Genomic DNA, 71,135 nt, shown 5'->3' with positions numbered 1-71,135 from the left:
TGTTTCAAATATTGAGTGGAAAATTTGTTTTCAGTGAAAACATCTAATTTTATAATATGTATATAAGAGATTCTTGATGCTGATATTATCCACAATGCACAATAATTAGCATTATGAATTAATGATCTCTGAATGTATCGAAAGGCAGCTGTTTCACTAGCACATCTTCAAGTCGACAATGTTGCGAGGACCCAGAAATGGTGGGCGTACGAGAAAGAGCTGATTCTGATGATGAGAGCTAGCTAGCTAAACCAAGCCACTTGTTACCAAACTTTCAGTTAGCCTGCCAGCTTTTACATTTGGTGAAATACGACATTACTGAAGGTCACAACATGAAAAATGTGTGTCATTGTATGTATGAAGCATTATGAATGAATGATCTCTGAAGGTATCAAAAGGCAGCTGTTTCACTAGCAAAAGCTGTACATAACTTGGCTAGCTAGCTAGCTGTGCTATGTCAGAGAATAGCCTTGTGCTTAAATGACTCAAATGGCAAGTCTAACCCAAGCAAGGCAGTTATTCATGCTATATTTGATGACTGACTGGTTGAACAACTGAAAACTGTCAAGAGAAAATAAATGCATGGGACCCTTTTTTCAAAAGTTTGACTTGATTTGCATTAACAAATCAATGCTTCTTGACATGTTTTCCTTATGCTTGTGGTTATAGTTGAGCCAAGTGCCTTTCAATCATGGGATTGCAGACTATCTGAAATAATTACAAAGTTTGTCATGGGCGCGAGCCCATGGGGTTGGTACAATGTCAAGTCGCACCCTGCACTACACAAGAATAAACAGGACTATGTTTTCGAACCAGGCATTGTGGCATAAATTTCACCACAAGCCCCTGCCAAGGCAAAGTAGCTGGTGAAGGAGAGTGAGGTAAGCATGTTGGAGCTCTGTTATTGTTATGAATCATTTTTTATTTATTTTACCTTTATTTAACTAGGCAAGTCAGTTAAGAACAAATTCTTATTTTCAATGATGGCCTAGAACAGTGGGTTAACTGCCTGTTCAGGGGCAGAATGACACATTTGTACCTTGTCAGCTCAGGGGTTTGAACTTGCAACCTTCCGGTTACTAGTCCAACACTCTAACCACTAGGCTACCCTGCCGCCCCATGTCATGAATCATGATTATCATCCTATCATTCTTGATGTAATCTAAGGCATGTCAAGGTCTTGTTGTAGCGTAAACATATTTAAAGTGACACATCCTTCAGTTGTGTAGATCACCTTCTTTCTGAGTTGACATGACTGAGTATCTTGCATCTTCATTTTTCTCTCTTTTGTTCCAGTGACGTACACATCCTTCAGAAAGGACAACATCTACTAGGCTATATAATGGACTGAGACTATGAAGAGCTGGTTGAGGAAGAACTGGCTGTGGGTGGTTGGGGGGTCCTTTCTTGGCATCCATAACCACCTGGCTCATGCAGAGGGCTATGAGAAGCGTCGCTCGCTCTGAGATGTCACTGAAAGAGAAGGATTCCCAGGAGTGACTGGTGGTGAGGCGTTTTGCCAGTTGACTACTATATTTTTAACGACTCACGTGTGGAGTAAATGGAATTGAACTCTGAACTCAAGATAATGATGTAATTACCTGTGCTTGATTAGCTGCAAATGTTATTCCTCTGTTAGAGATCAAATTAAACTATGAATTTCACAATAAGTCAAACTGCAGAGTAACTTGCTGACAGGTGTGCGGAGTATGAACATGTTTCACCCAGGGAAGATCAGGGCTGCATTTCAAGACACTTTACAGACAGACATCACATAATCGGTTACATTTAAAATGTCAGTCATGAAAGCAAACATTTGATTCTTTCCATTGAAACAAAATTTGAGATTATATTAAATTAGACCAAGGAGTGAGCTTAAGTACCATCGCAATTGAGTGCAATATTTTTTTATTTAACCTTTAACTAAGCAATATTGGGACCTCCATTCTTAACATGTTCCATCTTCAACATCTTTAAAGCTGTTTTCACTTTATCGTGCTGACCCAAACTGTACTGTGCTGGTTCAGAGATTTTATTTTCACATGCTCCTTTCCAGCATGGTTCCAGAAAACGATGGTGAATGCGTAACCAGGCCAGCGCAACACAGCTCGGCTGGCTCAGTAAGGTGGAAAGAGTTTAATCTTTTCCGTCATCAGCACTGCTCTTTCTCCAGATCAGTGCCAATGAAGGAAATTAAAAAGCCACCTTGGATTGAAATGTTAATGTGGCCAATGTCTGCTTTTAGTGGACTATCATGTTGTTGCGCTCTCTAAAACATGATACCCACATGAAAAAGCTTATACTGCCCTCTAGGGTTAGAATAAGAGGATTACAACTACTGTCATGTCATAACACGTACTTTTAAGCTTGTCTGTCAAGAACCTCAGTGATGCACTAGCTCGACTAGTTTCCGAGGGTGGCAATGTTTGCCATCTCTCTGGAATTTGATTGGTGAATGTCACTGCGCAGCCAGACATTCAAGTTACATGCTTTCCAAGTAAGCTGAGCCTTTGTCCCACCTAATGAAGGATAACATTGCCTTTGGATATATCTAACCAAGCAAGCATGAAATTAAAAAGTGTAATCGCATATGCAGCAGTTATTAATCGCATATTATTTGATAAACTGCATAAGAAAAACAAACAGACCAAGGTTTTTTTTCAGACCCAAGGTAAATAAGCAGAGATTTAATGAGCCTTTCCAAAAGTGAAGTAGCTCATCTGTCCACGAGATACCTTTTTGCACAGAGAAGAAAAGGCTGTCAGTCATCCCTTTCAACATAAAATATGTTATTCTTTCAAGACCTACCCACCACCCCCCTTTCTCTTCACCTTGAATTATTTATCCTTCAATGAGCTTTGACCATGATAAATGCTGCCACATAATTCATTCCTCCCAAGTATTTTGGAGTATGGCATTACAGATATGTTGCTGCAAGGGTGGAATATGATAGCTCTGAGTACAATGAGATGATAGGTTCAATATGTCTAGTTACTGAAAGCTAAAGCTTGGTCAAATGGGCTCCACAGAAAAGAGCAATATAGGACAAGCGGCTTTGGAACCCTGACCTGTTCACCGGACGTGCTACCTGTACCAGACCTGCTGTTTTCAACTCTAGAGACAGCAGGAGCGGTAGAGATACTCTTAATGATCGGCTATGAAAAGCCAACAGACATTTACTCCTGAGGTGCTGACTTGTTGCACCCTCGACAACTACTGTGATTATTATTATTTGACCATGCTGGTCATATATGAACATTTGAACATCTTGGCCATGTTCTGTTATAATCTCCACCCGGCACAGCCAGAAGAGGACTGACCACCCCTCATAGCCTGGTTCCTCTCTAGGTTTCTTCCTAGGTTTTGGGCTTTCTCTGGAGTTTTTCCTAGACACCGTGTGTCTACACCTGCATTGCTTGCTGTTTGGGGTTTTAGGCTGGGTTTCGGTACAGCACTTTGAGATATCAGCTGATGTAAGAAGGGCTATATAAATACATTTGATTTCAGAGTTCAGTAAATGCCAATATCATGGCTATGACTAATGATTTTAGCTAGGTCAGTCCATTTATTAAGGCTTCTCTGGTTTGCTGTTCTTCTTATAATATGAAAGGTATCACAGCTTTCCTCGACCGAGGGTAGTCTTCAAACTTCTCTTGGTAGTACCTGAAAGAGAATACAGTGTCAGATTGAAGGACCATGCTACTACCATGCTTTTCCATTGTAAAATGCCAACAAGACAGTCCGGGCTCATTGCTTTGCTGAAAGATCTATAGTTGTATCAATACCAGTGAACACGAGTGTATCAGTGTGAGTATGAGCATGAAGAGATTACAGAAGGCTCTTGAGGTTGGACCTGTCAGTACCTGTGGTGGTGGTAGGCCCGCGGTCCAATCGAGCACATGGTGAAAAGGGCAAAGGAGAACGTCGTTAGGGACCACGTCGCTAGGGCATACCCGCACCACTCTAGAATCTCTCCAAAGAAGTTTGCTCCGGAGACATACTCAAACATTCCCCCTGGAATATAAAGTGTCAGACAGTTATTTCAGTACTGTAGTAATGAAGTAGGGTCTGTACACTCATACCGTAAAAGTAGTTCACAACATTTCAATCCATGACCTTTTCAGACCCTACTTCACATCTGTTACATTTTTCTTGACCCAGCACCCCATGTCAAGGGATCCATTGTTTGAATATACTACTTGGACAGTTAATTCAAACAGATCCGCTGTGGCCTTCTTCCCTGTTTCACTTTTCTCCATCTTTTTCCGCATGGTTCTGATAATAGTTGCAAGATGTTCCTTTTGAACCTTTCCGTTAAGTAATGGCCCAGAAAGCTGGAACGTTTGCTTCCTGTGTCTGAAGTTTCTTGGCCAAACTTTGAATGCCTTGTGTACGTTGCTCACAATCTTCTATGACCCTGGTGATTACATTAGCAATTAAAGGCCCAATGCAGAAGTTTCTGGGTAACAATTAAGTACCTTTCTGTAATAGAATTTCTAATAAAATGGGCAAAAACAGTTTTTTAGCAACAACAAAAAATCTGTCTCAATCTAGAATTTTGCCAGGACTGTCTGAGTGGGGAGGGGGAAACTGAAAACTAGCTGTTATTGGCAGAGAGATTTGGAACTCTGTTATTGGTATATTAACCAATTTAGCACATGGTGATGTCACCATGGAAAGCCAAAACCAGCAATTATCAGGAAATAGTTGTTTTTTTCACACTTCACACTTTACAGTGTTAGTGTCATTAGCTGTTGTACAGTATGATAAACACAGACAAAATGCATTTTGACTGCACTGGGCCTTTAAACATCTTTCGATCAGCACAGGCATAGATAGCCCTCACAAAGCAAAAGGAAGTAGAGATAAATGCAAAAGGTCACATTGACACCAGAATGTTCTGAATATGCTCTGCTTGTTCTGTTTATCATCACATGGTTGTGTGGACAGTGGCTAAGTAAAGAGTACAGAACATGGTTATTTGGCTAAAGATCCACGTTTTTGCTATTGTTTCACAAGACTGGAACACATGCCGAAACACTGCTGGACATCTGTTATCCAGAATTCCATCTTGTACCTTTTGGAATCTTGTAAACAACCTCTCCGGGTTTTCTCAAATTTAGAAGAATGTGGTCGCTGTGAATGTTGATGGCCATTCCCAGGAAAAACATCAGCAAACCTGAAAAAAAACAATACAGGTGCTTATTGCAAACCAAATTCTAGTTCTAGTTCTATAAAAAACTCAAATGGGTTTTAAAAGCTTTCATGCTGGCAGAAGCTTGTACAATGCAACCCCAAAGTCAGACTTTCAACAAATCATTATTTCTATTCTTGTGGAAGAATATTGTCAAAATAGTCGTCCCATATCCTGCTGGGACCAATAAATACATGTTTTGAAGAATCTAGCCTCATTAAATGACCAATAAACACAGAACATTGGCAAGGAGGAAGCAAATGCAAACTTGTTTCGTCACAGTTCCAGACTGAAAGCCTCAAAGTTCTCTGGCCAGATTAGAGTCTCCCAGACTGCACGGCTGGTTTTCCTGTTGTGTGTTTTCCTAACCAATTACATGTTTTTTTTAATGATCTCAGACTTAATCTACAGTAGCCCTAGCAGTTATCAAATGTTACCCTTTAAAGGTTGAAATTACATTACTTTGTAAATAAATCTATTGCATTTTATTTAGGGCTTCGACATAGGATACCAAATGACTGCCAAATGTCTGTGAACATCAATCCAGGCACTGAAATATTCTAAATAAGGGCTGGGACTGCTAAACCATTTCCGCTTGGATCTCAGATCTCATTTACCGGTGCCTAGACGAATGTCGGTCTGCCACGTGTCATCGTACGTGGCACAGTGGAGCATGTAGTGGCCTTGGAGAAAACCGTTGACGGAACAGAAGACTAACGCAGAGAAGACAATGTAGAGAGGGGAAGGGCGGCCTTTGGTCAGCAAGGAGTAGATGAACGTTCTTGTAAAAAACAGAAAAATATTGATTAAAGAAATCAAGTCAAAGATGGGTTAATATAGCACTGCTGTGTACAAACTGTGAGTACCTGGAAGCCATGCAGGGCCGTGTTTCTTAACGTAGATAGAAATAGATTATGTAGAACAAACATTCCCCTGTAACAAGTAGAATAAGGGATCACGTCATCTCTTCATTACATTTCTATCTGCAACGTTCGACAATCTGCAACTACAAAGTTGTGCCCTATACTGATCGAGTGGGTACTGTTTAACGGTTCCCCTCCCTTCTCCGTACACCCTGAGCCTCTAGTCAATCTACATACATACTTCCCATTCCCTGTAACACTAGTAAACAGTGGAACAGGATTTTAGTTACATCCAGGGGCACTTCTGTTCTGACTTCTGCTCCTTCCTCTCCTGTTTTTTGAGTGAACTCCAGGTAAGGGCTCATGTGCTTGGTGGCTCATCTCAAAGCCCAGGGTCATGTTCAGTGGGGAAAGTAATATTGCAACATAACTCAAAAATATTGTTTCTTATTGGACAAGTTCAGGTATTACCTCCCTGTTTCGAAACATTTTCTCCAACATGACCCTGTTGAGTAAAGTTTGATATGGCAGAAGATGGTGACTAACATACATTCATGTAGGTGTGCTGACCTGGTTTAAGGGCAGTTGTGAATTTGATGCACGTTCAATTCCCTACCATGTAAATATGTTCACACCCGGTCTCCGTTGATTGTTCTCCACAGGTTTTGACTATATAAGAGATCTGACAACAGTAGGATTTACTTACTAATGGCATTGCCTACTCCAGATGATTCATTTTTAAAATCATATGAGCAAAAAATATTTAATTTTATTTGGAATGCCAAGCCAGACTAAATTAAATGTGCCTATTTATATTTTACCTTTATTTAACCAGGCAAGTCAGTTAAGACAGTTTTCAATGATGGCCTAGGAACAGTGTGTTAACTGCCTTGTTCAGGAAGAATGACAGATTTTTACCTTGTCAGCTCAGGGATTTGATCTTGCAACCTTTGGGTTACTAGTCCAACACTCTAACCAGTAGGCTTCCTGCCGCGCCAGTTTGGGGGGGCTAAAATGATAAAATATTAAAGCTTTAAACCTCTCACTAAAAGCTTCACTCATACATAAGACATACTTAAACCCAAAATGGTTCTCCAGTAGATTATTAAGAAAAGTTCATCCTTTGTTCAAAAATGGCTTTTTTTTTGCCTTCATATAGATTACAACTTCTCATTTCCGACTAATTGAAAATGAAATTTAGTTTAAAGTATTTCCCTTTCTGTCACGTATACTCCCTCCCCGGCCTCTAGGTCATCAGGCTGCTGATTATCCTGCACACCTGTCACCATCGTCTTGTGCACCTGCGCCTCATGACACTCACCTAGACTTCCTCACCTCCTTGATTATCTTCCCGATATCTGTCACTCCCCTTGGTTCTTTCCTCAGGTGTTATTGACTCTGTTTTCATGTTGGTGCGTTGTTTGTGTTTTGTGTTAATTGTTTATTTTATTTATTAAAACTCTCACTCCATGAACTTGCTTCTCGACTCTCAGCGCACTCGTTACACTCTTAAACAAGCCATACAAAGCTGGTTATAATTTCAGTTTTATCCTCCAGAAAAGATAGAACAAATAATACAACAAATGTTATGGTTAAACTCAAATATTATTAATGATTATTAAAAAAACATGATGGAATTTTTTAAACATTTTTATAATATTTATTAATTCTATTATTAATAGAAACGGAGGAGTTATGTCACATATGCAGTTATCGAAAATAAATGGGAATATCTGCTCAATCCATATTTACCATGAGGCAAGTGGAAAAGGGAGAAGGAAGGGAACTTGTTTGCCTGCTGTATATTAAAGATGCAAATTGTCCGAAAGGAACTGGCATAAATAGAAAAATATACCAGTTTCATCTGAGGACAAAAAAATTGACAGCTGCGCTATACAGGCTGCAAAATAAATGGGAGGAGATTTTTGATGTACCAATTCCATGGCACATGGTTTATAAACTGCTACAAACAACTACACTTGACTCAACACTTAGTTTTTCAATTTAAAGTATACCAAATTCTTGCCACCAACCTTAGCCAAATACATTTAAACTCAGTTTTCACAATTCCTGACATTTAATCCCAGTAAACATTTCCTGTTTTAGGTCAGTTAGGATCAGCACTTTATTTTACAAATGTGAAATGTCAGAATAATAGTAGAGAGAATGATTTATTTCAGCTTTTATTTCTTTCATCACATTTGTATACTTACAGATCGGGGACCAATCTAATGTGTACACATACCTTTGGAAGTAGTGCAGACAGAAGGTCCAGAGAAGAAGGTCTTTGCCCAGGCTGGGCTGTGTGTCAGTGGAGAGCAGAAGGAGCATGGGCACCAGGAAAGAAGGCAGTTCCTGGAGGAACCAGGCCAGCTTGGCAGGACAGGTCCTCCCTGGGGTCCCATCCGAGGTCACGTAGCGTCCATACGGGGTCTGGGTCCTGGTCTGCTGAAGGAGATACGCCACTGCACCAACGATGAACCCCCAGCTGAGGAAGTGGATCACATTCTCCTTGCACTCCATTATTATCCCCCTCTCCTTCTCTCCTTTCTTCTCTTTCTCTTCCTTCAGGTCCTCGTGTTCAGCAACGCTTCCACGGTCTCCACTCTGTCAAGATCGAGTAGCCTCCATCTGTGTATGCTGGTGTGAGACGTGTGTGAATGGGAGAGGCACACTTACTACTCCCAACTCCTCCCCTTTAAAACAACGGGAGTCTCTCATGTTTCAGTCACTGTTGAATCTGAGAAGGGTCATGATCTTGCTGCTTTATGTAAGTAGTTTGTATGTAACTTCTCTGCACTACTATTATTTGAGTGTGAAACATCACCATTTTTTTTTTTAAACCTAAGGAATTATTACATTATATACATATTTTTTTGTAATTGTTTTTTTAAAGTAAAGGATAACTTACATGTACAATTGCAGAACAAATAGACCTAGACAAAACCATTAACAACATTGCCCTCCAGTCTTTGCCTACCACATATACCACTATACTGATGTTTTTCTAATCATGTGAAAATGATGAGTGATCAGAGTTGGCCCTTGGCGAATCAATCTCCTCAAGAATGTATAAAATCTGCCACGAGGCACTCTGTCTGGAAAGGGGTAAATTGTTTCAAAGGGAGATTGGTAGTCTTCCAATGTCAGTGACATTGTACTGTGAGAGAAGAGCAGGTTTTGGTACTCACGCATAACAGGGATTACATAATCAGATTACAAAAATGAAGTAACTGTAATCGGACCAAATTACTTTAAATAAATTGTTTAATCGGATAACAGTTACATTCTTAAAAACAGCTGATTACATTTTAGATTATTACTCCATATAATATCAAGATGCAAGTGTTTGCCTCAAACACACTAAAATGGCAGGTTTTCTGAAAGCTGTGCTGAGCCACACAGCCCGGGAATTTGATATTTTCTAATCTATTTGAAATCTCAAAAATGGCCAAATTTGCTCTCCTTGGTTGCTTTCCACTGAAATTATTTTTAAACCAAAAACGTCAGATCCCCACTTATGGAGAACTGAATCGTCCCACCTTTCATCAGGATCTTTGTGTGAAAAGGACAGTAGTCAACACAGCTCCATCCAGTTCATATCTCATGCACTGGGATGACACACATGTCAGATCAAATCAAATTGTATTTGTCACATGCGCCAAACACAATAGGTGTTGATCTTACCGTGAAATGCTTACTTACATGCCCTTTACCAACAATGCAGTGCAAGAAAGAGTTAAGAAAATATTTACTAAATAAACTACAGTAAAAAATAATACAAACTAACACAATAAAATAACAATAACGAGGCTATATACCGGGTGTACCGGTACCGAGTCAATGTGTGTTTGGACCATGATAGTTCGTTGGTGATGTGGACACCAAGGACCTTGAAACTCGACTTACTCAGCTAAATCTCTATTTTCCTTGAAAATGTGTACACTAAAACCTACCTGTCTGTTTTTGCAGAGAGATATACACTACCGGTCAAAAGTTTGGGGTCACTTAGAAATGTCCTTGTTTTTGAAAGAAAAGCAAATTTTTTGTGCATTAAAATAACATCAATTTGATCAGAAATACAGTGTAGACATTGTTGATGTTGTAAATGACAATTTATTTATTTTTAAATTTATTTTACCTTTATTTAACTAGGGAAGTCAGTTAAGAACAAATTCTTATTTTCAATGACGGCCTAGGAACAGTGGGTTAACTGCCTGCAACCTTCCGGATACTAGTCCAACACTCTAACCACTAGGCTACCCTGTCGTCCCTATTGTAGCTGGAAACGGCAGATTTCTTTTATAGAATATCTACATAGGTGTACAGAGGCCCATTATCAGTAACCATCACTCCTGTGTTCCAATGGCACATTGTGTTAGTTAATTGATCATTAGAAAACCCTTTTACAATTATGTTAGCACAGTGTCGTGGAGAATCGTTTCAAAATATAACACTTACAAGAACTTGTGAGTTCAATATAGGCTTTTAATACAAACATATCAGAAGCCTAGATGGTCCGCGGAACACACACTTGTCCAGAGCACTGGCTCTGTATTTATACACACACAGCATATGAGTCAATTCCACACGTTAATGAAGTTACTTCCCTCAGGTCATCTGCCACCATTATCTTTCAGTCCAGGCTTCCTGCTTGTTCATGCCCAATAACGCCTGTATCCGCTCTTGATTAGATTACAATGGTGGCAGGACCCTTTCATGTCCTAAGAATGATACAGTGGGGCAAAAAAAGGACGCATGGTGTGAAATCTCTTCAGATTACCTCAACAAATTGACAACTAGAATGCCACAATTATTATTTCAATTAAAAATCATTATTTATAACTTTGTCAATCTCTTTACTATATTTCCTATTCATTGTGCTACTCATTTCATGTATGTTTTCATGGAAACAAGGACATTTCTAAGTGACCCCAAACTTTGGAACGGTAGTGTACGTGTTTTTGCCATTGTATTTACACAATTGAACATCCAAATCATGAAATAATCTCTTGGATTCATTGCATCTTTTGTTATTGAAGTCTTTATCATACCAGACAGTTATGTTAGGGTGAGTCAGACATTCAAATGACCATTTCCTCTTTTACTGGCCAGCTCGGTGTAGTAGGCATATTATTGCACATCCGATAATGAGGGTTGGGAATAGGGTTGCACATTTTGGGGAATATTCAGAGGTGGAAACATTCTGTGGGAATTAATGGGAATATGTGGGAATTAATGGAACTATTTGCAAATGAATATTAATACCATTTAAATGTAGATGTTTTTTGCATTGGATATACTGTATATATTTTTAAAATTAAACATGTATAGAAACAGGTGAATTAACAGTTAGCAGGCTCAAGCAAGCAAAAAACCCACATGGTAGTAAAAACTAAACAGCAGAAATTTTAACAAGTTAGAAATGATTTAAACCCACTTTGCTGTATGCTATTATTTGCTAGTTAACAAAAAATAATGTATGTCATATAAAATATATTCACCCCACCCAGTATTGTAATAAAATCTTACCAGAAAGCATGTAGTCCTTGGCTCAGACAGTGTAATAGTGTGGGCTCAATAGCATCTCATTAGTGTGTAAGATCTTGAGAGTCAGCTGTGCATGTGATGGAAGAATGCACTCTGCATGCAGAGGGTTGCAATTCCATTAAATTGGGGATAGTTTAACCAAAATATGCCACAAGACCTAGAAATTATTTGTGTATCCCACCAAAAAAAGGTTTACTGTTATAAGCTAACATTTTTAATGAATGTAAGCAAAATTCTCCAAATTCCCGGTCTTAACTTCCCATGGAAAATGTCTGACCCTTTGCAACCCTAGTTGGGAATGCTTTCCCTGGAACTTGACAGTGAATCTGACCTTTTAGCCGGTATGCCATTTAATCAAGAAGATGCAGCAGACAGGTAAGTCAGCACTTGCCCGAAGATGCTGTGGAGTTGGGAGAGCAGTTAGAGAGGAAACTGATTGGTCTGCAGCATAAACTGAGGAGGCAGGTGCTGTCTAACCAATGAAGTAATCCACTAAATTGTTCCACATTTCTTAACTGTTTTGAATGATTTAATGTTTCAAAGACATACAGTGCCTAAAGAAAGTCTCTTGAACTTTTACATTTTGTGTCAGTGCCCCAGAGTTTCATTCATCCCCCCACACTTATCTACACACCATACTCCACACTTTTAAGGATAATTTGTTTTTATTCTGAAAAAAAAAATGATATATAAAAAATACAAAACTGAAGTATCATAATTGGATAAGTCTCCACCCCCCTGAGTTAATACTTGGTCTGTTGGGATGGGTCTCTACCAACTTTTCACACCTGGAGTTGGCGATATTCATCCATTCTTCTTCACAAGACTGTTCAAGCTCTGTCAAGTTCCTTGGGGAGTGTTGATTGGATTTAAGTCGGGACTCTGACTGGGACATTTGCCTTTTTATTCCTTAGCCACACCACTGTAGCTTTGGCTGTGTGCTTCAGGTCATTGTCATGCTGATAGGTGAACTTCCATCCCAGTATCAGTTTTCTTGCAGAGGGCAGCAGGTTTTCCTCAAAGGCTTTTCTGTGCATTGCTCCATTTATTTTCCCTTCTATCCTGGGGTCTTATTTATAAATGTTGTGTCCATTTTAAAGTAATTAAATATCACTTTCTTTAAAGACTGCACTCACAAAAACATTGATTTATAAACTCGACGCACATCATACATACGCACGTTTCAGACCTGTCGTAAAACTGTGCGCGCATGAATGAACATTATGACTCCGCCTGAATAATGACCACCATTCACCTTTTATGGTGAAAATAACGCCCTTATTTGCTGTATACTTTGGAAGTATTGTAATTAGGCCAACACGGGATCTAAAGTAAATAGCAATTGCGAACTTGATCGAATGTCTTTCGAGGTTGTAATGATGTGCGCTGAGAGTCGGGAAGCAAGTTCAGGGAGTGAGTGTTTTAATAAATAAACGGAACATAATACAAAACAAGAAACTCGAACAGCACACAGACATGAAACTGAAAAGATAAAGCCTGGGGAAGGAACCAAAGGGAGTGACATATATGGAAGGTAACGTAGGTGATGGAGTCCAGGTGAGTCTGATAACGCACAGGTGCGCATAACGATGGTGACAGGTGTGCACCATAACGAGCAGCCTGGTGACCTAGAGGCCGGAGAGGGAGCACAGGTGACAGAGGTGCTGAAACAATATTTTCTATTGCAGTGACATTTGCTGTATCTGAAAGACAAACACGATTGCAAATTGTTGTGGACCTGTAAACCTATCGTTTGAATTCAATAATTTTTTGCATTAACTTTTTCCCGAGCCTAAATATGCTGCAATACCCTCAAATTCTGAAACATTGTCTGCTAAATTTTTTTCTTCTATACATTAGGCCTACTTAAAGTGGTAGCCTGTGCACTTCCATGCAAAATATCAACTGTCTGTTCACCTGGTAAATTATACTGTATGTTATAAGGCTACTTTTGCCTTCCTGCAATGCTATACTACACTAGAAACTGCGTAGCCTACATCAAGTTCAGTTTTTATTAATGCCAACTTTTGCGTGAACTGGCGCACACGTTTTAGGGCATATTTTGTGCTTACACAACATTTATAAATGAGGCCCCTGATGAGTGCCACAGTCCTTGACGGTGAGAAACATGGTGGCTGCCACCACCATGCTTCACAGTATTGTTTGGGTGATGTGCCATGTTGGATTTGGGCCAAAATTACGCTTTGCATTTAGGCCAAAAAGTTTAGTTGGGATATAATGAGGTAAGGGCTTCTTTCTTGCCACCCTATCATACATGCCAGATTTGTGGAGCAGAGGAGGCTGGTCGGAGGAGCTATAGGAGGACATGCTCATTGCAATGTCTGGAATGGAATAAATGGAAACTGAGTCAAACATGGTTTCCATATGTTTGATGGTACCACATGTTTGATACCGTTACATGTATTCCTTTCCAGGCATTACAATGAGCCTGTCCTCCTATATCTCCCCCCACCAGCCTCCACTATTGTTGAGTGCTTGGGATATTGTTGTCACATGCACACTTTGACCAGTCTTGGTGATAAAAGCCTGTAGCTCTTTCAAAGTTGTCATTGGACTCTTGGTAGCCTCTGATCAGTCTCCTACTTGCTCGGTCTTACAGTATTGAGGGACGGCCTGATCTGGGGAATTAACCTAAAGGGAGTGCCGGATAAAGGGGAGGTAATGAGTGAGGTAATGGAGTCCAGGTGTGCCTCATGATGCGCAGGTGCGTGTAACAATAGTTGCCAGGTCCGGCAAGGTCGAACGCCAGAGGGGAAGAGTGGGAATAGGCGTGACAGTAAACCCCCACCCCCGACGCACGGCTCCAGCCGCACGTCTGCCAGAGGGACGGCCCCAAGGACAGAGAGCGGGCCTGTCCGGGTAGCGAAGATGGATATCACGGATGATGTTGGGATCCAGAATGTCCTCCACCGGAACCCAACACCACGCCTCTGGGCCATACTGGAGCCGACCCCCACAACGTCGGGTGTCTAGTGGGGATCTGACGACATAGGGGACGGAGGGGTGTCATGGGACAGCATCAGTCAGGGGACCAGGAACCACCAGCCTGAGAATGGAGACATGAAAAGAAGGTGAGATACGGTAGTCACTGGGAAGCTGTAACCTATACATCACCTCGTTGACCCTCCGGAGAACCTTGAACAGCCCCACAAATCGGGGGCTTGACTTCTTGCAGGGCAGGCAAAGTTGGAGGTTCCTGGTAGAGAGCCAGACACAATCCCCAGGATGGAACACGGGAGTCTCACTGCTGTGGCAGTCTGCCTGCTACTTCTGACAGTGGACGGTGCGCTGAAGTCTCACTTGAGCGTTGCTCCACACTTCTTCTGCGCGCCTGAACCACTCATCCACCGCAGGAGCTTCGGTCTGTCCCGGGGTCCATGGAGCCAAGGCTGTCTGAAAACCAAAAACACACTGGAAGGGAGTCAGCCCAGTGGAAGAGTGACATAACAAATTATGGGCGTACTCCACCCATTGAAGAATTCGGGCCCACTCTCCCTGCTGGCACTGGCGGTGACTCCTCAGTAACCTCCCCAGTTCCTGGTTCATCCTCTCCACCTGCCCGTTAGACTGAGGCCTATACCCGGAAGTGAGGCTGACCATAACCCCGAGCTTCTCCATAAAGGCCCTACATACCTGTGAGTTGAATTGGAGGCCATCATCGGAGACGATGTCCTCCGGAAGGCCATAATACCGGAAGACCTGCTGGAATAGTGCCTCAGTGACCTGGAGAGAAGTAGGGAGATCAGAGAGAGGGATGAAACAACAGGATTTGGAAATTCTATACACAACCACTAAAATGGTGGTGAAACCATCAGAGGATGGGAGATCAGTGACAAAGTCAATGGATAGATGAGACCAAGAATTCTGAGGCACGTGTTGGGGAACAATCAGAATTAGTTAGGTAACATTCATAAATAAGATGTTTTATTTACATAATAATTCTTATGTGAGATATGTCATTAGGATGTCTTCTTTTGGATAATACTGTTGGCAGTTTGCAGTTATCCCTTCTCTGCTAGGGCTTAGTCACTAGGGGCCCAGAGAGGGGAGAGGTCAGGCTTGTCTTCATATGGGAATGTGTAACTATTGTATGTCCCCTCTGATGTTGCCCTTATCTTGATTTAGTATATGACCTAAGAGGCTCACTGTCTTAGTGAACTTGTCCAGGAGGGGGTGTATTTGAGATGGGAGTATCTAGAATTGACAATTGATATATGCCATTGGATGAGGTAATGTTTTGGTCCTAAGTGGTACCAAGAACAAGATAAGAACTTTGTTTAAGAGACCAAACTGAACAATAATTTATAGCTAATGCTATCTAGCTATGGGATACTCCTCTTTCATGTAAAAAAATATTTGTGTAATGTTCCTAAGATCTGTTATTTGTCATGTGAGTTGAGATGGGTGTGTCTTGGCTATAAATGAACTGTTTTGTAAGCACTCTCAGAGAATTCATTTATAGACACTGAATTGATCTGAGAGTCACAGGGCTATGGTGAAGCTCATATAATTAAATATGGACTTTATAATATAACTGACTTGTGTGTGGTTTGTTCTCTCATGATTTGGTAATAAAGGAAATTTCCACAACACAGGGAAAGGAGTTTCCCTGCTGGAGCGTGCCGGGGGGATTCGATTTGAGCACATATTGTACAAGAGTTGACGTATCGAATAACGTCCTGCGCCAAGGTAGGCCACCAATAGTTCTCGGAGATAGATTGAGTAGTATGAGAAATAACTGCATGTCCAACGACGACAGCTGTGTGTGCCCAGGTCAGCAGCCGATCCATTATCCCCGTGGGAACATAGATGTGCTCAGGAGGACAGGTAGTTGGTGCAGGCTTCCTCTCCAGAGCCTGGCAAACGTCCACATCTACATCCCAGACCACAGGGGCTACAACTCGAGAGGAAGGGGCTACGACTCGAGAGGAAGGGGGCATTCATTACAGGACCCTCTCCCGAATCATGGAGACGGGACAGGGCATCGGTTTTGTTGTTCTTTGAACCTGGGCGATAGGTCAGTGTGAAGTCAAATCTTGTAAATAAAAGGGCCCACGTTGCTTGGTGTGGATTCAGCTTCCTCTCTGTTCGTATGTACTCCAGGTTCAGATGGTCAATGAGGATAATGAATGGGTCCTTGGCGCCCTCCAGCCAGTCTCCACTCCTCTAATGCAAACTTCACAGCCAGGAGCTCTCAATCACCGATGTCGTAATTCCTCTCTGCAGGGGACAGTTTCTTAGAGTAATATGCACAAGGATACAATTTTTGTGGATTACCTTGTCGTTGAGGCAGAACTGCACCCACGCCCACCTCTGAAGCATCCCCCTCCACCACAAAGGGTATCGTGGGATCTGGATGTTTGAGCAATGGGGCGGAGGTGAAACATCCCTTCAGTAGGTGGAAGGCCTCGTCAGCTGCTGGTCTCCACACCAACCTATGGGGACTACCCTTGAGGGGAGAGGAGTGGCGATGGTGCTAAAGTTCCTGATGAAACAGCCTCCTCGCGCAGTCCTCTTCTGAATAGCGTACGACGTGCCGGTTCATTCCATCCGCTGGATGCTGCTACTGTCCGGAAGATGAGGGCGTACTCAGCAGCAGTCTGGTCCTCCTGCCATAGTTGGAGTAAGTGCTCAACCCCCTCTCTGCCCTCCAGTGGATGATCGAAGATACCTCTGAACAGAGCCATGAACCCTTAATAGGAATCCATCTCCTCCTCTCCTCTCTCCCAGAAGGCTGTGCCCCATTACAACACCCTCCCAGTTAGCAGAGAAATCACCTTGGCAACCTTGGACCTCTGTGGTTGGGGCTCCCATCCAGTGCGCAAAGTAGAAGGAGCACTGTAGTAGGAAGCCACAGCATTTAGATGGGGTGCCGCCATATTTATCCTGGAGGGGCAAACAGGATTCACTGACCTGGGCGGGTTGCTGAATGTGCTGGTGTGATGCTAGCTGGGTTGACTGGTGGTAGAGTGTCCTCCGCTAGTTGAAGTCAACGCCTTTCGGGTATGTTAAAGACGTTGAACACTGCGAAGAACCTCTTCCATAGCCGTCCCCAGTTGCGCCAGCTGGTCATGGTGTTGACGAAGTAGGTATCCCTGTTCACTGACAGTTGCCAGGACCGGTGGTTAGTAAACCGGCGATGTTGAACGCCGGAGGGGAGGAGTGGGAGTAGACGTGACACCTTGGTTCTCATGGTTGAGTGTTTGCTTTGCAATTCACTACACAGGAACTGCTGAATTGATCCTGAAATCATGTGAAATCACTGCAATTTAACACAGGTGGAGGCCAATTAACTTGGTGTGTGATTTTGAAGGTGACTGGTTACACCTGAGCTAATTTAGGATTGCTATTACAAAGGGGTGGACACTTATCCAACCAAGCTATTTCAGTTTGAATTTTTATTTATTTCCCCCCTTCAGTTGGAAGTTGTGGGGTAGGATGTGTAGATCAGTGGAGGCTCCTCAGAGGAGTTAGGGGAGTACCATCCTCAGTGAATTTCATAAAAATAGTGAAACATTAAGTTATTATTTTTAGATAAAACTAAATATATTCACATCACTAAATAAATAATAGATGAAAACACACTGTTTTGCAATGAAGGTCTACAGAAGCTTCAACAGCATTCTCTGGAGTAGCACCATGGTGTAGCTGGAGGACAGCTAGTTTCCATCCTCCTCTGGGTACATTGCAATGTTCCCTACATTTTTCAGCACTGAGCAAATTTCAGGTCTGCTGAGCACAACAAATTCTGTGCAACTTTCAGCGTGCGTTTACTGTGAACACTTAGGCTGTACCCACTTTAAGTTACAGTTTCAGACAGTGGTTAAGTAGGCTACTGTGGCTATTTGATCATAATGTAGACCTACCAGAGGGGCGTCTCATTAAAAAAAAAAAAAAAATGCATCCCATAATATTTTAAGATGGAAACAGCTGTTCTATCCTTCAGCCTGCAGTAGCAGCCAATGTGTGATGTTCAATGTAGGCCTATATTCTATGAAACTTTTTTTTTAAAACATGCAGGTCTTGACATTAACCTGTGTATCAATTTTTTCTTCAGACAAGGAGGTGACTGAGAATGTTGTTGTTTGATGCAAGAAAGCACTTTACTAAATAAACTGCATTATTATTCCCATGCCATTATTACAGAGAATCAGACAAATTATGGATATGAACAAATGTGCACATGGCTACATGCAGCTCTCACTTTGATCTGAAAACAAGCTAATCTACTCACGACCACTCATGCTGTAAACACAGTCCAGTTCAAAGTGAATGGCACAGATCCATATATGGCAATGGTCTATTTATATATAGGCCCAATGCAGCTCTGATTGGTTATGCCGCACCAGTCTGTAGAGTATGGGCTGAGTCATGTGTGTCAATAGAATCCTACTCTGATGCATTCCGCCTACAAGAAAATATCTTTCAAAGTTAGTTTTGCATACAAAGTCTTGAATAGTTTGTTGTGTTTCGGTATGTTGCATTGAAAGTAGCTAATATTACGTTGATTCAATCACAATTCCCAGAGTAACGGGAAACGTTGATAGAAAGTTGAGTGAACTTGTGCTTAACTGCACATGGATGATATTTGGTATATTGACTTCAATACAAAACCTAGGAGGCTCATGGTTCTCACCCGCTTCCATGTACTTAAAAAGTAATTATGACAACTTACGGAGGACGTCCTCCAACATATCAGAGCTCTTGTTGTCCACCCAATCAAATAATTAATCTAGTACTGAAAGCATAAGCTACAGATAGCTAGCACTGCAGTGTATAAATGTGGTGAGTAGTTGACACAAAGAGAAAGACAATAGTTAAATTAATGTTTTTAATGAAGGAGAAGCAAGAGAGAGAGCTTGCTATATATGTTTTACTTTCACTTATTTAGCCAACAAATGCAGCTAGCTAAACTCCGCAAAAAAAGAAACGTCCCTTTTTCAGTACCCTGTCTTTCAAAGATAATTCGTAAATTCAAAATAACTTCACAGATCTTCATTGTAAAGGGTTTAAACACTGTTTCCCATGCTTGTTCAATGACCCATAAACAATTAATGAACATGCGCCTGTGGAACGGTCGTTAAGACACTAACAGCTTACAGACGGTAGGCAATTAAGTTCACAGTTATGAAAACGTAATACATTAAAGAGGCCTTTCTACCGACTCTGAAAACCACCAAAAGAAAGATGCCCAGGGTCCCTGCTCATCTGCGTGAACGTGCCTTAGGCATGCTGCAAAGAGGCTTGAGGACTGCAGATGGGGCCAGGGCAATGAATTGCAATGTCTGTACTGTGAGACGCTTAAGACAGCGCTACAGGACGGACAGCTGATCGTCCTCGCAGTGGTAGACCACATGTAACAACACCTGCACAGGATCGGTACATCCTAACATCACACCTGCGGGACAGGTACAGGATGGCAACAACAACTGCACAAGTTACACCAGGAATGCACAATCCCTCCATCAGTGCAATGGGCTGAGAGAGGCTGGACTGAGGGCTTGTAGACCTGTAGTAAGGCAGGTCCTCACCAGACTTCTTCTGTAACTTCTAAAATGCTTGCTGTACACTGTACTGCATGATTGCAGCTAGCTGGTTTACTAACGCGTTAGTTCTAGTAGCTATGTTGACTATGACATTAGCTGATATGGTGAAAACTATGTGGGCTGTGTGTAGCAGTTAGCGGTTATGGTATGAAGGTTTGGAACGATTTTTTGCCCTGTCACAGACAGCTTTTGTGTTGTGCACTTAAGTCCACAAGCGAAGGGAGAAGGTGAGAGGAGGACAGCGCGTAAATGTGTGAAGGAATTATACAACAAGCAAAGTGATCATGCTGTTTGTATGGGGCTGCTATGAAAGAGAACTGTGTTTGCGGGTGATCGGGTGTATTCATTCCACCGATTCTGTTGATAAATGTTTCTTAAATGGAAGCGAACGAAACGGGGATAAACTTACCTGAATTTATCCAATAGAAACTTTCGTTTGCAACTGTTTGGACTCGTGAGGCGAGCCTATTAGACGAGCTAAATGCCCTTTTATGCTCGCTTTCAAGGCAAGCAACACTGAAGCACGCATAAGAGCACCAACCGTTCCGGATGACTGTGGGATCACGCTCTCGGTAACCATGTGAGCAAGACCTTTAAACAGGTCAACATTCACAATTAATCAAATGGCCACCTGGATTTTTTTAATTGACACGCCCCTCCTTTTGTTTTTACACTTCTGCTACTCGCTGTTCATTATCAATGCATAGTCACTCTACCCCTATCTACACGTACAAAATAACTCAACTAACCTCTACCCCCTGTATACTTGTATAACCTAATTTTTGTGGTACTTTGTCCTTCTTGAACTGCATTGTTGGTTAAGGGCTTGTGAGTAAGCATTTCACAGTAAGGTCTACACCGGTTGTATTCAGAACATGTGACAAATACCATTTGATTTGATGATTACACCCGAGTTCAGCTAGATGAAGCCAAGAGTGTGCAATGCGATATTGATTGTGTCACGGTCACCTTGATTACTAAAACATTTCATTCGTAGGCTAGGTTGTAGCAACCTCATGATGGGCATAGGGAAAATAAGAATTTAGTATTTCATTAGCTGTGGTGGGAAAAGTACACAATTGTCATACTTGAGTAAAAGTAAAGATACCTTTTGTAATGAACACAATGGGAGACAGAGAGCTGGTTTCAAGCCCAAGCAGGTGTTTATTTGTAAAGGACCACAGGAGGACGCAGGTAGCTGGGTCCAGGGGCAGGCAGAAGGTCGTACACAGGGGGTCCAACAAGGCAACAGTATAGGCAGGGAAAAAGCTACTAACGTTGTCCGGGAGATCAGGCAATAAGTGGATAGCAGGAAATCTGATAGGCTAAAGTACAGGCAGGAAAATAGGCGTCGTTAGTGAGGCAGGCAAAAACTATCATACACGGGAGGATTAAATTACAGGAAACCCACCGCTCCAACTAGAAGTGAGTCACAAAACAAACAATACCTCACAATAATGGGGTGCAAGGAACTGACCTAAATAATGTGTGAACAAGTGATCAGAATTCAGGTGATTGGAATCTGGAGCGTTAGCTGCGTTCAGGGGATCTATGTGTTTGAGAGTGTGAGCTGGAAAGTGGGCTGGAAAGTGATAACGAAAGACACAATACAGAACATTCATAGACAATATCAGCTCAAGGTCAGAACTACATAAATAAAAAAATGGCATACGTAGCCCACATATCAATACATACAAACAAAATATCTAGGCCAAATAGGGGAGAGGCTGTGTGATGTTGCTTTGTCTGTTTTTTTTAACCATATTTGCTGTTCATTTGGGAAATATGAGATGGAAGGAAGTTCCATATAATACTGTATGCTTTCTTGAAATTTTTCTGGATTTGGAGACTGTGAAAAGACCCCTGCTGGCATGTCTGGTGGGGTAAAGCTTGTGTGTCAGTGCTGTGTTGACTATGTAAACAAATTTGAATTTTCAGCACATTAATGTTTCTTATAAAAATAAGAGTTGCAGTCAGTCTCTCCTCAACTCTTAGCCGAGAGAGACTGGCGTGCATAGTATTTATATTAGCCCTCCGGTTACAGTAAAAAGCAAGACGTGCCTCTCTGTTCTGGGCCAGCTGCGGCTTAACTAGGTATTTATTTGCAGCATTTGAGCGTGCAGGAATTGCTTTTTTTTTTTAAGTGTGGTGTCATAAAAGCAGAGCGTCTCTTTACTATGGACAGACCTCTCCCCATCTTTACAACCATTGAATCTACATGTTTTGACTATGACAGTTTACAATCTAAGGTAAAAACACCAAGTCATTGAATCTTCTCAACTTGTTCAACAGCTACATTTTTAATGCAGGCTTTAAGGCAACAAAACATTTGAAAGGGTGTGTAGAATTTCTATAGACACTGTAAGATGAGTGGCTTGTATTTGCAAGTTTCATAAACATATTTTTTATATATATTTTTACTTTTAACGTTCTTATATATTTTTTGTATTTTTACAAAGCAAACGTATTTGAAGTCACAAGTTGTCTAGTGACGTTGCAGAAGCACGGATCACGTGGTCCACCAGGCATCAGCTGATGACTTCCTTGTTGCCGTTCTGCTTGTCGTCAGAGAAGAGCAATTGCAGAAGTGCTCCCTTTCTTCTAAGAACGGACGCGGTGTTGTCCTTGGTCTTGTTTATGTCAAATTGTGGATTAAGAAGGTACTTTGACACGTTTAATAACTCACTTTAATATAGAACGTACAGATGTTTTATTATACTAATGCTCTTGCTAGCTAGCCAGCAAGCTAACTTTCAGTGATCTAACTACCAGACTGTCGTGCCATTGCGGTAAACCTCCTTTTAGCTAGCTACAGTAACGTTAGAGTATCCTGAAATGATGTAACGTTATGTAGTTTTAGGCTACGTTTTTCGATATCAACGTACTCGATAATCCAGTCAGTCCCTGCGGAACTATAATGATTGGGCGTCAGTAAAGTTGCAGTTTCCATTTTTTTTTTGGGGGGGGGGGGGTCAAATAACATCGCAAATTAATTTTGTCTGGATTAATTTGTAAAATTTTGCAGCTGTGTCCCACTACTCTGCCGTCGCTAACATTCCATCCATGAGTACCTCGGACAGTGAAGAGGACTCCTACAATGAGAGGACAGCTCTGGTTGCATCCGAGATACCTTCTGTGCCATCTTACCAACAAGACCCTGACCAACCCCAGCCTGCAGACATGGAGCCCAGGGTAAGTGTCCTCTGCACTGTTGGGCAAGTGCCCTTCCCAGAGCAGGGACACCTTAGAGCCATTGAATTGATCTACCTCATTTGCAAATGTATTGGAGGAGATGGTCCAAGGTCACTCCCTGTACCCTCCCCAACGCATTTTGAGAAGTCGGCAAGGGGAGAGGATGCAAGGAATTTAGGATGACTTTGAGAATGAGCCTTTGAATCAAATGTCCGCAAATCTTAGATAGTGGTGATTGTGATGAATATATATACTGTGGGTATCACAACCGCTACATGCTATTTTCTGTTGAAACATTCATAGTGCAATAATAACACTATTATTCATACCATGTACTATTTCTATGTAATAAGCAATGCTAGAAAGTGCTCCATTACCTTGCAGCGCCGCACAGTGGCCCCAGAGCCTGCAGCTGAACCCCCCAGCCTGGACAGGAGTGCCGTGGAGCGGGAGCCCGTAGACCTGGAGGAAGAGGAGGAGCTCCCCCTCAAGTACGGCGCCAAGCATGTCATCATGCTGTTCGTCCCCGTCACCCTTTGCATGGTGGTCGTCGTAGCCACCATCAAGTCGGTCAGCTTCTACACTGAGAAGAACGGACAGCAGCTGTAAGTGTTTTGTTCCCCCTTCCGTTTAGTAGCCTAGCTTAGGTTATGTTCTGAGGTATAAAACGGACGGAAGCGGGGAGGGGCTGCTACCTGGACCTGTCCAATAAGAATTGCACATTTTTGTGTTCCATTTCAAAACGTTTTCTGTTGTGTGCGCTAATGAACACGACCCAGTGTAATATGAGAAGAGATGCTTCTTTGCGTGATAATATGAGATGAGCTGCTTCTTTGCCTGATAATATGACATGACCTGCTTTCTATGCAGGACATTATGAGAAGAGGTGGTTCTCGCATATCTTTGACAGAACCTTAAGGGAACCTTTCCTGTGATTTGAGACTGACATGCTTAGAACTTAGTAGACACTAAAGTCTTTATAGCTTGAGTATGTTACATGACAGGTTTTCCCACACTGTAGTAGAAGCTAAATCTATATCTATCTATATCTATCTCGCTGGAACTAAGGCTAAATTAGGGTTGGCCAACCCTCCCTCTGGTCATGGGGAGCTACTGGGTGTGCAGGCTTTTGCTCCGAGCCCTACTATAACAGCCTGAAATACAGAACCTGATTTTGTAGAATATGGTGTGTTCGAGTATGGCTGCAGCAAAATCCTGCAGGAGGGTAGCTAGCCAGTGATCTGAGAAGGAGGGTTGGCCACTCATGAGATAAATATTAGGTGTAGATAATATTAGGTTTAGAGTGAATTTGCTCCTAGATGCTGATCCAAGGTCAGTTCTGCATTTCTCCCACTAAAAGTTAAGGTTAGGATTGGGGGAGGGGAAGCTAATCGTAGATCTGTACCTAGGGGGAAACTACACCATGGAAAATAGCATTTGCGCCAGGCCGATTTTCATGATTGTTGATTTGACTCTGGCCCTGTTAGGATCTATACGCCGTTCACAGAGGACACAGACACAGTGGGCGAGCGGCTGCTCAACTCAGTGCTCAACACCATCATCATGATCAGCGTCATCGTGGTCATGACCATCTTCTTGGTTGTGCTCTACAAGTACCGCTGCTACAAGGTGAGACAGACCAAGAGTGTATTCAGTAATGTGAAACATTCTGAACATTGCAGATAGAATACCAGGGAATTGTGTCCGCTCTATTCATTCTGTCTGACAGGTAATCATATCTGTTGTTTTACAACCTACATTTCTATCTAAACGTTCTGTAATGTTACATCCTCCTGAACAGGCCCCAAGCTTGGAGTGCTATATTCTAATGCTCTGTGTCATCCTAGTTCATTCACGGATGGCTCATCCTGTCCTCGCTGATGATGCTCTTCTGGTTCAGCTTCATGTACCTGGGGTGAGTGTACATCCCTGGAATTGTTTGTAGTCAGCCGCATGGTATCATGTTGCCTGGCTGTTGTGGTTGTTTCAAGGAGAGAGCGGGACAGGAAGGCTGTCTCATAATATATAGGCTCTTTATATGGGCTTAGTTCATGGCTCTGGTCAAAGGTAGTGCACTATATAGGGAATAGGCTGTCACTTGTTTTACACCCCAACACACCATATGCATTTGGGACAGTAGACTGGAAGTGCTTCTCTGCACTATGGTTATTCTGGGCTAGTTAAATTGTGTGTGTGTGTGTGTGGCCACACAATGCTTGCGTTATCCGGGCGTTATTGATACACACAGAAAGGGGAACTGATACTGCTGCTTCGTTGGAAGCAGAACTTGTTAATTAGAACCTAACAATACATATTTTCAGAGTTAAAAACTTGACGGACACTATGAAAGCTCAAACCAAGTATATTCTTCCCAGAGGGCCAATACAGCTGCATCGGACAAAGACATGTTTAGAATAATTGTGATATATGAACCCCACTTTGGGTGGAGTCTCCTCCTTTTCGCTAAACTTAGTTTCCTGTCTAGCAATAAAGATACAAAGTGATACTGGTAATAAACTTTTCTTTCTCCCTTAATGTGACCTGATCTGACCCCGACCCCCTTCATCACTAATCCAGGGCTCTCTCCCCTTGTCAATGCTGCCACGTGATCGTTTTTCCTGCACTCAGCACATTCCAAGCTTAATTGCACACACATATACCTTCCTCCTACAGATAACCATTCACTTCTGGTGTTGACCCTCTAAATCTAAGCACTCAATTTCAATAGAATACCTGATAAATAACCCTATCCCAAGTTTATGAGATAGTACCCAGAATCCATCAGTATTTTGATGCTACTTTTCTCTGTGATTATTGACAATTTTCCAAAAAATATTGCCTTAAAGCAATTTCTACCACACTAGTGTATTAAGTAACTTTGTTTGCTCTAACTTCTCCCCCCTCAGCTTTTGTAATTTAAAGAACTGTCTGATCTGAAAGATCACCTTAGTCCCTGGGCCAGAGATTTAACTTAAACAGAATGCCACTGTCTTCATTTATAGTACCAGTCAAAAGTTTGGAAACACCTACTCATTCCAGGGTTTTTCTTTATTTGTACTATTTCTACATTTTGAATAATAGTGAAGACATCAAAACTATGATATAACACACATACAGTCATGTAGTAACCAAAAAAGTGTTAAAACAAATCAAAAATGTTATATTTCAGATTCTTCAAAGTAGCCACCCTTTGCCTTGACAACAGCTTTGCAGACTCTTGGCATTCTCTCAACCTGTAATGCATTTAAATTAGGTGTGCTTTGTTAAGTTATTTTCCCCTTCTTGATGCATTTGAGCCATTTAGATGTGTTGTGACAAGATAAGGGTGGCATACAGAAGATAGCCCTATTTGGTAAAATACCAAGTCTATATTATGGCAAGAACAGCTCAAATAAGCAAAGAGACTTTGAACGTTTCTTCAAGTGCAGTCGCAAAAACCAGCTAGCGTTATGATAAACTGGCTCTCATGAGGGCCACCACAGGTAAGGAAGACCCAGAGTTACCTCTGCTGAAGATGATAAGTTCATTAGAGTTACCAGCATCAAATTGCAGCCCAAATAAATGCTTCAGAGTTCAAGTAACACACATCTCAACATCAACTGTTCAGAGGAGATTTCTTGAATCAGGCCTTCATGGTCAAATTGCTTCAAAGAAACCACTACTAAAGGACACCACTAATAAGAAGACTTGCTTGAGCCAAGAAACATGAGCAATGGACATTAGACCGGTGGAAATCTGTCCAGATTTGATATTTTTGGTTCCAACTGCTGTGTCTTTGTGAGAAGCAGAGTAGGTGAACGGATGATCTCCTCATGTGTGGTTCCCACCGTGAAGCATGTGGGGGTGCTTTGCTGGTGACACTGTCTGTGATTTATTTAGAATGCAAGGCACACTTAACCAGCATGGCTACCACAGCGTTCTGCAGAGATACGCCATCCCATCTGGTTTGGGCTTAGTAGGACTATCGTTCATTTTTCAACAGGACAATGACCCAACACACCTCCAGGCTGTGTAAGGGCTATTTGACCAAGAAGGAGAGTGATGGAGTGCTGCATCAGATGACATGGCCTCCACAATCACCCAACCTCAAACCAATTGAGATGGTTTGGGATGAGTTGGACCGCAGAGTGATGGAAAAGCAGCCAACAAGTGCTCTACATATGTGGGAACTCCTTCAAGACTGTTGGAAAAGCATTCCTCATGAAGTTGGTTGAGAGAATGCCAAAAGTGTGCAAAGGGTGGCTCCTAAGAATCTAAAACAAAGGATATATTTTTATTTGTGTAACACTTTTTTTTGGTCCCTACTTGATTCCATATGTGTTATATCATAGTTTTGTCTTCACTATTATTCTACAATGTAGAAAATAGTAAAAAATGAAGATAAAACTTTGAGTAGGTGTGTTCTAAACTTTTGACTGGTACTTTACATCCAAAGCAGCATTCTAATTACTCAGTTCACACTCTGGATCTCATCATCTCAACAGTTTAATGTGAATTCCTCATCCTAAAAGATAGGACAGATGAAAGGAAGGGTATTCATCTGTCCTACTCGGATCACTATGGATGAAGGATATGAGGTGAGGAAAGGAAGCCACTACTGATCATTAAGATACATCCCTTGTCTGTAAAGCGGTTTGAGGTTTGAATGCACTTTAAATTAAGTTTGATTTGACAGGTCTCTCTCCTCTTATCCAGGGAGGTATTTAAAACCTACAACTTGGCCATGGATTACCCAACTGTAGCCATGATCATCTGGAACTTTGGGGTGGTAGGAATGATCTGTATACACTGGAAGGGGCCTCTGCAGCTGCAGCAGGCCTACCTCATCGCCATCTCGGCCCTCATGGCCCTGGTGTTCATCAAGTACCTGCCCGAGTGGTCCGCCTGGGTCATCCTGGGAGCCATCTCCGTCTACGGTGAGTAGGAGGGCTCAGAGTATATATTGCTGTTGGTTTATACTGTCGGGCATCGTCCGGAAACAACCCCTAGCAATTTAGTCTCTAGTCTAGACGCTGAGGTGATTTGAAACGATTGGATAGATATAAGGGCCTTGAATAGATAATAATTTCCACTTAGCATATCCCTAGACAAGGTGGAGGTTCCATCTTTTGTCTAGAAATGTAGAAGATTTGAAAGTGTTGGTGGTGCAAGGTCCTTGGATGGGTATAAATTCCAACTAGCCTATCCCAGTGTAAGGTGAATGTACTATCCTATTCCGTATACCTATCTAATCCTTTCAGATATTTGCGAATAGCCAAGAGGGGTAGAGACTACAGGTTGTTTCTGGATGGGCCCTTTGATTTAATGGTATAGGTGTTAAATTGACGCTTCTTTTTAACTGTGATGGTAGACCTTTTTATCATGCTGCTGTACAGACCTGGACTATTAGCTGAGCACCATCTATCAAAAGGCGTGCAATTTCATCATGTATAAATGTTGCAATCGTTCTTCTAGTAGTTCAGTGCTTTTTTTTTTTTTTTTGCTCATTCAGAAATTCCTGTGTCATGCTACTGTCCTTTGTTTGCAGATTTGGTTGCGGTCTTGTGCCCTAAAGGTCCTCTCAGGATGCTTGTAGAGACCGCACAGGAGCGTAACGAGCCCATCTTCCCTGCTCTCATATATTCATGTAAGTACAAGGTTTTGTACACTGGGGCACACCGTAGCAAACTGTTTTGCAACAGAAAGTGTATCTTGTTAAACAAGTTCAGGGTGTGTATTCTCTTCCAACGGAACAAAGAGACCTACCTGATTTGTCCAATAAATTCATTTCATTTTTTGTTGCAAACATGTTTTGCTACCATAAGAGCGTTTTCTTCATTTTTACAATTCTATTACATTTTTTAATGTTGGTCGCTTATATTTGTCCTATTATTTTTTTGTTGTTGTTGTATTTTTTTAATCACTCTATTCCCCCTGAGACACCCCCGAGAGTGTGGTCACGGCCACAGTCTGCCATTATCATTTGGAGTAATTTAGGGTTACGCGCTTTGCTTAAGGGCACACGACCCAACTCTGAAGGAATAGGCATCATGCAAAGCAGTGGCTCCTTGTCTTTGTGCACTTTATGTGTATTTGTTTTAGTTCAATTCAGATTTGACCAAAATGTCTGTTCGGTTTCTTTGAGTTGGTTCTCGAGCCTTTGGTATGGTTCGTAATTTCCTTCCATAAGGATGCCTTTCGACTAAAATGATGAGTCTTGCAGAATTGCTCAAGTTTACTAATAGGACTTTAATTTATGTTTAGCTGCCATGATATGGATGGTTGGGATGGCCAACCCAGCAAGACATGCAGAGCCCACAAATCAAGATACAGGTACGTTTTGTCTAATTTCTGCTTATAACCCTTTGGCTTTAACAATGCTCAGTTTGTTCCTAGTCTCAACTATATATATACAGTGCCTTGCAAAGTATTCACCCCCCTTGGTGTTTTTCCTATTTTGTTTCATTTACAACATGTAATTTAATGTTTTATTTGGATTTCATGTAATGGACAATTGGTGAAGTAAAATGAAAAAAAAAAAAACCTTGTTTAAAAAAAGTTTAATGGAAAAGTGGTGCGTGCGTATGTATTCACACACATATTTCAAACTTTTTTAACAAATCAAAAACTGAAAAATTGGGCGTGCAAAATTATTCAGCCCCCGAATACTTTCGCAAGGCACTGTAAGTGTCACATAATCTCAGTGTATATATACACCTGTTCTGAAAGGCCCCAGAGTCTTCAACGCCACTAAGCAAGCAGCACCATGAAGAACAGGGAGCTCTCCAAACAGGTCAGGGACGAAGTTGTGGAGAACTACAGATCATGGTTGGGTTATAAAAAAAAAATATCCGAAACTTTGAACATCCCACAGAGCACCATTTAAATAATGGAAAGAATATGGCACTACAACAAAACCTGACGAGAGGGCTGCCCACCAAAACTCATGGACCAGGCAAGGAGGGCAATAATCAGAGAGGCAACAACGAGACCAAAGATAACCCTGAAGGATCTGCAAAGGTCCACAGTGGAGATTGGAGTATCGGTCCATAGGACCACTTTAAGCTGTACACTCCACAGAGCTGGGCTTTACGGAAGAGTGGACAGAAAAAAATAAGCAAAAACGTTTGGTGTTCGCCAAAAGGCATGTGGGAGACTCCCCAAACATATGGAAGAAGGTACTCTGGTCAGATGAGACTAAAATTGAGCTTTTTTTGCCATCAAGGAAAACGCTATGTCTGTTGCAAATCCAACACCTCTCATCACCCCGAGAATACCATCTCCACAGTGAAGCGTGGTGGTGGCAGCATCATGCTGTGGGGATGTTTTTCATCGACGGGGACTGGGAAACTGGTCAGAATTAAAGGAATGATGGATGGCGCTAAATACAGGGAAATTCTTGAGGGAAACCTGTTTGTCTTCCAGAGATTTTAGACTGGGAAGGAGGTTCACCTACCACAGGACAACGACCTTAAGAATACTGTTAAAGCAACACTTGAGTGGTTTAAGGGGAAACATTTAAATGTCTTGGAATGGCCAAGTCAAAGCCCAGACTTCAATCCAATTGAGAATCTGTGGTATGACTTGAAGATTGCTGTACACCAGCGGAATCCATCCAATTTGAAGGAGCTGGGGCAATTTTGCCTTGAAGAATGGGCAAAGATTCCAATGGCAAGTTGTGCCAAGCTTATAGAGACATACCCCAAGAGAGTTGCAGCTATAATTGCTGTAAAAGGTGGCTCTACAAAGTTCTGTTTTTTGTTGTTGTCTTATTTCTTGTTTTGTTTCACATAAAATATATTTTGCATCCTTTAAAGTGGTATGCGTGTTGTTTAAATCAAATGACATAAACCCCCCCCAAAAAAATATATTTTAATTCCAGGTTGTAAGGCAACAAAATAGGAAAAATGCCAAGGGGTGAATAGTTTCGCAAGCCTATGTGTATGTACAGTTGAAGTCGGAAGTTTACAAACACTTAGGTTGGAGTCATTAAAACTCGTATCTCAACCACTCCCTAAATTTCTTGTTAACAAACTATAGTTTTGGCAAGTCTGTTAGGACATCTGCTTTGTTCAAATTTTCCAACAATTGTTTACAGGCAGATTATTTCAATTATAATTCACTGTATCACAATTTCAGGGGGTCAGAAGTTCACATACACTAAGTTGACTGTGCCTTTTAAACAGCTTGGAAAATTCCAGAAAATGATTTCATGGCTTTAGAAGCTTCTGAAAGGCTAATTTATATAATTTGAGTCAATTGGAGGTGTACATGTGGATGTATTTCAAGGCCTATCTTCAAACTCAGTGCCTCTTTGCTTGACATCATGGGAAAATCAACAGAAATCAGCCAAGACCTCAGAAAATAATTGTAGACCTCCACAAGTCTGGTTCATCCTTGGGAGCAATTTCCAAACACCTGAAGATACCATGTTTATCTGTACAAGCAGTAGTACGTATAAACACCATGGGACCACGCAGCCATCATACCACTGAGGAAGGAGGTGTGTTCTGTCTCCTAGAGATTAATGTACTTTGGTGCGAAAAGTGCAACTCAATCCCAGAACAATAGCAAAGGACCTTGTGAAGATGCTGGAGGAAACGGGTACAAAAGTATCTATATCCACTGTAAAACGAGTCCTATATCGACATAACCTGAAAGGCCGCTCGGCAAGGAGGAAGCCACTGCTCCAAAACCACCATTTAAAAAAAGCCAGACTACGGTTTGCAACTGCACATGGGGACGAAGGTTGTACTTTTTGGAGACATGTCCTCTGGTCTGATGAAACAAAAATATAACTTTTTGGTCATAATGACTATCATTATGTTTGGAGGAAAAAGGGGGAGGCTTGCAAGCCGAAGAACACCATCCCAATCGTGAAGCACTGGTGTGGCAGCATCATGTTGTGGGGGTGCTTTGCTGCAGGAGGGACTGGTGCACTTCACAAAATAGATGGCATCATAAGGGGGGGGGGGAATGATGTGGATATATTGAAGCAACATCTTAAGACATCAGTCAGGAAGTTAAAGCTTGGTCGCAAATGGGTCTTCCAAATGGACAATGACCCCAAGCATACTTCCAAAGTTGTTCCAAAGGACAACAAAGTCGAGGTATTGGAGTGGCCATCACAAAGCCCTGACCTCAATCCTATAGAAAATTTGTGGGCAGAACTGAAAAAGCGTTTGTGAGAAAGGAGGCCTACAAACCTGACTCAGTTACACCAGTTCTGTCAGGAGGAATGGGCCAAAATTCACCCAACTTATTGTGGGAAGCTTGTGGAAGGCTACCGGGAACATTTGACCCAAGTAAAAGCTGAAATAAATAATTCTCTCTACTATTATTCTGACATTTCACATTCTTAAATTAAAGTGGTGATCCTAACTGACCTAAGACAGGACATTTTAACTAGGATTAAATGTGAAACTGAGTTTTTAAATGTATTTGGCTAAGATGTATGTATGTACCGTAATTTCCGGACTATAAACCACTACTTTATTCCCACGCTTTGAACCTTGCGGTTTATACAATGACGTGGCTAATTTATGGATTTTTCCCGCTTTCAAAAAAACTGAGCACCGTCACATAATGTGACGTAAATCGAGCGCGCTCAAACTTCCCATCATTCTGATTACGGTAGTCATTTTGTCACCCTCATCATGGCAAAGACGCGGAGAAATGCATATGATGCAGCTTTCAAGTTGAAGGCGATCGATCTGGCTGTTGGAAAAGGAAATAGAGCTGCTGCACGGGAGCTTGGCCTTAATGAGTCGAAGATAAGACGTTGGAAACAGCAGCGTGAGGAACTGACTCGGTGCAAAAAGACAACAAAAGCTTCCAGAGGGAAGAAAAGCAGATGGCCCAAAGTATTTGCAGCCACTCGACATCAGTGTAAATCGTGCATTTAAGGTGGGGCTCCGTGTTCAGTGGGAGGCTTGGATGACAAGTGGGGAGAAATCCTTCACTAAAACAGGCCGCATGCGAAGAGCAACTTATGGTCAAGTCTGCCAGTGGGTCCTGACCGCGTGGAGCATTGTCAAAAAATCCACTATCATCAACGGGTTTCGAAAGGCTGGACTGCTGCGTGTTGAAGGGGCAGCATGAGCACAGCCGGATGAAAGTGATGAGAGCGACAATGAAAACGATCCAACATCAGATGAAGCAATTCTGAGGCTATTCAACTCCAACACCGAAGGAGATGACTTCAGTGGTTTCAGTGCACATGAGGAGGAACATAGTGACCAATGACTTTCTTGGTAGGCTACTGTTTAATTTTTGTTACAAGCCGTGTTTCGTTAAAGCCTATTTATTTTTGTTACAAGCAGTGTTTCGTTTAAAGGCTGTGTAAAGTTCATTAGGCTGTGTAAAGTACACCTTAGCTAAATACATTTAAACTCAGTTTTTCACAATTTCTGATTTCTTTTGATTTTCCCATGATGTCAAGCAAAGAGGCGCTGAGTTTCTAGGTAGGCCTTGAAATACATCCACATGTACACCAATTGACTCAAATTATGTCAATTAGCCTATCAGAAGCTTCTAAAGCCATGACATAATTTTCTGGAATTTTCCAAGCTGTTTAAAGGCACAGTTAACTTAGTGTATGTAAACTTCTGACCCACTAGATACAGTGAAATAATCTGTCTGAACAATTGTTGGAAAAATTCCTTGTGTCATGCACAAAGTAGATGTCCTAACCGACTTGCCAAAACTATAGTTGAATTAACAAGAAATTTTGGGAGTGGTTGAAAAACAAGTTTTAATGACTCCAACCTAAGTGTATGTAAACTTTCAAGTGTGTGTGTGTGTGTGTGTGTGGTTTCACATGAATGTTTTTTGGAGGAGTGCACTTATAGATTTGAATGCAGAACAGATTTGAATGATTGACTTAAAATAAATAAACTTTTGCCATTTAAGGTTCTTCAGATGAGGAGGCACATCGGAGTGAGGGCAGCGCCCTGGCGAGGGACTGGGTGGAGCCAGAGACTCAAGTGTCCTCAGGGATGAACAGGTCCTACTCAACCGAGGACGACCTAGACGAGGAAGACCGTGAGTACTTTCTGAATCCTAAATAAACCACTAGCCCCCACCCCTTAGGCACAGGATCTGAAAGGATCGGATAGGTGTAAGCAATGATGGTGAACATTACACCAAACCTATCAAAATGCAGCCATTTGCCATTTCTAGCCAATCCTTTCAGATCTCCACAAATGTATAGGGGCTATGGTTCTAGGTGTTGATTGGGGATTGGACAAACATCTCCCATGGCAAAAAAAAAATGTCCTCAATTATTTTTAGAATTTTGTAATAAATGTGGTTTCTTATGGACATGCTGTCTTGTGGTATAATCTGCAGGAGGAGTCAAGCTGGGACTGGGGGACTTCATCTTCTACAGTGTGCTGGTGGGGAAGGCTGCCGCCACCGGAGGAGACTGGAACACCACGCTGGCCTGCTTTGTGGCCATTCTCATAGTGAGTGTTGCAGTCAGAAAAACAAAGTGTTGGAAAAGAAAGTAAAAGAGCTTTTTTTACATGGCACATAATGCAAACGTTTAAGTTCCTTGCTCAGAACATGAGAACATATGAAAGCTGGTGGTTCCTTTTAACATGAGTCTTCAATATTCCCAGGTAAGAAGTTGTAGGTTGTAGTTATTATAGGACTATTTCTCTCTATACCATTTGTATTTCATATACCTTTGACTACTGGATGTTCTTATAGGCACTTTAGTATTGCCTGTGTTACAGTATAGCTTCTGTCCCTCTCCACGCCCCTACCTGGGCTCGAACCAAGAACACATCGACAACAACCACCCTCGAAGCATTGTTACCCATCACTCCACAAAAGGGGAACAACTACTTCAAAGTCTCAGAGCGAGTGACGTCACCGATTTGAAATGCTATTCGTGCACACCCCGCTAACTAGCTAGCCATTTCACATCGGTTACGCTAGCCTAATCTCGGGAGTTGATAGGCTTGAAGTCATAAACAGCTCAATGCTTGAAGCACAGCGAAGAGCTGCTGGCAAACGCACAAAGGTGCTGTTTGAATGAATGCTTACGAGCCTGTTGCTGCCTACCACCGCTCAGTCAGACTGCTCTATCAAATCATAGACTTAATTATAACATAATAACACACAGAATTACGAGCCTTAGGTCATTAATATGGTCAAATCCGGAAACTAGCATTTCGAAAACAAAAGGTTTATTCTTTCAGTGAAATACTGTTTCTGTTTTTTATCTAACGGGTGGCATCCCTAAGTCAAAATATTGCTGTTACATTGTACAACCTTCAATGTTATGTCATAATTATGTACAATTCTGGCAAATTAATTACGGTCTTTGTTAGGAATAAATGGTCTTCACACAGTTCGCAACGAGCCAGGCGGCCCAAACTGCTGCATATACCCTGACTGCTTGCATGGAACGCAAGAGAAGTGACACAATTTCCCTAATTAAAATAAATTCATGTTAGCAGGCAATATTAACTAAATATGCAGGTTTAAAAATATATACTTGTGTTTTGATTTTAAAGAAAGGCATTAATGTTTATGGTTAGGTACACATTGGTGCAGCGACAGTGCTTTTTTCGCGAATGCGCTTGTTAAATCATCACCAGTTTGGCGAAGTTGGCTGTGATTCGATGAGAAATTAACAGGCACCGCATCAATTATATGCAACGCAGGACACGCTAGATAAACTAATAATATCATCAACCATGTGTAGTTAGTTTTTTTTTATGAGATAAGTTTAATGCTAGCTAGCAACTTACTTTGGCTTCTTGCTGCAGTCGCGTAACAAGTAGTCAGCCTGCCACGCAGGCTCCTCGTGGAGTGCAATGTAAGGCAGGTGGTTAGAGCGTTGGACTAGTAACCGGAAGGTTGCTATAAATCGAATCCCCGAGCTGATAGATTTTGAACTTGTCGTTCTGCCTCTGAACAAGGCAGTTAACCCACCGTTCCTAGGCCGTCATTGAAAATAAGAATGTGTTCTTAACTGACTTGCCTAGTTAAATTTAGGGTTAGGGTTCAATTTAAATAAATCGGCCACAATCGGTGTCCAAAAATGCCGATTACCGATTGTTATGAAAACTTGAAATCGGCCCTAATGAATCGGTCGACCTCTAGGGTGTACTGTATTATTATGCATACTGGATGGATTGGTTACCTTATATTATTCTACACTCCAAGCGTTCTATCCCATGAGTCTGGGAGTGAACGTATAGGCTTAGGTGATGCTGTTGGTTCATTGATTGTGCAGGGTGGCTTAAAGAGTTAGCCTACAATTATAGTGAATAACTTTATTAATTTTTCCAATTGTATTTATGTATGTTTAACTGTTCAGTTGCATGTCTGAACGAATGTTCATGATAAGCAGACTCATAGTAAACTAGAAAGGTAGTTCCAGCAGAAACTTTGGAATGGGTGTTGATCGCTAGCCTATTTAGTGTGGTGGCTAAGCTGAGATTGCCCAAAAAATTGCATGAAGTGGCCCATTTATGGATTTGAAATGTTCTTTAATGTGTCTCACAGGGACTCTGCCTCACTCTTCTGCTGCTGGCCATATTCAAGAAGGCCCTCCCAGCTCTCCCTATCTCCATCACCTTCGGCCTGGTCTTCTACTTCTCTACAGACAACCTGGTCCGCCCCTTTATGGACAACCTCGCTGCTCACCAGTTCTACATCTGACTTCCCATCTGGGGGTCAATGGAACGCACAACAATTTTTTTCCCCAAGCCTGTTCTCGTGTTTTCCAACGATGGTAGTCTGTAAGCAAGGATTTGATTGGGGGGGACTATAATGCTTTTTAATCAGATTGTGTATATTTTGCTAACCGCTCACCACAAATGAGGGTAAAATACATCTAGGATTGTTTCATGTGGTAGATGTACAGTAATACATTGATACCACACGGGTGTATCGGTCTGTCTCAGTTCTTATTTTACAGATATAGGATGGCGTCAAGTTGTTTCTTCTCATTAGATAGGTCAATGTCGATAAAATGCAGGTCAGAAACAGGACATTGTGAATTATCAGAAGAAATCACGTGTTATTACGCACTATAGATCAATTTGAATTAGGCATTTATGTTCCACTCAACCAACTTTGGGTTATTTTGAGGATAACTTGGCACTCCAACTTCAATAGAGCACAAGTGAAGTGGTAACTTGAACAGTCAAAACATACTGCAGTGATCCATTCATATCAATTCCCCCTCAAACATCTGCACAAGGCTACTGGTTTTTAAAGGGGCAGTGCAGTCTGAAACTTGATTTTCCATGTTTTATTATATTTTCATTTTGAGTTAAAAATAACACTCATTGTGAAAATGATAATGCTGCCTTTCTTAGTGTAAGAGTTAAAAAATATATATAAAAAAATATTAAAATGTACACCTGGAATTTCAGCCTGTTCAGGTGGGATGGAGTTTTTGGCCCACAGCATGACATCACAATCTGATTATTCTGACCAATGACCCCGTTCACAAAAATGGTTCGTTCCTACAGACAGTGAATCCTGTGGCTTGCTATATAAAGCAGGCAGACAGGCATTGAGGTCACTGAGGGTATTTGGTGTTATTTTCATTAAATAAACAGTAATTTATTAGTCACAGTGATTTTAAAATTACATTAAGACTGCATGGGAGCTTTAATGTCTTGAAAGCAGAAACCCAAAAAGTCAAATATATTTTAGGGCTTCACTTCGAGTGTAGTTTTTACTTGATAAATGAAATGAAGTATCAAGATTCCAACCCCCTATTGCCCTTCTGTAAATAAGTGAATTAAATAAATAGAACAAGCTTAGATTAAAATGAAAGTTTTGTTTGAGGCACTCTGTTTTTCAACAATTGATTCAATCTTGTATGACTCATAGGAAATTATTTAACTTGACATTTTTTATTTTCTAATAGTTAAAAAAAAAAATCCAAATGGAAGTCAAAGCGTACTCCAGTTTGCTAATTGCTGCTGAGTTGCCATGTATTGTGAAGAAGGGTGCCAAATGGTGTAGGGTGATGTTGCCCATAGATGCAGATCTTGGATCAGTTTTGCATTTCCCCACTAATGATTAAGTTTAGGATTGGGGAGAGAGGATGATGCTAGATCTGTACTTAGGGGAAACATTATCCCGGAGTGCTCAAACAAACATGAAGCATGCTGGTCCTAATTAGCCTGAAATCCAAACTGATGTTTTCTGTTTATCAGTTTGTATTGCAGTCTAGGTTCTAACTGCTCACTGAAGACAAACTTGGTGGTAGTGTGGAAAAAGTAAAATACTGGTCTGCTGTTTGGAGTGCATTTACATGCAATGAGTGTGTAGTCTTTATATTGAAAATATATATTTTATAGAATGTAATAATGGTGTAACATTTTATTTATCTTAATACACTTAAATGATGTTCTGAATGGATTTTCTTTTTTTGTTGTACTTTTTTTCATTGTGGTGTGCAATAAAGTGGTACATCTGCTAAATTAATTCCAAGAGCAGAAATCTAACAATGGATGAAAGGGTGATTCTAAAATTACAGTTCAGGGTTATTTAGCACCAACTTCCCTGTTTGTTGTATTTCTTATGATTAATAGAATGGAGTTTGGGGCATCAGATTGACCCTTTTATCAAAGGGGTTCATCACCAACTCTGTAGCTCAACTAGTGGTAGAATAAAACATGGCACTAGAATGATACGTGTGTCATTTGGCAATATGAAAACATGACATTGTTAATTAAAACGCAAATGTTCTCTTGTAAGCATTTTGGTAAATGGACTGAATCTGGAATATTTTGCCCTGGAGCGGACCATGATGCAAGGGAACTTGAGGTGCAACGTAGTTGGTGTCTTTTGTATATATTAGTTTACCTCTGACATTTGTCCTAAAAGAGTACCATATTTCCCTGCAACACCATCTTTATTCTGGTTAAAAAAAAACTGCAAACATGACAGAAACAACCATTTCCTTGATTTTAAATAGATGGGCTCAAAGTGCACATTTCCATCCGTCTGGAGCTTAATTTCGATCTTCAAACTGTGATTTGTTCTTGAGAAGGAAGGCTGCTAAGAATTCAATAGGATTTGCAGGTCTGAAAGAGAAGACAAAATGGACAAAAGCACATTTTCAACAAAGTCTGGTCGCTTGAAAGTTACTTGAAACCCAAATGTGCTTCCCTTTTCATAGTACTGCCTGTTCTATACATTTTTTCCAAATAAATTTCCAAGCATGTCAAGCAGAAATGTGAAAAAAAATCAGAGCCCCTGCACAGACATTTTCAACATACCTTTCCTTGGCCAGCACAGATAAGCCTTGAAGAAGAATGGGCACCACTGTCTGATCCAAATATGCCCTCGTGGGGAGCGACTGCAGATCCACCTTCTGTTTGGAGACCTTCTCTGTGTTGGCTTTCTCGTTTTCCACTATTCTCTACATAATGAGGTGGTGAAAGAGCAAGCAGAGATACAGAAATATCAACAGTTACCGCTACTCACGCCACTATCCATGCATGTAAGCGTCTTTAAAAAAGTGTACTCGGAATTGCAATCTCATGCAATGTAGCCTAAACAATTTGTACCAAAATGTATAGGCTTCACACATTAGTGCATGCTATGTTAGAGAGCTGTGCATACATTGCTTATTCAGTAGACAATCAAGGTTACCATAACTAACATAATGCAGTGTGATGTTTGAGTCTTTGAAATGGACCCCGTTTCATGGACATGCTTTTCTGAAAGGCACAATAATTTATAGATTGTCATACCTGGATGTTGTCCGTCAGTCCATATTCAGAATGGGGGTTTTCAGCTGTCTAAAAAGGAGCAGAAATATGTATTTATTTAAAATGTGTCTATCAAACACGCCATTTCAATGAAGAGAACCGCTTAAAATCCCTAACTACATCTGTATTAAGACTTACTGGAGTGTGCACCTCCATAGATTGGTCTGCGTCCGTGTGATCTGAGAGAAACATACATTAACGTCAGCTACCTACATTCTAGGCAATAGGAAGAGGAGTCAGTTAACGTAAAAGTCTTCAGAATCATTCAGAGACAGATCAGCAACAATATCAAAATGTCAACAACCGCAAGGACGGTGGTCCAGTCATCGTTTAACTAGAACGTAAAATAAACACACTTACTCCAGATTAAATTCAGGTAGATAACGACATAGGAGTACCATCCATTCCTACAAGCCAAAGAAGGTACCCTACAGGCAGGCTAGCTACAGTAATATCGAATGAATATATGAATTCTAGTGGCGGGTAAACTAACGTTACTTTAGCTCGTTGGCTAGTTAACGTTATGTTAGCAACGACCTTCCACCGTGAACCAAGGACTGTTACCGACAGAACAGACTGGATTAAACAAATTGTTGGGGTATACGAAAATATTTCAAGCTAAATGTATCGCTGCAACTGTAATAGAACGTACAAAAGTGCCGATAAACGAACAACATTTCACTTACCGTCCGCCATGTTTGTTGTTAGTATTTACGCAATGTGCGTGGTTTCTACGTAAAATCTTGTTTGCAGTTACGTACTGTCTATGATAGGACAAGACTGAGCGTGCCCCTCCTCTCTTACCCTTTTGTTCGTTTGGTAACCGCCCCGTCCAATTTTATCAACATTTGGACCACCATGTCGGAGAATATGTGGCAACTGTAGACGCTGCAAAGGTTGAGAGGCAACCCAAGCAAAAGGCAAGACCGTTATGTTATGGATACGATAGCGAGCCATCGGGTGAATGAGTTCTCCGGGAGGAAGAGGCAGCAGAAAGAAGCGAGGCCCTGCAGGGTCCCCGCCCGACGGAGGGGCCACCTGCGACCAGGTGTCCCTACATAAACGAAATTTGTATTACTTCTCATACCCACTGCTGGCGTTGTTTGCAGTGCTCCGTGTCCTCGTATTGCATTTTGGCGAACTCTTCGCCTGGCTGTGCGAGCGGATGTCTCGTGCTATGGCTGCGAGACCCAAACAACGGGCAGCAGACGAGCATGCGAACAAGGTGTGCGAGCAGGACATCGGCGAGCAGATCCGAAACCACCACAAACAAGCATTCGAGTACATCTCAGTGGCTCTGAGAATTGACGAGGATGACAAAGGTATGTTTTCAGTGTAGTGTGACTGCTATTTGCAGCAGCACCACTGACTGTTGTGTAGCTGGGTTTAACAGCAGTTGTCAAGTTAACAACTGTTATAAACCCATGTGTGGATAATGCAAACAAAGATACTACTGTCAATACAGATTGAAACAAACCCGGTTACATTTAACTAGGCCTATTGATTCAAACTCAGGCTCTGTACCCAAACAGCAACGCAATGGAGCATGTAAAAATATTGCTGTATTCTAAATGCTAACGAGGAAGTAAAGAAAGAGAGAGGTCAGTTGACTTACTGGTGGTTCAAGTTGTGATTTTCTGCATGATAAAAGGCGTGGTGCAGAAGTGTTGATCCTATGATATCTTGTGTATTTATGGGCCTTTCCGTAGAAACCGCCACATAGTTTTTATGTCATCATGCAGACAGAGAGAACAGTTGTTCTGTCAATGACATTGTCTGCAATCACATAGCGATATTAGCTTATTGGACTACAGATACATATCTGTCCATTATACCACCACACTATTACTACAATAGCTTACTGTTGAGGCGATTGACAGAGTTATGCAGACTGTTCAATATGGCTTGGAGAATATGCCTGCCTACTCAACCTAGGTCTCAGACTGGCTGAATACAGTCAGCCATGTGGCAGGCCCAGGGGCGAAAGGGGTGTTTTCTGTTAAGAGAATGTGTTTCTTGTTAAAAGGCTGAATAGCACTAAAGGGAATAAGCAAACGCGCGATGTGTAATCCTGGGTTTAAGTGTATTTGTTGGTATAATTCTATAATGGTCTATAGTTATCTGTACTTCATCCTATAATGGCCATTAGTAATATTATAGTCCGATAATGGCATGTAGCAATCTTATAATTGCCTATAATAATCTGTACTTATTATTTTTTGGTAAATAACGTATAGGCTCCGCCACCAATAAAATTGATCCAAGGAAGGGGAAACCCCGCATAGAGGAAATAACAGATTTTGAAACAATGGTGGAGTAAAGCCGAGGTGATATGGTTATTAGCATAAAGTGGGGGGACTATGAAACTTGTATAAGCATGAAACTGTATAAAAGGAGTGGACTGAGTCCGGCAGTTGCTCCATGGACCAACTCGGCTTGTTACTTTGTAATAAAGTCTATTTGAATTCACAAGTTCCGGTATCTGAGCGATATTGTTGAACCAATATTTCCACGACAAGTGCGAGGGACACCCACCAGTAGACACAGCCCACTATTCGCTGCTTTATTTTTTGATCGTGGTGATCTAGTCTAACTCTGCATAATTTAAGGTGCCAATGAATGTTTTACCGTTTGTTAAAAAAAGGAAAATAACAAAGATGGGCTAGCCTGCATAAATTAAGGTGCCAATGAATGTGGATATGCTAAAACCAGCAAATAAATAGGCTTGGTCCTCCTTTGTGCCACCATCTTTTGGAAACCAGGATGGTTTATATTCCCAATATACTGTCACACACACACACACACACAGTACAGCATGAGGTCTACTGCATATCTGCATGTGCCTTTCTCCAATCTGTGTGATCCCAGGGGATCAATAGACATGTGCTGGGATGATGTGAGCTGACATTAATTGTTATCGTCAGCAGGGTGGAAAATGCCATCCGATTCTCTCGCCTCTCCCGAGTTGGCCATGTCATCATGCATGGGCAAACTGAATGAATTGAGTTCCTCCTTGACTATTTACAATGTTCCAATGTACTGTAACTGGGGTGCAATCCTTAGTCCAAACAGTTGGAAAAGGGAAGGTTTTGCAACTAAAGCAAAAGTTTCTATTGGACAAATTCAGGTAGGTCCCTCAATACACAGGCGCCGGAGCACATAGGAAAACAGGCTACAGTCAGTGGGGCCTCTTGCTATGTTTTGAAAGGCCTAGGCTATACATTCATCAAGTTGGTGAATTTGGTTAGTTAGACCCGTGATTTCAATGCACACACCCAAAATGTATTGATTGTGTTTCTCCCAGACTCCTAGGTCTGTCATAAGCTAACCTCGTCCCCAAGCTATTTTGCACAGCGGCGTCTTGAGTAGATAGGTAAGCCAAACGCTTACTTTGCTGAAGGCAGACATCTGATCATCTGTTTTAGCATAGTAGTTGGAGTAAAGCAGAGTTGCTTGACACCAGACTAATCTTCCAGCTTCATCCACGTCTTCTCTGCCAATGTTCAATTTACCTACTGAACTGGCTGGAGTGATGTGCCAAGGGGCTTACTGTACTCTACCACTGTACTGTACCTACTCGGGTTTAGCCTAGTGCACACAGTCACACCAGTCCCAAACCATTTCATACATTCAAGGGTTGACTGTATATGGTATAGTTCTACCACTCAGTGTTTTTTCGAGTAGGCATATATTGTATTGTAGGAAGCCTCTTGTGCTCTTTTTCAACCAGGCTCCTCCCATATCAGACATCCAGTTTCTCTGTGGAGCACCATTGTGATGGCATGGGGAGAGAAAATGGTTTTGGCCTCACGGAACAAAGGGCCTGATTCAACGAGGGCCTTGGACTCTTTTGTGAGGCTTTTGTACGCTTAGCTCTCCCTCTGGGAGTGTGGAGAATGCCATCACTTTGAACATGAGTCCCCCAGTATGCCGCACTGTTGGCCCACATCTTTTGAAACAAACAACTGTGTTATCGAAATCTGGGTTTGTTGGGTTGTCTCACTGAAAGATCCCTCCTGTCTAGGTCTAAATGCCCTACTTTTTAATTTTTTTTTATCATGGCTGAACATTCGCTTATATATGGAAATAGATATGGAATTTTTTTCATATCTTATCATAAGTCATGACCTTTTCAATGAAGGCCAAACCAATATCACATCCGTCTATTTATTTGCAATTAAAGGCTCTGGCCTGTGTCATGCCCTTAAATAACATAAACCTGTAGAGATGAGTGGTGGTTTGAATAGAAAGTGAAGTCCATCTTATTTATTTATATGTTGAAATGGAGGAGGGCCGGAGTGGCAGCTATCATTGTCTTTTAAATGGCTAGAGAGGATACAGTGACCGTTTTCATATTGATAAGATCCTAATAGAAGTAACGCATATGCCACAGCAGGGTCTTGTTCATCCGGGCATGCAACGGAAAAACTGAACTGAAATCAGTGATTCTTATTCGACAATTCCTCCCTGTTTTTCAGTTTAGTGCCAAATGACCACAACTCGGCTGAACCCAATATAATTTTAGGGCCTGTCTGCCTGCCTTTGGGACTAGGGAGCCCCGGTCTCAATAATACTCAGAATCACTCATAAGGAGAGGGAGGATATGCTGTATATTCCTACCACTATGAAAATCAGTCTTATGACTTGACACTGCTCCACGCCAGAGGGGTTTAAGAGTCTGGGTCAGTCATGTGAAATGATACATTATAGTTCACGTCATTATGGTTTGATCCATGAGTCTCTGTACTTTTGGTTTGAGGTCATGATTGACTGTCTGTCATGCCATGCCAAATGTTTGTTTTTGCTATTCTTCCAATGCCTCTTGAGATGCTATACCTTTAGGCAACACAAAGCGTGTAAAATATGTAGGCTAAAACATGTAGGCTTAATGCATGTAAAATATGTAGGCTAAAACATGTAGGCCTAAAGCATGTAAAAATATGTAGGCCTAATGCATGTAAAATATGTAGGCTAAAACATGTAGTCCTAAAGCATGTAAAGTATGTAGGCCTAATGCATGTAAAATATGTAGGCTAAAACATGTAGGCTTAATGCATGTAAAATATGTAGGCTAAAACATGTAATCCTAAAGCATGTAAAACATGTAGGCTAAAACATGTAGGCCTAATGCATGTAAAATATGTAGGCTAAAACATGTAGTCCTAAAGCATGTAAAATATGTAGGCTAAAACATGTAGGCCTAATGCATGTAAAACATGTATGCCTAATGCATGTAAAATATGTAGGCCTAATGCATGGAAAATATGTATTGTAGACTAAAGGATGCTTACCCTACTGCAAAATTATTAAATATCTCATCCTTTTACATCAGCTCTTATTTGACTGTGAGCAATGATTTTGTATGTACTCTAACCTCAAAATGCTTTTTTTCTGTGCCTGTCTGACTGTCCCGACCTTGTGGTTTGTGTGTTACTAGTGCACAAGGAACAGGCAGTCCAGTGGTACAAACGCGGAATCGCAGAGCTCGAGAGGGGCATCGCGATCGAGGTAGCTGAAAACGGTGAGTTGACTGTGCATACTTTGCTGTATTTAGTATTTCCAAGGGCCTATAGTCGTGGCCAACAGTTTTGAGAATGACACAAATATTAATTTTCACAAAGTCTGCAGCCTCAGTTTGTATGATGGCAATTTGCATATACTCCAGAATGTTATGAAGAGTGATCAGATGAATTGCAATTAATTGTAAAGTCCCACTTTGCCATGCAAATGAACTTAATCCCCCCCAAGAAATGTCCACTGCATTTCAGCCCTGCCACAAAAGGACCAGTTGACGCCATGTCAGTGATTCTCTCGTTAACACAGGTGTGAGTGTTGACAAGGACAAGGCTGGAGATCACTCTGTCATGCTGATTGAGTTTGAATAACAGGCTGGAAGCTTCAAAATGAGGGTGGTGCTTGGAATCATTGTTCTTCCTCTGTCAACCATGGTTACCTGCAAGGAAACATGTGCCGTCATCATTGCTTTGCACAAAAAGGGCTTCACAGGCAAGGATATTGCTGCCAATAAGATTGCACCTAAATCAACCATTTATCGGATCATCAAGAACTTCAAGGAGAGCGGTTCAATTGTTGGAAGAAGGCTTCAGGGCGCCCAAGAAAGTCCAGCAAGCGCCAGAACCGTCTCCTAACGTTGATTCAGATGCGGGATCGGGGTACCACCAGCACAGAGCTTGCTCAGAAATGGCAGCAGGCAGGTGTGAGTGCATCTGCATGCACAGTGAGGTGAAGACTTTTGGAGGATGGTCTGGTGTCAAGGAGGGTAGCAAAGAAGCCACTTCTCGCCAGGAAAAACATCAGGGACAGACTGATATTCTGCAAAAGGTACAGGGATTGGACTGCTGAGGACTGGGGTAAAGCCATTTTCTCTGATGAATACCCTTTCCGATTGTTTGGGGCATCTGGAAAAAAGCTTGACCGGAGAAGACAAAGTGAGCGCTATCATCAGTCCTGTGTCATGCCAACAGTAAAGCATCCTGAGACCATTCATGTGTGGGGTTGCTTCTCAGCCAAGAGAGTGGGCTCACTCACAATTTTGCCTAAGAACACAGCCATGAATAAATAATGGTACCACCACATCCTCCGAGAGCAACTTCTCCCAACCATCCAGGAACAGTTTGGTGACGAACAATGCCTTTTCCAGCATGATGGAGCACCTTGCCATAAGGCAACTAAGTGGCTCGGGGAACAAAACATCGATATTTTGGGTCCATGGCCAGGAAACTCCCCAGACCTTAATCCCATTGAGAACTTGTGGTCAATCTTCAAGAGGCGGGTGGGCAAACAAAAACCCACAAATTCTGACAAACTCCAAGCATTGATTATGCAATAATGGGCTGCTCAGAAGTTAATTGACAGCATGCCAGGGCGGATTGCAGAGGTCTTTAAAAAGAAGTGCATCTGCAAATATTGACTCTTTGCATCAACTTCATGTAATTGTCAATAAAAGCCTTTGACACTTATGAAATGCTTGTAATTATACTTCAGTATTCCATAGTAACATCTGACAAAAATATCTAAAGACACTGAAGCAGGAAATTAATATTTGTGGAAATTAATATTTGTGTCATTCTCAAAACTTTTGGCCACGACTGTGTAGTGCAGATTTCCTTACCATCTCTGGTCCCGGAGAGCTAGTGATATGCAGGGTTTTAATTTAGCCTATCGTTAACACACATGGTTCAGCTAACCGTGGTCCTGATTTGAAGACCATGCTCAGCTGATTATTGTAATCACCTAGTGTGTAGCTGCTGGCCTGGAACAAAAACCTGCATACCCAGTAGCTCTAAGCAGAGTTGGAGAACTCTGCTACAGCAAAAAAAAACATATACAGGAGTGTAAAACGGCTATTTTACTAATAGATTTGTTTTTTTATTCTCTCTTCTCTTCCAGGCGAGAAATATGAACGTGATAAACGTCTACAGGCCAAGATGATCACCAATCTGATCATGGCAAAGGATCGCCTGGAGCTTTTAGGTGAGAATCAAACATTTGGACACATTTTTTAAATATCTTGCCTTCCTTGTGCACCTTGATACCGCATGGCAGCTTCTGAACGGCTGCATTCATATTGAATGCGTGGCAGGACATTGTTTGATTGTGTGACATTTGTTGCTTTTCATGCTAGCTTAGATACAGTATGTCTGTTAGCTTTATATGGACTGATTTCAGTGCCAACAGAGATTGTATTTGAATTCCATGATTTTGAATTTGTTTAACGATATTGAATTTGAATGTAATATTTATGAATTTGTAATGCACAAATTAAATAATTTAATTCATAAATTGAACTTGTATTTTCAGGATTTGAAACTGAAATAAATGAATAGTGCATTCAGTTTTAAAATGTCAATTTAATTGAATATTCAAATTCAATATTGAAATCAAATCATCACTTGCTTTGTAAACAGGTGTAGACTAACATTGAAATGCTTACTTACAGGCCCTTCCCAACAATGCAGAATACAAAAAAATGAAAATAGTACAATGGGGAATAAATACGCAATGATAGTTTGGCTATATACACGGGATACCAGTTCCAAGTGGATGTGCAGGGGTACGAGGAAATTGAAGTAGATACTGCATGTACATATAGGTAGGGGTAAAGTGACTAGGCAACAGGATAGATAAGACTGTAGCGTGTGTGTGTGTGTGTGTTTGGCGAGTGTGTACGTGTTATGTTTGTGTGTTGTCGTGTCAGTGTAAGTACTATATGTGTGAGTGTGTGGTTAGAGTCCAGTGTGTGTGTGTTGTCGTGTCAGTGTAAGTACTATATGTGTGAGTGTGTGGTTAGAGTCCAGTGTGTGTGTGTTGTCGTGTCAGTGTCAGTACTATATGTGTGAGTGTGTGGTTAGAGTCCAGTGTGTGTGTGTTGTCGTGTCAGTGTAAGTACCATATGTGTGAGTGTGTGGTTAGAGTCCAGTGTGTGTGCATAGAGTGAAAAATAGTGAGAGTGTGTGGTTAGAGTCCAGTGTGTGTGTGTTGTCGTGTCAGTGTCAGTACTATATGTGTGAGTGTGTGGTTAGAGTCCAGTGTGTGTGTGTTGTCGTGTCAGTGTCAGTACTATATGTGTGAGTGTGTGGTTAGAGTCCAGTGTGTGTGTGTTGTCGTGTAAGTACCATATGTGTGAGTGTGTGGTTAGAGTCCAGTGTGTGTGCATAGAGTGAAAAATAGTTAGTGCAAAAAGGATCAATGAAGATATTCTGGGTAGCTATTTGCTTAACTATTTAGCAGTCTTATGGCATTGGGGTGTAGAAGCTGTTCAGGAGCCTTTTGGTCCCAGATTTAGCGTTCTGGTACCACTTGTTGTGCGGTAGCAGAGAGAACAGTCTATGACTTGGGTGGCTGGAGTCTTTGACAATTTTTAGGGCCTTCCTTTGACACCGCCTGGTATAGAGGTCCTGGGTGGCAGGGAGTTTGACCCCAGTGAAGTACTGGGCTGTACGTACTACCCTCTCTGCGCCTTGCCGTCGGATGCCGATGCAGCCAATCAAGATGCCCTCTATTTGAGGATCTGAGGGTCCATGACAAATCTTTTCAGCCTCCTGATGGGGAAGAGGTGTTGTCGTGCCCTTTTCACAACTGTGTTGGTGTGTTTGGACCATGATAGGTCCTTAGCGATGTGTACACTGAGAAACTTGCAGCTCACGACCCGCTCCGCTACAGCCTCGTCGATGTGAATGGTGGCGTGTTTGACCCTCTGTTTCCTGTAGTCCACGATAAACGTCTTTGTTTTGCCCACATTGAGGGAGAGGTTGTTGTCCTAGCACCACACTGCCAGGTCTCTGACCACCTCCCTAAAAGCTGTCTCATTGTTGGTGATCAGGCCCACCACCGTTGTCACATCACACTTCTACATTAATAAGGATGCTACCATGATTACAGATAATCCTGAATGAATCATGAATATTGATGAGTGAGAAAGTTAGAGGCACAAATATCATACCCCTAAGGCATGATAACCTCTCACCATTACAATAACATGTGAGGTTAGCATTATTGGGGGCGGTACGATATTTATGCCTCTAACTTTCTCGCTCATCATTATTCACGGTAGCATCCACATTAATATAGATATGTTTAGAAACATATTCTATTATTATTTACAATTCAATTGACTCCAAAATGACATCCAGAAGAAAATATCTTACAGTCCAAAAGCTAGAGCAAAATTCATAGGAAGAAAATAAACATTTATTTGACCTTTTATTTAACTAGGCAAGTCAGTTAAGAACAAATTCTTATTTACAATGACAGCTTACTCCGTCCAAACCCTGGACAACGCTGGGCCAATTGTGCGCCGCTCTATGCAGCCTGGATTCGAACCAGGGAAAACAGTGACGACTCTTGCAGTGAGATGCAGTACCACTGCGCCACTCAGGAGCCTAACATGCCACATTGGCTTTAGAAACCACCAGAAGCTTCTATTTACCACAGAGAGTGTTTGATTCTGTCTGTTCTCCTGTACCATTCCTGGCTGGCAAAGTACCATGATGCTGTCTCTGGTTTTGAATCAGAATTTAGAGGGCTAAATATTATTTTTGAATCTGAATGCATCTGAGACGTTGAATATATGAAACTTTGATCAACTTGAAATTATAGTTTAACTCCGTACACAAGACAATGAATGCAATATTTACCACATTGAAACTGAATGCATAAATATTGAATTTGAATATTCAATTAAATTGAAATATAATTTTAAAGCCAAATGAAATTATTCATTCAATTTGTTGATTACAAATTCAAAATGATTTAAGTGAAATTAAATATCCAAATACAAATAAAAAATTATGGAATTCAAATACAATTGCTGTTGTATCTCTTGGAGAAAAAACATGTAAAGCCTGTATACACTGAGTGTGCAAAACATTTCCATGACATAGACTGACCAGGGGAATCCAGTGAATGCTATGATCCCCTATTGATGTCATCTGTTAAATCTACTTCAGTCAGTATAGATGAAGGGAGAAGACAGGTTAAAGAAGGATTCTTTTCAGAGAAACATGGATTGTGTATGTGTGCCGTTCAGAGGGTGAAAGAGCAAGACAAAATATTTAAGTGTCTTTGAACACGGTATGGTAGTAGGGGCCAGGCGCACTGGTGTAAGTGTGTCAAGAACTGCCACGCTGCAGTGTTTTCCACGCTCAACAGTTTCCCGTGTGCATTGAGAATGGTCTAAGGCTGTGCCACTAGAGATTCTGGGTTTGAGTCCGGGCTCTGTCGCAGCCGGCCACAGCCAGGAGACCCATGGGGCGGCGAAACAATTGGCCCAGCGCTGTCCGGGTTAGGGGAGGGTTTGGCCGGCAGGGATGTGCTTGTCCCATCGCGCACTAGCGACTCCTGTGGCGGGCCAGATGCAGTGCACGCTGACACAGTTGCCAGGTGTACAGTGTTTCCTCCGACACATTGGTGCGGCTGGCTTCCGGGTTCAGTGTGCATTGTGTCAAGAATTAGTGCGGCTTGGTTGGGTTGTGTTTCGGAGGATGCACGGGTCTCGACCTTCGCCTCTCCCGAGTCCGTACGGGAGTTGTGGCAATGAGACAAGACTGTAACTACCAATTGGATGCCACAAAATTGGGGAGAAAAAGGGGGCGAAAAGAAGTGTCCACCAACCAGGGGACATCCAGCCAACTTGACACAGCTGTGGGAAGCATTGGAGTCAACATGGGCCAGAATCCCTGCGGTATGCTTTTTACACCTTGTAGTCCATGCCCTGACGAATTCAGGCTGTTCTGAGGGCAAAAGGGGATGCAACTCAATATTAAGAAGGTGTTCCTAATGTTTTGTACACAGTGTAAATTCACATACATACATACTTTTTGTATTGACATCACATGACTTCCAAACTCCAATGTACTTTATGCACAAAAAGGGATTAGGCCCTAAATACTCCAGTGCCTTTTTATTAAACCTGTAATGGACACCCCAAAACATGTTTTAATTCTTTAAGTTATAGAATTTGTAAACTATGGTAAAAATCCACTCAGCGGTCCCCCAAAGCTGTTTCAGAAGCTTCTCGTCATTCCACAGCTGGCTACAACATTATCCTGAATCATGTTCATTCGGCACAAAACCTAACATAACAAACCTAGACTTGTCCAATAAGAAATGCTAATTTTCCTTTTGCGTTGCAGAACATTTAAAACATTTTCCTAATGAACACGACCATACTCTTGTTGTTTGATTCGTCCTGGTTGGAAATGGCTGTTATGTTTGGCTTTGCTGCCTCGACACTGAAATGTTGACAATCCTCTCAGCCCTACCCCATATGCCTCATTCTTGGATGTGGCATGACAACTTAACTTAGGCACCATCCCAAAACATTGCTGTTCGTCCCCCATTAAAAGAATCTTGGCGTATTTTATTTGTTTATTTCAAATATAATTTCCTTTTCTTCTCCCTTTCCCTCCCTTCTCCGATTCTCCTATTCCCTTTCCCAATTTCATTTGGTTTTTGTTATTGTCATTCCTGTTGTGTAGAAAAGCTGCGTTCAGGGCCAGCTCAGAGAGACATCTATGCAGAGAGCTCAAACCAGTCATACCATAACGGTTATCTACACTCAGGTGGGTGCTACCGGGAATCTGCTTTCGGGTGTCATGACTGTTTTTTTATGAGTGTTTTCAAGGGTGTCATTGTTCCTGATTATTCAGGATTTCCAGTTTTTCTGCCTTTATTCTCTTCATGAACTCAGCAAAAAAAGAGATGTCCCTTTTTCAAGACCCTGTCTTTCAAAGATAATTCATAAAAATCTAAATATCTTCATTGTAAAGGGTTTAAACACTTTCCCATGCTTTTTCAATGAACCATAAACAACTAATGAACACGCACCTGTGGAATGGTCATTAAGACACTAACAGCTTACAGACGGTAGGCAATTAAGGACACAGTTATGAAAACTTAGGACACTAAAGAGGCCTTTCTACAGACTTTGGAAAAGCACCAAAAGAAAGATACCCAGGGTCCCAGCTCTTCTGCGTGAACGTGCCTTAGGCATGCTGCAAGGAGGCATGAGGACTGCAGATGTGGCCTGGGCAATAAATTGCAATGTCCATACTGTGAGAAGCCTAAGACAGCGCTACAGGGAGACAGGACGGACAGATGATCGTCCTCACAGTGGCAGACCATGTGTATCAACACCTGCACAGGATCGGTACATCCGAACATCACACCTGCGGGACAGGTACAAGATGGCAAAAACAACTGCCCGAGTTACACCAGGAACACACAATCCATCCATCAGTGCTCAGACTGTCCGCAATAGGCTGAGAGAGGCAGGTCCTCACCAGACATCACCGGCAATAACGTTGCCTATGGGCACAAACCCGCTGGACCAGACAGGACTGGCAAAAAGTGCTCTTCACTGACGAGTCTCACCAGGGGTGATGGTCGGATTTGCGTTTATCGTCGAAGGAATGAGCATCACACCCAGGCCTGTACTCTGGAGCGGGATCGATTTGGTCTTTCATGGTCTGGGGCGGTGTGTCACAGCATCATCGGACTGAGCTTGTTGTCATTGCAGGCAATCTCAACGCTGTGCGTTACAGGGAAGACAACCTCCTCCCTCATGTGGTACCCTTCCTGCAGGCTCATCCTGTCATGACCCTCCAGCATGACAATGCCACCAGCCGTACTGCTCGTTCTGTGCGTGATTTCCTGCAAGACAGGAATGTCAGTGTTCTGCCATGGCAAACGAAGAGCCCGGATCTTAATCCCATTGAGCACGTCTGGGACCTGTTGGATCGGAGGGTGAGGGCTAGGGCCATTCCCCCCCCAGAAATGTCTGGGAACTTGCAGGTGCCTTGGTGGAAGAGTTGGGTAACATCTCACCGCAAGAACTGGCAAATCTGGTGCAGTCCATGAGGAGGAGATGCACTGCAGTTCTTAATGCAGCTGGTGGTCACACCAGATACTGACTGTTACTTTTGATTTTGATCCCCCCTTTGTTCAGGGACACATTATTCCATTTCTGTTAGTCACATGTATGTGCAACTTGTTCAATTTATGTCTCAGTTGTTGAATCTTATGTTATTACAAATATTTACACATGTTAAGTTTGCAGAAAATAAACGCAGTTGACCGTGAGGACATTTCTTTTTATGCTGAGTTTACATCATTGAAATTGATCTACCTCCAAACCAATATCCTACTTTTCCTGACTTTTCCTGTTTTTTCTTATTTCTTCTTATTTCGTCTTTCACGCAGTCTTAGACTAAATCAGGCCTCCATTGATGGGACATTATCTCACGCATAGCTTAATTAAATGTCCTAACCTACCATGCTGATAAATAAATCGCTAATATATCTAACAGTCTCCTTGCTCTTGGCAGTAAGTGGAGCCGTACCCAAAAAGAGGGACTCCCTGACTACTCACTCCAGTCACTCCCTCCCACGACCAAAGCATACGCCAAAAAAAACCTTGCCGACAGGCCACGGGGGCCTCCAGCGCTCCCCCAGCTTCATTGGGCCCTCCAGCAGTCACACACAGCACAGACTGGTCCCCCAGTCCAACAGAAACAAGGTGAGACCCAGATCGTCTTTCCTCAACTAACTCCACATCGAGTAGGAATGCTGATCTAGGATCAATTCCTCCCTCTCCATGTAATCTTATTCATTATGATCTAAAATGAATAACTGATTCTAGACTAGCACTATAGCCATGGACTATAAAGAAGAACATGATACTAAAAGAACATCTCCAGTTTATATCCATTTTTATTGAAGGGAAGACAAAATTGACAAACCTAAGAAAAGAGGAGAATTTCCAATCATCATCACAAGAGATTAGCTTGTTGAAAATCGTAACCAAATCTGAAGTTATGTTTTTTTTTGTTATAGAGTAAAACGGGCAACCGGCAAAACTGTAAACCCACCACCACTTCCACATCCATGTCCCCACTGAAGAAGAGGGATATGAAGAACTTGAAGAATGTGGACAGCAAGCTTGCCAACCTCATCCTCAGCGAGATCATAGACAGGTGAGAGACAATGATTTGGAGCGTCTTGTGTATTATTGACTGGACATAAAGCATGTGCTTTGCAAGGTGCCTCAGTTTGGAACGCAATAGACGTTGACTGCTTGATGTGGGTGATGTTCAGTAGGGCGCAAAGATGTAACACTTTTTTTATAATGTTTTGATCCAGCCTGCCTGTTTCAGTCTGTCTTTGCTGTTGAATTAACACAACCCAACCCAAGCAGAGTTGAGTATGTCTATATTTCTGTATGGGAATCAGCATTCAGACCAGTCTCGTGTGTGTGTGTTCCAGTGGCTCATCTGTGAGGTTTGAGGACGTTGCTGGCCAGGAGCTGGCTAAGCAGGCCCTACAGGAAATAGTCATCCTGCCTGCACTAAGACCAGAGGTGAGATTAGAGAGGAACAGCAACTCACTGGACCATGTGTACAGTCATGGCCAAAAGTTTTGAGAATGACACATATTCATTTCCACAAGGTTTGCTGCTTCAGTGTGTTTAGATATTTTTGTCAGATGTTACTATGGAATACTGAAGTATAATTACAAGCATTTCATAAGTGTCAAATGCTTTTATTGACAATTACATGAAGTTGATGCAAAGAGTCAATATTAGCATTGTTGACCCTTCTTTTTCAAGACCTCTGCAATCCGCCCTGGCATGCTGTCAATTAACCTCTGGGCCACATCCTGACTGATGGCAGCCAATTCTTGCATAATCATTGCTTTGAGTTTGTCGGAATTTGTGGGTTTTTGTTTGTCCACCCGAATTGACCACAATTTCTCAATGGGATTAAGGTCTGGGGAGTTTCCTGGCCATGGACCCAAGATATCAATGTTTTGTTCCCCAAGCCACTTAGTTATCACCTATGCTCCATCATGCTGGAAAAGGCATTGTTTGTCACCAAACTGTTCCTGGATGGTTGGGAGAAGTTGCTCTCAGATTATGTATTGGTACCATCTTTATTCATGGCTGTGTTTTTAGGTTCTTTTGGCTGAGAAGCAACCCCACACATGAATGGTCTCAGGATGCTTTACTGTTGGCATGACACAGGACTGATGATAGTGCTCACATTGTCTTCTCCGGACAAGCTTTTTTCCAGATGCCCCAAACAATCGGAAAGGGGATTCATCAGAGAAAGTGACTTTACCCCAGTCCTCATCAGTCCCTGTACATTTAGCAGAATATCAGTTTGTCCCTGATGTTTTTCCTGGAGAGAAGTGGCTTCTTTGCTGCTCTTCTTGACACCAGGCCATCCTCCAAAAGTCTTCGCCTCACTGTGCGTGCAGATGCACTCACACCTGCCTGCTGTCATTCCTGAGCAAGCTCTGTACTGGTGGTGTCGCGATCCTGCAGCTGAATCAATTTTAGGAGACGGTCGCTTGCTGCACTTTCTTGGGCACCCTGAAGCCTTCTTCACAACAATTGCACCGCTCTTCTTGAATATCCGATAAATTATTGATTTAGGTGCAACCTTACTGGCAGCAATATCCTTGCCTGTGACGCAATGATGATGACACATGTTTCCTTGCAGGTAACCATGGTTGATAGAGGAAGAACAATGATTCCAAGCACCACCCTCCTTTTGAAGCTTCCAGTCTGTTATTCGAACTCAATCAGCATGACAGAGTGATCTCCAGCCTTGTCCTCGTCAACACGAAGTGTCTCCGAGTATGAGTGCTGATCTAGGATCGGTTTCGCCTTTTCAATCATAATGAATAAGGGGGAGGGTGCGTGGATACGAGTAAATGTGTTCAAGCTTTATAGGAGAGCCTATTTTGCTGTTCAACTGGGATTTTCTTTATTTTGGCGCAACGGTGCACCTAGAAAAATAATCAGGCAGCTAATAATTGTTGTAATGGTTAGGCTTCGCTGTACTACTGTTTCCATGTGCCATTGAGAAAAAAGCTTTTGGTTGCACCATTACTACAAACGTTGTGATCATATTACTGGTGCTACGTTTTTTCGTCTATTGCACATTGGCGCTGCAGCTGGATGCACCTCCTTTGGCGAGGCCGTATTTTACATTCATAGACCATGTCGCGAGCCATTCTTAAACGATTCGCGGGCGATTAACACCATGTTCAGTCATGTTACGACAACAGTGGTATGCCTGATTACCAACAACTATGAGGTGAGAGCCCTGGCAGAGTGGTGCCAGGAAATATTGATGGGGTCGCAGTGGAGAGAGGCAGTATGCAGCATCACTGACAACCTGAAATGGTCCCTTCACACAGACGGCGTGGTGAAGAATGCGCAACAGCGCTAATTCGTCTTGGCCCCTAGGGTCCTCACAAACTTCTAGAGATGGACCATTGAGAGCATCTTGTCGGGCTGTATCACTGCCTGGTACGGCAATTGCACCATCCACTGGGCTCTCCAGAGGGTGGTGCGATGAGCCCAATGCATCACCGGGGCCCTGCTGCCTGGCCTCCAGGACATCTACAGCACCTGGTGTCACAGAAAGGCCAAAAAGATCAAGGACCTCAGCCACCCGAGCCACAGCCTGTTCACCTCACTACCATCTAGAAAGCCGGAGACCGTACAGGTGTATCAAAGCTGGGGCAGAGAGACTGAAAAACAGCTTCTATCTCCAGGCCATCAGACTGTTAAACAGTCACCACTAGCTGGCTTCTGCCCAGTACCCTGCTCTGAACCTTAGCCACTGTTCTAGCCGGCTACCACCTAGTACTCTGCTCTGCTCCTTAGTGACTGCTGTCCTACTGTATGTACATAGTCATTGAACACTGGTCATTTTAGTAATGTTTACGTACTGTTTTACCCACTTTACACTATGTATTTCTCTAAACAAATTAACAACAGACTTTCAGCATGCTTATAGAGAAGGGCACTCAACATGTACTGCACTGACACAAATGACGATTGGTTGAAAGAAATTGAGAATAAGAAGATTGTGGGAGCTGTACTGTTAGATTTCAGTGCAGCCTTTGATATTATTGGTCATAACCTGTTGAAAAAAACGTATGTGTTATGGCTTTTCAACCTCTGCCATATCGTAGATTCAGAGCTATATTACAGCCCTTGAAAAAATTAAGAGACCACTGCAAAATGTACTATTTATGTGTTTGGGTAAATTACATTTTTTGTTTTATTCTATAAACTACTGACAACATTTCTCCCAAAGCATTTATTTGCAGAAAATGACAACTGGTCAAAATAACAAAAAAGATGCAGTGTTGACAGACCTTGAATAATGCAAAGAAAATAAGTTAATATTCATTTTTAAACAACACAATACTAATGTTTTAACTAAGGAAGAGTCCACCAATATTTGGTGGAATAACCCTGATTTTCAATCACAGCTTTCATGCGTCTTGGCATTAAACACAGCATGTGTGTCCATGTGTGGCACCTTCTGCTCTTCATTGTAATCAGAGGGCTGATATAAATACTATGCATGCCAGTCTCTCTTCGCTAAGAGTTGAGGAGAGACTGACTGCATCACTTCTTCTTTTTATAAGAAACATTTAATGTGTTGAAAATCCCAAATTGTTTGCATAGTCAACTTACACACAGCTCTGACACACATTTATGCCACCAGGGGTCTTTTCCCCAAATCCAGAACAAATTCAAGAAAGTGTACAGTATTATATAGAGCCCTTTATTGCATGGAACTTCCATAATTTATTGGTCAAATAAACAGCAAATCTGGTTTCAAAATGTATGCAGTTCTGTCCTTGAGCTGTTTTGTATATTGATGTTCTGTATTATGTTTCATGTTTGTGTGGACCCCAGGAAGAGTAGCTTCTGCTTTTGCAACAGCTATTGGGGATCCCAATAAAATACCAAATATAGTAAATGTTAAATAGGCTATGTATTGCTCTGTAATTTTGAACTTCAGGACTATGAAACAAGTGCTGAGTAGATGTTGCTTTTTCAAGTTGTTTACAGGCTTGAGGGCTCCAGCACGAGGCCTTCTGCTCTTCGGTCCTCCTGGCAACGGAAAGACGATGCTGGTGAGTGTGGTGCAGTAACATTTGGTACTGGCAAGAGACCCAATGAGAAATGATTAGTAGAGTGGGTCTTGGTTGGGCTCACAAAGACCACGAGTGACCATGAAATAGCTTAACCATTGTCATAGAAAACGCACAAAATGATACATTTGCAAAATCTTTATAATACAAGACTAATATAATACTTAGAATATAGACAGTGGATCGAGTCCTTTCACTGGATTAGCTGGTTTTGAAATCCTCTAACTGCAAGATGCTTTGTCCAAGAGTAGAATAGGCCTAAATGTGTAAGTACATATTTATTTATTTTACATGGTGGTACTTTGACAGTGACTACTGAGTACTATGACTGATAGGCAAAATCCCAGGGAATTGATGTTGTGTTTTTCTTTCATACAAAATTGCCTTATCCATCATGAATGTAGTTTTAGCATCTCCCAAAATGTGTCTGACCTGCATTAAAACAAAAGGTGATTCTATAGAGCAGGAATATGGATACGCTGTTATCAAATTTAAAACAAAGTGAACCGAAGAAAACAAATGAATTTAAGGATTATAGAGCATTTATTTCCAAATATAAAAAAATAAGTATAATGTTCTGCATTTTACATTTGAGCTCGTTTTTTAAAAAACTGATAGGCTAAAGCAGTGGCCATGGAGTCCAACGCCACATTCTTCAACATAAGTGCAGCCAGCTTGACCTCGAAATATGTGAGTACGTTATTAGCGTAAAGATCTCTTTACACTTTCATTTGTTACATTTTACATGTCTTTGCACGTTAGTTACTTCGCAGATGCTCTTATCCAATGCAACTTAGTCAGTGCATTCAACTGAGTTTTTTTTTTTTTGTAGTTAAAAAAAATAACATATCAGTCATTTCAAGTAGACCCTTGTAGAAAAAGAGTAAACTCACTATTCAGAGTTCACTCGCTATTCTTTTGGTCTTTCCCTGTAGGTGGGGGAGGGAGAGAAGCTGGTGCGAGCTCTGTTTGCCGTCGCCAGAGAACTGCAACCCTCGATCATCTTCATAGGTAACGTTTGACTTAGTTGGATAGAAGAATACATAACTGCAATGAACTGGTCAAGAAAGCACGTAACGATAATGATGTTTCATTACCTGGAATCTAATAATAAGCACAGATATTGGCAAGACTTTGCTATTTAATAACTGATGGAAACGGAGAGTGCGACTATGCATAGAATACTGGGGCGGCAGGGTAGCCTAGTGGTTAGAGCGTTGGAAGGTTGCAAGTTCAAACCCCCAAGCTGACAAGGTACAAATCTGTCGTTCTGCCCCTGAACAGGCAGTTAACCCACTGTTCCTAGGCCGCCATTGAAAATAAGAATTTGTTCTTAACTGACTTGCCTAGTTAAATAAAGGTTAAAACAATATATATAAAAAAATATAATGGAACCCTTCCATCCAGATTGTGACTACTGTTACTTACCCCCACACAGATGAGATCGACAGTCTACTCTGTGAAAGGAGAGAGGGAGAGCATGATGCCAGCAGACGACTGAAGACAGAGTTCTTGATTGAATTTGACGGGGTAAGGAGGTCTCCCGTGTGTGTGTTTCTGCGCATGCACGCGTCCATGTTCCAGTGTTCATTTTTGTCACTTATGAGCGTGTGTGCAATGTTTGTCCCTGGAGGATTTCTGTCTGTTATGGCCACATCCTGCATCCGGTCATGTCTGTTTAAGCATTTCGCTGCACTCGCTATAACATCTGCTAAACTGTGTATGCGCCCAATGAACTTAGATTTTTTTTTTGTCTTGTCCATATCCTGCATAATTATTTGGCCTCTTCCACATTAAATCTGTCCAAGAGATGCCGTGTCTTCGGAAAGTATTCAGACCCCTTGACTTTTTCCACATTTTGTTACGTTTCAGCCTTAAACCATTTTAGAATAAATAAAACAAATTCCTCAGCAATCTACACACAATACCTTATTTACAGAGGTATTCGAACCCTTTGCTATGAGACTCGAAATTGAGCTTAGGTGCATCCTGTTTTCATTGATCATCCTTGATGTTTCTATAACTTGATAAAGGGAAAGGGGGAAACCTAGTCAGTTAGAGTCCACCTGTGGTAAATTCAATTGATTGGACATTATTTGGAAAGGCACACAACTGTCTATATAAGGTCCCACAGTTGTTAGTGCATGTCAGAGAAAAAAGCAGGCCATGAGGTCAAAGGAATTGTTTGTCAATGCTCCGAGACAGGATTGTGTTGAGGCACAGCTCTGGGGAAGGGTACCAAAACATTTCTGCAGCATTGAAGGTCCCCACGAACACAGTGGCCTCCATCATTCTTAAATGGAAGAAGTTTGGAACCACCGGGCGGCCAACTCTTCCTAGAGCTGGCCGCCCCGGCCAAACTGAGAAATTGGGGGAGAAGGGCCTTGGTCAGAGAGGTCACTAGAGAGGTCTAGAGTTCCTCTGGGGAGATGGGAGAAACTATCAGAAGGACAGCCATCTCTGCAGCACTCCACCAAAAAGGCCTTTGTGGTAGTGTGGCCAGACAGAAGCCACTCCTCTGTAAAAGGCACATGACAGCCCGCTTGGCGTTTGCCAAAAGGCACCTAAAGACTCTGAGACCATGAGGAACAAGATGCTTTAGTCTGATGAAACCAATATTGAACTCTTTGGCCTGAATGTCTGGAGGAAACATGGCACCATCCCTACGGTGAAGCATGGGGGTGGCAGCATCAGGCTGTGGGGATGTTTTTCAGCGGCAGGGACCGGGAGACTAGTCAGGATCGAGGCAAAGATGAACTGAGCAAAGTACAAAGAGATCCTTGATGAAAACCTGCTCCAGAGCACTCAGGACCTGGGGCGAAGGTTCACCTTCTAACAGGACAATAACCCTAGGCACACAGCCTAGACAACGCAGGAGTGACTTTAGGACAAGTCTCTGAATGTCCTTGAGTGCCCCAGCCAGAGCCATGAACCCAATCGAACATCTCTGGATAGACCAGAAAATAGCTGTGCAAAGACGCTCCCCATCCATCCTGACAGAGCTTGAGAGGATCTGCAGAGAAGAATGGGAGAAACTCCCCAAGTACAGGTGTGCTAAGCTTGTAGCATCATACCCACGAAGACTTGATGCTGAAATCGCTGCCAAAGGTGCTTCAACAAAGTACTGAGTATATGGTCTGAATACTTGATAGTGATATTTAATTTTATTTCATTTTTTGTTGTTGTTGTCATTATGGGGTATTGGGGATAAAACTATTTAATCAATTTTAGAATAAGGCTGTAATGTAACAAAATGTGGAAAAGTCAAGAGGTCTGAATACTTTCCATAGGCAACTGTGTAGCTGCCAATAATATTTATTTGGGTGTGTGTTTAGGTGCAATCTGGTGGGGATGAACGGGTGTTGGTGATGGGAGCCACCAACAGGCCTCAGGAGCTGGACGAGGCTGTTCTTAGGTACTGTAGGCCAGTGTGGCTGGGGATGTCCAGTTTGTTTTAATAAGCCAGGGTTGTATTCAGTAGGACACAGGCTATTGCAATGGAAGACATGCAAATTGTTTAGGTAGTACCTACCTACCTGTTTCATAAGTTTTTGTAGGCCTAATGAACACAACCCAGGTTTACTTTTGAGTGAGGCATCTCTGCCACAAGGTAGCACTGTTAAAGGGCAACTTCGCCACATTTAACATTTGGTTTGTTATTATGAAGTATTTAGTGATGTCATACACACAGTTTTAGTGTACTTTTATGATTTCATGGCTATTGACTGTTTAGTGATGAGCAAAACTTGAAATTGCTTCTCTGTGATGTTTTCTAGCAGGATCCTTCAGATGACTAATAAAATAAATGATGAGCAGTTATTTTCAGCTATCTATATAACATGTCTGTAGTTTCCTGGTCTTATTGGAACTCCCTGCTATATGTTGCTCTGGTTATCTTCGTCTAATACAGAAATGGGCAACTGGCGGCCAATACATTTTTATATAGTATATATTTTTAGGAACTCACTCTGGATCTCAACTTACTGTCATACTGTCATGTTGTTCTAACAGGCCTACATGTTGGTTGGACATTTGTTTAAGACGGTTGCTAAGATTAAACTTGACTGTTATTGTTGGAATCACTATTTCCGATGTTGAAGTTGGGTTAGCTAGTATGCTAGCTAACCATCAGATACGGTAACTTATGGTTAGCATTCGTTAGCATCTAAATGTGAATCATTTTTGAGTGTAATGCTTGATTGGTTGGTGGTGACAATGACATTAACCTATATTCAGGATGATACTCATGCGAGCCAAAGGGCTTATGACATAAGCTTCATCTAGAATTGCTAGCCAGCTAAGCTAACAGCAGACTGGGAAGAGCATTGCATCATGGGAGATGAAATGCACCTTGGGAATTGTTTACCTTCATACCTTTTCATATTTTCTTACTTTTGAAAAAAATCTGCATTGTTGGTTTAGGGCTTGTAAGTAAGCATTTCACGGTTAGGTTTACACCTGTTGATTTCGGTACATTTGACAAATAAAATGTGATTTGAGTATACTGTAAACGAGAGCAATGCAGAAGCTTAAAAAATGACCAACTAGGAATCGTGCAGTATGACTAACAAAATCTATAAAGCGACATTGTGTATCAAATTGTACAGTAGTTCATATACACCGAGTGTACAAAACATCCTTTGGTCTAAGTTACACACCCTTTTGCCCTCAGAACAGCCTGAATTCATCGGGGCATGGACTCTACAAGGTGTCGAAAGCGTTCCACAGGGATGCTGGCCCATGTTGACTCCAATGCCACAGTTGTGTCAAGTTGACTTAATGTCCTTTGGATGGTGGACCATTCTTAATACACACAGGAAACTGTTGAGTGTGAAAAACTCAGCAGCGTTGCAGTTCTTGACACAGTCAAACCACTTACTACCATACTCCATTCAAAGGCACTTACATATTTTGTCTTTCCCATTCATCCTCTGAATGGCACACATACACAATCCATGTCTCAATTGTCTCGAGGCTTAAACATCCTCCTTTAATCTGTCTCCTCCCCTTCATCTACACGGATTTAAGTGGATTTAACAAGTGACATCAATAAGGGATCAAAGGTTTCACCTGGGCAGTCTATGTCATGGAAAGAGCCGATGTTCCTAATGTTTTGTACACTCTGTGTATCCTAGCAGCATAATAACTGGTTATAAAGTGGTGCAATTGTCCTTCAAGTCTTCAAGGTTTACCCAATGGTAACACATTCTCAAACTGTTTCTATTCACAGGCGATTTGCAAAACGGGTGTACGTGGCTTTACCAACAGAAGACGTATGTTAAGAAACCTATTAATTCCATTTACAATTGTAGCCATACAGTAAACACATCATATTCCTCATGCAATTTCCCAGCAAAAATGTATACAATTGTGTGTTGTGTATAGACCCGGCTAAAACTGGTCAAGAACCTTTTAGGGAAGCACGGGAATCCTCTCACACAGAAAGAACTGTCCCAGCTTGCCAGGTAAACTGACTTGGAAACTGTACTTTTAGATATCCTTTACCATGGTTTGAATGAACTTTGTACAATAGGTAGTTGATAGAGCTAAAGATATAGCAATAGATCATGATATCCATCTATCTTTATAATATAGAATGTTTTGTTCTCTGTAATCCTTTCAAAATGATGGATAAATAAAGAGATACCAATAGATATATAAAGAAGAATAGAGACATAATGGTATATTTTAAATGTTTGCTATCTCTTTGTGCTTTCATAATCACATACAGATAAAGAGATAGTGATAGGCATTGAGATATATATATATATATATATATATATATATATATATATATATATACAGTCACGTCTAAAATGATTGGAAACCTTGATGAAGATGAGCAAAACTATATTCTATATTATTTTCTCAAATGTTTTACGAGATTGGAGAACACATACAGAATCTTTCCAGATCCTTGATATCCTTTGGTCTGCGCTTATGGACTGCCCCCTTCAATTCAAACCACAGGTTTTCAATGGGGTTCTCAGTTCGGAGACTGAGATGGCCATTGCAAAATATATTTTTCTGGTCAATTAACCATTTCATTGTGGACTCTGATGTGTGCTTGAGGTTATTGCTTGGGGTTATAGTCTTGGTGGAATATCCACTTACGGCAAGTTTCAGCCTCCTGGCATAGGCAACCAGATTTTTTTTTAAATGTCCTGGTAGTTGCTACAGTTCATGATGCCGTTGACCTTAGCAAGGAACCCAGGACCAGTGGAAGTACAACAGGCCCATAACATCCCAAGATCCCCCACCATATTTTACCATAGGTATTATTGATGGGGGGGGTCGATAGTTACTTATCAGGATATTCTTTTTGACAATATCGCAACATGTTTGTGCTAGTTGGCTGTAACTGCACCAAAAGTCCAGTATTTTTCCTTCACAGCTTGTTCTCCATCTTCTTTTAAAATAGGGAGCCAATTTGTTTTCATCACTTATTTCTATGACTGATCAAAATTTGTTTTCTCATGTCACTCTGCAGCAGCCATGTTGTGAGCAATATGTTTGGACCATGGAATCGCAATAAAGTTCCAGTATTGAATTGCAATACATGTAGAATAGTGATAATCGCAATGCATATTGTCGACACCATAGAAACAGTTTCCAATCCCAGTGCCAATGCCCTTTAGCAAACTCCAGGAGTTTATATTATTTGGTTGCTCTCAATAAAGGCTATTCTTTCTGGCAACCCTTCCAAAGAGCCTATTGGCGTCTAATTGTAGATTTGGAGACTTGGTGACCCTAAGATGTGACTAAGTTCTGTAATTTTCCAACTTTGGCCCTTGAATATTCTTTGCCTCCTGAACTATCTTCCTTACTGTGTGTGGGGACAAGATGCACTTTTGTCCAATACCAGGCAAGTTTACTGCTGTTCCAGTGGTTTGAAACGTCTTAATTGATACCCTAAAAGTTTTTTTTTGCTGTTCTTTTGTACCCATTGCCTGATTTTATGATGTTCAACTACCATTTGTCGCTTTTTTGTTTGTGAATTTTCCCATGGTGATGGATGACAAAGGGATTTTACATGCGTGTTACCTCCTTGTTATACCCCAGTGAAACAGGAACCCAGAATATAGTTCCTTAAAATTTGATTAATTTAAAAAAGTAGAATGTAAATGCAGATTAGAATTAATAGTTAGGGTTGCCAATCATTTTGATACCTGTCTTAAATAATATATGTGTATATTACTTGTTAAACAAAATCTATTTATCTAAGCAATTGTATTAGTATAAAATAAATAAATAAATAAATAACAACTGGAGCCTACAATATAGCTCAGTATGTGTATTAATTTTAGTTGTTTTTGCTCATCTTTATCAATGATGACAATAATTTTGGAACTGTCTGTATAGAGATCTAAGAGATGTAGATAAAGATATTGTGGTATAATGGAAATACTTGGTGTATGTGTAATCCTTGCAGAATGACAGAAGGCTACTCTGGCAGTGACCTGACCTCGCTGGCCAAAGATGCGTCCCTCGGTCCCATCCGAGGTAAGCAGCCCAATTCATTCAAACCTTTGAATCGATACAGCAATTGGTCTCTTTAAAAACGTGTCTAATTGTCTCCTAATGCAATCTCTTTCAATTCTCAGAGTTGCGTCCAGAACAAGTCAGGAACATGGCCGCAAACGAGGTACGTTTACACTATTCACTGTATACATCACACTAAGGCTGAATAAATAAAAAAAACACTTCGACCAATCAACCACTTGTATCCAAACTGCCATCAATATTCCAAAATTCAAAACCCATTTGCGAGCATTGTCTCCTTCTGCGACCTGTTTTGTAGCATGATACGCTATGAAACACGGGCAGGCAGACGCACACTTGTAAAAACAAAACGGCATCTCTCTACTCCAGCACAAAGAGTCCCACTTGTTGTTGATTCTTCACAAAAAAATACAGTTTTATATCTTTATGTTTGAAGCCTGAAATGTGGCAAAAGGTCGCAAAGTTCAAGGGGGCCGAATACTTTCGCAAGGCACTGTAAATGGCTAAATAATTGATCAATGCACCAGGGGTACTTACGATTGTGATTCCTGAAATGCAGAGCCTGTTGGACTAGTTTTCGAATCTGAAATTATACTTTTGTTCCATTGTTTGCTAGCTGGTTCGCTAGCTGTGCTTGCCACCATTGAAAACACTGCTAACAATAGTTAGTTAGCTAGCTAGCTAGCTAGCCAGTTAATTATAACTTGTTTTCTATAAATGTATGTTAGCTTGCTAAGTTAGCTATATTTTGAATATAACTCTCATCTGCTGTCAACATCAGGATACAATTTGAACTGGAGACAGCGTCTAAGATGGCCGACCGTTGTTTTAAACGTAACTGCTAACGGTTCGCATATGCCGTTTCGTGGTTGCTGTTATCTGTTTTACAGAGCCGATAACACCTGCGCATTAGCATTCAGTGCGCACTCAATGGTGAAAAAAGTACCCAGTTGTCATACTTGAGTAAAAGTAAAGATAACATAATAGAAAATGACTCAAGTGAAAGTCACCCAGTAAAATACTACTTTAATTAAATTTTTAAACTTTTGGGATTTAAATAAACAGCACTTACGTATCAAACATAAATGTAATTTCTAAAATATACTTAAGTATCAAAAGGAGAAGTGTAAATATATTTTTTTAAACAGATAGCCAGGGGAACACTCAGACATCGTGTTAGGCTATAAAAACGGATAGCCAGGGGAACACTCAGACATCGTGTTAGGCTATAAAAACGGATTTTATCAAACAAAAGATCATTCATTGCAATTCCAATGCTCATTGTTACACAAACAGATGAAGATCGTCAAAGGTAAACAATTTATTTTAATGCAGTTTGTGATTATGTTACGCCTGTGCTGGTTGAAATAGTTGTTTTTTTATGGTGCTCTATCCTCAGATAATTGCATCGTATTATTTCGTAGTAAATCCTTTCTTAAATCTGACAATGCAGTTGGATTAGCAAGATTCTAGGCTTTCGAAACATGTGAGACACTTGTATTTTCATGAATGTTTAATATGACTTTTATGTAGCGATCACCGTATGTTGTGGAATTTCAGCCCGCTACCGGGTTCCGTGCCCAGAGAGGTTAACTGACTTGCCTAGTTAAATAAAAAATATAAATAAAATTGATATACTTGTAGGGCACTATGGTGTTGAAGCTGAGCTGTACTCCATGAACTGCATTCTTATATACAATTCATTCACATTTTGTTACGTTACAGCCTTATTCTAAAATGGATTCTATCGTTTTTTCCCCTCAATCTACACACAATGCCTCATAATGACAAAGCAAAAAAACATTTTTTTTAGACATTTGTAGCAAATGCAGGACCTCTTGGTTCCATTGCAACAGGCAAGCTCAATTATTTTTTAGCATTCACAACATGCAGCATTCACAAAGTTAAAATATATACATTTTATAAACCCTGCCAGTTTTTATAAATCGTCCCAACCTCGTATCTTCCATTTGTGTTGTCCATCTTACTGGGGTTTTTTTTATTCCCGCCCCCTCCCCCACAGGAGGCCTTTTGCCTCTTGCCAGGCCATCATTGTAAATAAGAGTTTGTTCTTAATTGACAGCCTGGTAAAATAAAGGTGACTTTTTTTTTTTTTTTCTTAATGGTTGCAAAACTTTTTTCTACAGAAAACGAACGCTTCTCATTGGACAGGTGTTCCCTCACAGTTTGTCTGTTTTCCTCTGTTTGCTGTGAATGAATGAACCACCCTGCTGTTGTTGCCCTCTTCATCACTGTATTGTTCTGTGCCTTTGTGCAGGTGAGGAATATCAGGTTCTCTGATTTTGTGGAGTCACTGAAGAAGATCAAAAAGAGTGTCGGACCACAGACGCTGGACCTGTATGTGCGCTGGAACAAGGACTATGGGGACACCACGGGTGCATGAGACAAGAGGGGACACACATGTAGCCTCTGTCCTAACCCTGAACCTTCATTGAGGCAGTGGATTGAAAAGTGTTTTAAACAGAGATTTTTTTTTTCATTATTGTTTTCAACTCTAAGGTCATAGGACTGTTCGAATAAACTATTTATTGTGTGTTATGATACGGCTGTTGTCTTCCAAACTATTATAGTCAGTGATTTTATAAATAAATACATATAAATGTCCTTCAATTTGAAATGATTCATAAAAACGGTACCTTGAGATAAGGCACATATATACAATGCATTCGGAAAGTATTCAGACCCCTTGACTTTTTCCACCTTTTGTTGCGGTACAGCTTTTTAATTTTATTATTCCCTCGTCAATCTAAACACAATACCCCATGATGACAAAGTAAAACATGTTTTTAGAAATGTTTGCTAATTTATAAAAATAAAGTAAAAATATAACATTTACATAAGTATTCAGACCCTTTGTTGAAGCACCTTTGGCAGCGATTACAGCCATGTGTCTTCTTTGGTATGACGCTACAAGCTTGGTACACCTGTATTTGGGTTAGTTTCTCCAATTCTTCTCTGCAGATCCTCTCAAGCTCTGTCATGTTGGATGGGGAGCGTCACTGCACAGCTATTTTCAGGTCTCCAGAGATGTTCGATCGGGTTCAAGTCCAGGCTCTGACTCGGCCACTCGAGGACATTCAGAGACTTGTCCCGAAGCCACTCCTGCGTTGTCTTGGCTGTGTTCTTAGGGTCTTTGTCCTGTTGGAAGGTGAACCTTCACTCCAGTCTGGTGCCAGGTTTCCTCCAGACATGATGCTTGGCAATCAGGCTAAATGGTTCAATCTAAGTTTCATCAGACCAGAAAATCTTTTGGCAATCTCCAAGCAGGCAGTCATGTGCCTTTTACTGAGAAGTGGCTTCAGTGCTATAGAGATGGTTTTCCTTCTGGAAGGTTCTCCCATCTCCACAGAGGAGCTCTGTCAGAGTGACCATCGGTTTCTTGGTCACCTCCCTGACCAAGGCCCTTCTCCCCCGTTTGCTCAGTTTGGCCAGGCAGCCAGCTCTATGAAGAGTCTTGGTGGTTCCAAACTTGATGGAGGCCACTGTGTTCTTGCTGTTCTTGCTTCAATGCTTTTTGGTACCCTTCCCCAGATCTGTGTCTCGACACAATTCTGTCTCGGAGCTCTATGAACAATTCCTTTGACCTCATGGCTTGATTTTTGCTCTGACATGCAATGTCAACTGTGGGATCTTATATATAGTAGACAGGTAGGTGTGAGCCTTGCCAAATCATAATTTCCAATCAGTTGAATTTAACACAGGTGGACTCCAATCAAGTTGTAGAAACATCAAGGACGATCAATGGAAACAGGATGCACCTGAGCTTAATTTCGAGTCTAATAGCAAAGGGTAATAAGGTATCTTTTTTTATTTGGAATACATTTTCACAAAAAAACATATATTTAATTTTGTCATTATGGGTTATTGTGCGTAGATTGACGAAAAATGTGTATTTGATCAATTTTAGCATAAGGATGTAATTTTAACTAAATGTGGGAAAAGTCAAGAGCTCTGAATACTTTTGAATGCACTGTGCATAATGTTTGTGTGTAACGTCCCTCCAACGAGAGGCCTTAGTCGTGTGCATGGTAGCATGGATCTGTGCCTTTTGTTTTTTGTTTTTCAAAACAAAATGGTGCTTCTTCCCTTTTCTCTGGCCATTCACCTTAGTGACAGCAGAACTTACAAAAAAATATTGAAGTTTTGAAATTGCAGTAAAAGTGCAGTAACTGCAATCGCCAGGTATTTTTGGCGGAGTAATTGCTGAATGCAGTTATTCTGCACTCTAAAATTACTGCAGTAAAAAAAAGTGTTATTTTGGATGCAGTATTTGCAGCATACTGCAGTTATACTGCAAATGTTTTTCTTAAGGGAGGGTTTTTAAAATGAACACTGCCTTTTTACTGAGACGCATTGGAATACTGTGCCAACATACTTGCAATCAAGACTCCAATTCAATCAATGACAAATCTGGACACCACAATGTGGCTTCTCTCAGAATGTTAACAGTGTTATAGGTGTGGTTTGGCATCAATATAGAACAATATCTGTGAAAACCGCTCATTGGGGTGTTGATTTAAACTTGATTCACACTTCCGATATAGAAAAAAAAAATCTGAATTAAACCCCAATGCAGTTTAACTTTATCTGCAACTGATTTAAAAGGGCTCTTGTGTTTCCTTTGGGTAAACCAGCTTAAACTGTTTTGAGTAGCATCCCACGGGGCCACACTGGTTGAATCAACATTGTTTCCACGTCAGTTCAATGAAATTACGTTGAACCAGAGTGGAATAGACATTGAATTGATGTCTGTGACCAGTGGGCTACTTTTACGATGTCAAACATAAATCAGGGCTTTTGTAATGCATTTGTGTAAAATATGACAGGATACTCCCTCCCACTTTACAAAGTATGTGTTTCTGTGTGTAGAAGGATTTGCTATGAATGATTCTAGCTTTATAGTATCTTGTGTAAGATATGTTGCAACCAGTTGCTTGGTTAACTTTTTTTACAATTCATGTTCCGCTTGATAGTTAGAGACAGCGCACCACTGCATTATTTGTTGCTTGTTTACACAAATATTTAATTG

The 71,135-nt window shown here is 41.4% G+C and overlaps 4 protein-coding genes and 1 long non-coding RNA gene across 8 annotated transcripts; 3 read left to right on the top strand and 2 right to left on the bottom strand.

Moving 5' to 3' along the window:
* The first annotated feature begins 193 nt into the window (after nt 1-193).
* LOC118940398 (uncharacterized) lies at nt 194-1,670 on the top strand. Its single transcript, XR_005036959.2, has 2 exons — nt 194-881; nt 1,297-1,670. It is a non-coding gene; the product is annotated as an uncharacterized LOC118940398 (long non-coding RNA).
* Nucleotides 1,671-1,891: 221 nt separating this feature from the next.
* Nucleotides 1,892-8,743, bottom strand: LOC110493760 (3-oxo-5-alpha-steroid 4-dehydrogenase 2). Its single transcript, XM_021568220.3, has 5 exons — nt 8,303-8,743; nt 5,812-5,975; nt 5,078-5,179; nt 3,864-4,014; nt 1,892-3,663 (listed from the first exon to the last, which is right to left on the bottom strand). Exons 1-5 carry the CDS (start codon nt 8,578-8,580, stop codon nt 3,597-3,599), a joined length of 762 nt encoding a protein of 253 aa, XP_021423895.1. The 5' UTR covers nt 8,581-8,743; the 3' UTR covers nt 1,892-3,596.
* Nucleotides 8,744-22,623: 13,880 nt separating this feature from the next.
* Nucleotides 22,624-38,807, top strand: psen2 (presenilin 2). The gene is made up of 11 exons (XM_021568217.3): nt 22,624-22,834; nt 23,200-23,366; nt 23,751-23,971; nt 24,854-24,995; nt 25,214-25,281; nt 28,062-28,282; nt 28,894-28,992; nt 29,610-29,678; nt 34,257-34,388; nt 34,695-34,810; nt 36,867-38,807. The coding sequence occupies exons 2-11, from the start codon at nt 23,238-23,240 to the stop codon at nt 37,020-37,022; spliced, it is 1,353 nt and encodes a 450-aa protein (XP_021423892.1). The 5' UTR covers nt 22,624-22,834; nt 23,200-23,237; the 3' UTR covers nt 37,023-38,807.
* On the bottom strand, nt 38,688-42,087 carry LOC110493759 (protein dpy-30 homolog). Of its 3 annotated transcripts, none has more exons than XM_090204885.1 (5): nt 41,715-42,087; nt 40,238-40,278; nt 40,082-40,129; nt 39,605-39,747; nt 38,688-39,409 (listed from the first exon to the last, which is right to left on the bottom strand). In XM_090204885.1, the coding sequence occupies exons 2-5, from the start codon at nt 40,253-40,255 to the stop codon at nt 39,337-39,339; spliced, it is 282 nt and encodes a 93-aa protein (XP_090061011.1). In that variant the 5' UTR covers nt 40,256-40,278; nt 41,715-42,087; the 3' UTR covers nt 38,688-39,336. The 3 variants fall into 3 exon arrangements, with proteins under 3 accessions (XP_090061011.1, XP_021423894.1, XP_036805644.1); XM_021568219.3 differs by lacking the exon at nt 41,715-42,087 and adding an exon at nt 40,786-40,973; XM_036949749.2 differs by lacking the exon at nt 41,715-42,087 and adding an exon at nt 40,460-40,802.
* Nucleotides 40,851-68,941, top strand: spast (spastin). Of its 2 annotated transcripts, XM_021568214.3 has the most exons (17): nt 40,903-41,421; nt 45,537-45,620; nt 47,510-47,593; nt 52,099-52,182; nt 53,947-54,137; nt 54,455-54,594; nt 54,884-54,977; nt 58,490-58,564; nt 59,201-59,272; nt 59,518-59,593; nt 60,021-60,112; nt 61,918-61,997; nt 63,813-63,855; nt 63,968-64,047; nt 66,015-66,085; nt 66,187-66,227; nt 68,364-68,941. In XM_021568214.3, exons 1-17 carry the CDS (start codon nt 41,064-41,066, stop codon nt 68,487-68,489), a joined length of 1,791 nt encoding a protein of 596 aa, XP_021423889.2. In that variant the 5' UTR covers nt 40,903-41,063; the 3' UTR covers nt 68,490-68,941. The 2 variants fall into 2 exon arrangements, with proteins under 2 accessions (XP_021423891.2, XP_021423889.2); XM_021568216.3 differs by lacking the exon at nt 52,099-52,182 and having other exon boundaries at nt 40,851-41,421.
* The last annotated feature ends 2,194 nt before the right edge of the window (nt 68,942-71,135 follow it).

Source organism: Oncorhynchus mykiss, chromosome 17 (assembly GCF_057628025.1).
Source record: "Oncorhynchus mykiss isolate SJ-2025 chromosome 17, ASM5762802v1, whole genome shotgun sequence".
Taxonomy (NCBI): Eukaryota; Metazoa; Chordata; class Actinopteri; order Salmoniformes; family Salmonidae; genus Oncorhynchus; species Oncorhynchus mykiss.
The sequence above is the reverse complement of the archived record's forward strand: the minus strand, read 5'-3'. Positions and strand labels throughout refer to the sequence as shown.

Excerpts from the sequence above, each read along its gene's own strand:
- LOC110493760 (XM_021568220.3), bottom strand. The coding sequence starts at position 8,580 with ATGGAGTGCAAGGAGAATGTGATCCACTTCCTCAGCTGGGGGTTCATC. Across the intron at positions 5,976-8,302 it reads TGTCTGCACTACTTCCAAAG|AACGTTCATCTACTCCTTGC; the intron begins GTATGTGTACAC and ends GTTTTTTACAAG. Across the intron at positions 4,015-5,077 it reads TGTTTACAAGATTCCAAAAG|GGGGAATGTTTGAGTATGTC; the intron begins GTACAAGATGGA and ends TTTATATTCCAG.
- psen2 (XM_021568217.3), top strand. The coding sequence starts at position 23,238 with ATGAGTACCTCGGACAGTGAAGAGGACTCCTACAATGAGAGGACAGCT. Across the intron at positions 24,996-25,213 it reads ACAAGTACCGCTGCTACAAG|TTCATTCACGGATGGCTCAT; the intron begins GTGAGACAGACC and ends GTGTCATCCTAG. Across the intron at positions 34,811-36,866 it reads GCTTTGTGGCCATTCTCATA|GGACTCTGCCTCACTCTTCT; the intron begins GTGAGTGTTGCA and ends TGTGTCTCACAG.
- LOC110493759 (XM_021568219.3), bottom strand. Across the intron at positions 40,130-40,237 it reads CTATGGAGGTGCACACTCCA|ACAGCTGAAAACCCCCATTC; the intron begins GTAAGTCTTAAT and ends GCTCCTTTTTAG. Across the intron at positions 39,748-40,081 it reads GACTGACGGACAACATCCAG|AGAATAGTGGAAAACGAGAA; the intron begins GTATGACAATCT and ends CTCATTATGTAG.
- spast (XM_021568214.3), top strand. The coding sequence starts at position 41,064 with ATGAGTTCTCCGGGAGGAAGAGGCAGCAGAAAGAAGCGAGGCCCTGCA. Across the intron at positions 41,422-45,536 it reads AATTGACGAGGATGACAAAG|TGCACAAGGAACAGGCAGTC; the intron begins GTATGTTTTCAG and ends GTGTGTTACTAG. Across the intron at positions 58,565-59,200 it reads GCAACGGAAAGACGATGCTG|GCTAAAGCAGTGGCCATGGA; the intron begins GTGAGTGTGGTG and ends AAAAACTGATAG.